This window comes from Gorilla gorilla, chromosome 21 (genome assembly GCF_029281585.2).
Source record: "Gorilla gorilla gorilla isolate KB3781 chromosome 21, NHGRI_mGorGor1-v2.1_pri, whole genome shotgun sequence".
NCBI classification, from domain to species: Eukaryota; Metazoa; Chordata; class Mammalia; order Primates; family Hominidae; genus Gorilla; species Gorilla gorilla.
The window spans coordinates 10,797,753-10,868,991 of record NC_073245.2 but is presented as its reverse complement, the minus strand read 5'-3'; the positions used below and the strand labels follow the sequence as shown (position 1 = coordinate 10,868,991).

Below are 71,239 nucleotides of genomic sequence, written 5' to 3'. Positions count from 1 at the left end.
GACCTGCTGTCTTCATGTCACTCATCCTTCACCAAACTCCTTCTGTATATTTACGTGTTTGTGTGTTTATTGCCCATTTTCTCCCACTAGAGTCACAGCCCCTCAAGGTCCAGATTTCTATCTACTTTGTTCACTTCTGTGTCCTCAGCCTATGAATAATGCTGAACATATAATGGGGTGAAGGTCCAAGCCCCGATGAAAGGCTGTGCTGGAAGGAAGCTGAGCTCAAGAACATGCCCTTTGGAGAATGTCCTCTGACGCCTCATGGGCCTCTGTATTCTTGTCTGTAAAATGGGACTGACATCAGTAGGGCCTTCATTGCTGGGCCATGGTGAGGATTAAATGAGATCAGGCCTAGGAAGAAACCAGCCCGCAACTGGTGAGTGGTAAGTTCTCTTGAATATTGGCGGAGCCTCCTATTATTACTGTTGTTATTATTGTTATTAATCTCTTACCCTGCCTCCAGGCTTGATGTGATGGTGATCATGGGCTGCTCTCTGGCAGTCAAGGCGGGAGGACTGAAGGACAATCTGGTTCCAACACCACAGTGTGGCTGCCGTTGGCTCTTCAGGCCTCCTCACCTCCCACCCTCTGCCTTTGCTGGTGCCCACATGGAATGTCCTCCCGGGCTGACCGTCCTGCAGACTTTTACAGGTGCCCCACAAGCGGTGCATGTGCGTAACGTTAGTAAGCCCAAGAGGCACCATGCACCAAATACCAAAGGGGTTTTTTCCTTACTCACCAAAAGCCCAACATGGGTGCCCCTGGTAAGTGAGCAGCTCTAGTGCACAAAGATTTCAGGACCCAAGCTCCTGGTGTCCTGCAGCGCTGCCATCTTCCACTGTGGCTGCTGAGGTCTTCAGACCTGTGTGCATCAAGCCCACCAAAGGGGAGGGAGTGCAGTGGATAGGAACCAGGACACGTGGCCACTCCTGACTGCAAGGGAGGCTGTGGAGTATGGCCTAGCCACATGGCAGGAGGAAATGGCAGTGGGTTCACTCACTGCTGGATGGTTCCTGCTTCAGATGGGAGCAGATTTTCTCCCTGGGACTCTGGGATTATCGGGGAAGGGTTCACAGAGAAAGCACTCTGGGTGTTGCTGCTGGCCAAAGGGCCACCATGGGGGAGGCACTTGGTCCACTCTCTCTTGAAGACTGGGTCCTTGAAGTGGGTCCTTCCATCCCCGGTTCTAGAGACGCAGGTGCAGAGAGGTGAGGTGACATGGCGAGGCTGCCCACGCACTTGCATGATGGAGACGGGTTTGAACTCAGGTCTGTCTGGCTCAAGAACTCATGCAGGGAAACTGTCTTGGGGCACAGAAAGCACATTGTGCACACTGGCATTCAATGCAGTTTTTATGACTTGTCCTCTTTTCCCAGGAAGATCCCCTATTTGGACTGTTCACCGAATTATCCTCCCCTCGCATTCCAAATAAAAATCCTGGAGGATAAATAAGTCAATGTCTTCATGTTCCTGGAAACGATGGAAGAAACTTTAAGCCAAGAACAGGGAATTTATTGCCTCCACTGATTCAGAGGTATAGGGAGTGTAGCCACCACTTCCCTACTCTACTAACTTTTGTGCTGGAGAACAACCCTACCCACTCGAAGCCTACATGGTAAGGGTGGCCACTGGAGTGGTCAATTGGCACATCCCATCTCTGCTGGCCACCACAGTCCATTGCAGAATGACAGCATGACCCCATTAGAACCAACGTGATGCCTTCCCAGGGATTTTATAGGGACCTGAGACAGAGAGTTGTATTAGTCAGGAATGCTTTCAGCTACAAGTAACAAGGAATTTAATGCAGTGGCTTAAACATTGGAAGTTTATTTTTCTCTTAGGAAGAAGTCTGAAGTTAGGAGTCCAGCAACTTAACAATGTCATGGCTGAAAAATAGTGATGACTTTTTTTTTCTCAGCCTTTCCACCTGGTTGCAAGATGGTCTGTGCTTCAAATACCATGTCTGTGATCAAGGCAACATGGGAAGGGGCAGCTCTGGCCACAACTGCTCCTGTTATCAGAGGAGCAAAAGCTTTCCCTCACCACAAACTTCAGCTTATGTCTCATTGACCAGAACTGTGTCCTGTGGCCACCCAGCTGCAGGAGGGTCAGAAAGGTGGACATTTTGCTGCACACCCTTTGTAGCAGGAAGAGGCTGATGGGAATGGGTGCCAGATTAGCCAACCTCAGAGGCCTGCTATGAGGCATTCTTTTTCCCTCTGGACTTGCTCTTTTGGGGGTAGGGGAGGGGAGGCTGGCATGGCAGGCAGCCATCTTGTCACTTTGACTTGAGAGCCTCTCTAAGAATGGAGCAGTTCTAGTGATAGTGTTTGAGACCCTAGATCCAGCCATGCCTGAAGGCTTCTACTTTTTGATGTATGTTACATGAGAAAAAAAATAGTAATAACAATGATAATAATTACATATCTATATCTTCTTTGCTTGAGCTCACTTTAGCTGGACTTTATTCTTTCTCTTGGGCAAGAGAGGCCTTGTGGTAGAGGAGGTAACACACAATGTTTGGAATTAGGCCTCCCTGGTCCCAGTCTTCATTCTGCCATGAGTTTGCTTTTGGTCAAGTCACTTCACCTCTCTGAGTTCCTGATGCTTAATCTGTAAAATGGGCTAGTGTGTGGATCAAGCCAGAGGTGGCAGGTGCACCATCCTGTCATAGAGCAAACCCTCAACACAGCAGCCACCTCTCTCCTTCCTTTCACTCATCCCCATGAATGCTTGCAGTAGCTGGAGGTGAATGTGTTAGGCTGTTCTTGCATTGCCAGAAAGAAATACCTGAGACTGGGTCATTTATAAAGAAAAGAGGTTTAATTGGCTCACGGTTCTGTAGGCTGCACAGCAAACATGGTGGCATCACCTTGTGGGGAGGTCTCAGGAAGTTTCCAATCTTGGTGGAAGGCAGAGGGGGAACAGGCACATCACCTGGTGAAGCAGGAGCAAGAGAAAGAGGCGGTGGGGGCCTCACACTTTTAAATGACTAGCTTTTACAAGAACTCCCTCCCTATCATGGGGACAGTACCAAGGAGATGGTGCGAAACCATTCATTAGAAATCCTCCTCCATGAGAAATAGGAACGCTTTTACACTGTTGGTGGGAGTGTAAATTAGTTCAACCATTGTGGAAGACACCGTGGCAATTCCTCAAGGATCTAGAACTAGAAATACCATTTGACCCAGCAATCCCATTACTGAGTATATACCCAAAGGATTATAAATCATGCTACTATAAAGACACATGCACACATATGCTTAGTGTGGCACTATTCACAATAGCAAAGACTTGGAACCAACCAAAATGTCCGTCAATAATAGACTGGATAAAGAAAATGTGGCACATATACACCATGGAATACTATGCAGCCATAAAAAGGGATGAGTTCAAGTCCTTTGCAGGGACATGGATGAAGCTGGAAACCACCATTCTCAGCAAACTATCACAAGGACAGAAAACCAAATACCACATGTTCTCACTCATAAGTGGGAGTTCTCACTCATAAGTGGGAGTTGAACAGTGAGAACACATGGACACAGGGAGGGAAACATTACACACTGGGGCCTGTCAGGGGGTGGGGGGCTGGGGGAGGGATAGCATTAGGAGAAATACCTAATGTAAATGACAAGTTGATGGGTGCAGCAAACCAACATGGCACATGTATACTTACGTAACAAACCTACACATTCTGCACATGTATCCCAGAATTTAAAGTATAATTTTAAAAAATCATAAAAAGATGTTTAATTCTATCATATGCTTTTTCTGCAACTGGTGAGAGAATCGTATGGCTTTTCTTGTCTTAGTCTGTGAATTATAGTAATTTTCGATTATTAAATTAATTTTGCATTCCTGATATATAAAAAAAAAGAAATCCTCCTCCATTATCCAATCACCTCCCACCAGGCCCTACCTCCAACACTGCAGATTACATTTCAATATATGATTTGAGCAGAGACACACCTCCAAACTACATCAGTGAATTTCCCAGCTGTGTTTGCTATGGCGCTTGTTGCAATTTCTCTTTTTTCTTCAGACCAATGGCCTTGGGGCTGAGGACTCTCACTGATGTATTTCTGTATATACAGCCCATAGCACAGGCCCTGGTGCACAGTAGGTGCTCAGAAAATGCTTGAATTAGAAAGTACAATATTTCATTCACCCATTTTTCAAACATTTATTAAGCACCTACTATATGCTAGGTATATAGTGGGCAACAGGGATATAGAAGTGAATGGCTTAGTGGGCAACAGGGATATAGAAGTGAATGGCTTAGATATAGTCCTTATCCTCACAATCTAGTGGGAAAGTGCTATGTTCTGAATGTTTGCGTCTTCCCAACATTTAAAAGTTGAAACTTAATTCGCATGTCATAGTGTTAGGATGTGGGGACTTTGGGAGGGAACCACGTCATGGGAGTGGAGCCCTCATGAATGGAATTAGTGCCCTTATGAAAGAGGCCCCAGAGCAGCCCCTTACCCATTCCACCATATGCAGACACAGCTAAAAGTCTCCGAGAGCCAGAAAGCAGGCCCTCAGTAGGCATCTAATCTACCCATGCCCTGATTTAGACTTTCCAGCCTCCAGAACTGTGAAAATAAATTTATTTTTTAATTTTTTTTTTTTTGAGATGGAGTCTCGCTCAGTTGCCCAGGCTGGAGTGCAGTGGCTCAATCTTGGCTCACTGCAACCTCCACCTCCTGGGTTCAAGCCATTCAACTGCCTCACCCTCCCAAGTAGCTGGGACCCCAGGTGTGCACCACTACACCTGGCTAATTTTTGTATTCTTGTGGAGATAGAGTTTCACCACGTTGGCCAGGCTGGTCTCAAACTCATGACCTCAAGCCTTGTCCTCTCAAAGTGCTGGGATTACAGGCGTGAGCCACTGTGCCCAGCCCAAATTTCTGTTGTTTATATACTACCCAGTTCATGACAATTTGTTATACCAACCTGAATAGGCTAAGACAAGAAGGCAGTCAACAAACAGATAAACAAATAAATTTAGAATATGAAGCCAGATAGTAAAAGCAGCACGAATAAACAAAGTAGGGAAAAGGAGAAAGAGTTTATGTGAAGGATGCATTTTTATAGGGTGCCCAGGGAAGATCTCTTGAAGGGCAAATATTTAAGCCTAGACTAGAATGTTAGGAAGAGACCCACTGGGGAAACAGTGATCCAGGCAGAGGGAGCAGCAAATACAAAGACCCTGAGGTTGGGCTTAGATGAACCAATGCATAGTAAATGCATGAACCTATATAGAGCAATCCCTGGGCTAAGAACATTCCTCCTGCCCCAATGTGGAATTTTTTAAATGTCCACTTTAAGAAAATAGGCAAATTTGAGAATTTCTGTCATCCATACAACTTCTTCTTGCTGCCAACTCTCAGAAACTGATTCTGCCAAGGTCATGTTTGTGGGGAACCTGTGCCTGCCCTTTAGAATTTCCAGGCCTGGGCTTGCATGATTCTACCTTCCTGAGCAGCCCACTGTGCATAGGCTCTGGGCTCAAGCTTTCCATCCACTTACCCATCTAATCCTCCCCCACTCCCTGCATGGTAGAGACCATTATTTCACCTTCCAAAGGCAAAAACTGAGCTCAAGAAGGTTAAGTGATGTTCCCGGGTTCACTCAGCTAGAAGGTGGAAGGATTAGCCCAGGTTGTCCGAGGCCAGAGCCCCAAGACTGGCTGTCCTCCTGCAGCCAGGGTGTGCAGCAGTGTGAACTAGGCTGGGATCTCCACCCTCAGGGCTCAGAGTCTGCTCTGTTAGGGTCCAAGCCTTGGTGTCACCCACATCTTTAGTGCATTGCTGGCTTTTCAGGTCCCAACTGTGGTACCTTGAACCCATCTCCTCACTTTGATGAAACTCAGTTTTTCTCAACCACAAAATGGGTATCATAGCACCCTGTTCCTTTGGGTGTGAATCTGGAAGAGTGGGGGCACAGTTAGTGGCCCACAGGAAGGCCTTGGCAAGTGTTCCCTGTAGTAGCAGCAACAATAATAATAACCACAGTTGTCCCCAGGGACTGAGCCCTCTGAGTGCTGATGGTGATATATATTGATCTAATTTTATCTGCCAGCAGCTACACAAGGCTGGTAGATGCTACGCTGACCCCATTTCACAGGTGAGAAAACTCAGGCTCAGAGGAGCCAGGTCCAATAACTGCAGAGTCTGTTTTTCTCAACCTCTTGCTCTCCCATAGTTGACCCTGTGATTGTTGTCAGTGCTGTTATTCCTTGTATTACCAACAGTGACAACATCCTCAGTGATTGGGGCAGTATGTGTCAAATGCCAGGTGCAGAACAGGAGGGAGGACGCTGTGAAGTGAGGGGTCAGAGATGGTTTCCTGGAAGGAGGGAACTTGAAGGATGTTGCTGCCACCTTGGGGTTGGGTGGGGGGGCCTCAGCACTGCTGCCCCTGACTCTGATAGCCGGAGTAGCAGCATCACAAGGAAACGTGAATGTGAAAAGCCAACTAAGGACAGGGCAGAATTCACCCTGGCTGGAGGGAGGAAGCGCTTGCATCAGGAAGTCTTTGGCTTGAGGAGGACCTGAAACAAAGGCTGGGCCCAGGACGGGTTTCCAGGGGAAAGTTTCTGATTAGTGTGGGAGCAGGATGGCCACGGTAGGCGAGGCCAGGGTCCAGGGAGAGAAGAGGGTAGGCATGCCCTGTGGCTGGGATGGTCAAATGTTTGCTGCTTCCAATCCAGGCTGGGCTTCCCATGCTGTCTTCCCTACCTCCAGGTCCCGCTGGTTGGGGCTTGGGGTGTGGAGGGAAGGGGCATTCCTTTGTTAGGGAAACAGAAGCATAGGAGAGCCAGGGTGATGCCATTTTAAAATCAACTCTATCTTAAAGTTAGCAAGGCACATTCCTTCCCAATCACAACCCATGATCATAAGATATTCACAGCTAAGGAAGCCACTTAATAATACCTGCAAGGACAAACTCCTATGACAGCAAAATGTCCAGATGTTTCCATGTCACATAACAATGTGTGCTTTTAAAATAATTATAGTCATGCTTTGGTGTACTTACACATTAAAATGCCAAGGATAACTTTCTTTAAATCAACAGAGTCATGGATTTTGTCACACTGTCAGTCCACTCACATAGAAATAGCTTAGCTTGTACATAAATAAGACTCATATATAAGAAGAGTTTAAAACAGAGACAATGTGTTCCTCCTCTTGCTTTCTGAGAACACCCTTCTCTGTAACTGAGTAGCTTTCAATAAACTATCTGTTCTCAATGCACTTTGCGACTCGCCTTGAATTCCATCTTGTGTGAGGCCTAAGAACCCTTTTTTGAGGTTTGAATCATGACCCCTTTTCTGGTAACATCTTCCTAGCGACCATGAAGGAAGCATAAGACGAGACCCTATGCAAAAGAAATTCAGTCTGCAGCACCAATTGGCTGCTTCTGGTAAGTGAGGTCCGTCTTGGTGTACTATGTTAGGCTTAGGCAAGGACACTTGCCTAGAAACTCAGGCTAGAGGCCTGGCCCATGGAGTCAGAGGCCCAACTCACAGGGTTGGAGGCCCTGGGGAATAATACTCAGATTAGAGGCCCAAAGACCCATGGGGTTAGAGCCCCTGGGGTATATTTGGAAAAATGGAAGTAGCTTTGCAAGATGTTTGCTATGAACTAATCCATATTGTCCCCTTTGCCAGGTATGGGAATGCTGTAATTCTCATCGTTTCCCAGCTTGTTACCTTTGCTTTACTGCAGGCTTATGACAGCTCTGTATGGCCAGCCCAGAAGTTTGCTACTTTCACTTTCCATGCTTGCCTCTGATTATTGCTTCTAAAGCTCTCTTATCTATTTCTCCCTTTTCTTTTCTGCCTGCTTTAAATCTGCTGTTATTAAGCTGCTGGTGTTGAGATAAGACTCACTGTTTATGTATTACTAATTCAAGTCTACTTGGAGATTTTATTTTTCTTACGCAGTTCAGTCAGTTCTAGATGAAATGGAAACATTCGAAGCTCATTTGACACTAAAGGAAAAAAAGTGGAAAAGGCTTTTTTAAAATTTAATTTCATGTATTCTTTTATTTATTCTTTATTTCTCTTTTTTTTTAGACAGGGTTTTGCTTTGTCACCCAAGCTGGAATGCAGTGGCACAATCACAGCTCACTGCAGCCTCAACCTCCTGGGCTCAAGTGATCCTCCTACCTCAGCCTCCCAAGTATTCGGGACCACAGGTGCACACCACCACACCCAGCTAATTTTTTTAATTTTTTATAGAGACAGAGTCTCACTATGTTCCCCATACTGCTCTCAAATTCCTGGTCTCAAGAGATCCACCTGCCTCAGCCTCCCAAAGTGCTGGGATTACAGGCAGGAGCCATCATGCCCAGCCAGGCTTTAAAAAAAAAAAAAATCTTTAAATCTTTTCTTAAATTTTTTATTTTTATTTTTTAACTTCCATAAAGACCACTTTACCCAAAATTTTGGTCCACAGCTTTCCTTAGATTACTCATCAGATGTCTGGGTTATTTCCAATTAAGAAAAGTTTATGATATGGGAAAACATGTTTCTAAAATTATAGAATGGGTTTATCTATAAAATGCAAACATCTGACAAACAGCTCAGGATTTCTTGCTTTTTCCAGTTTTGGATTCACAGGCAGGTGAGTGCCCTTCCCTTTGTTGTCACTTTTCAGCCTAGCCTTCTGAGCCCCAGGAGACACAGGGACACTCATGTTCCTTTATATTCTCAGGGCCCAGGGGTTGGAGCCCCCCACTCAGAGTTGTTGGATCCTTTGGGCTGTGTCTGCTAGGGAGCCTGGAGTTGTGGGATCCTTCTGGTCAGCTGCCACCCTGTTGTGCGGCGTTTTTCTGCCATTAGGGGCCCAGGGTTGCAGTGTCACCCTGATGCATAAACTGTTTGAGGCTCAGAGGGATATTTTCCAGCACCTACTGCTTCTTGATCCCCTTGTCCCTTTTGTTGACTGCATATTTGCTGTCTGTGCCTCAGTAGTGACACATGTCGCCCTACGCTCACATGCTTTGAAGTTTACACTTAGCATTTTCCTTCTGGTCTTGATGATTTTTGCTTCTTAGGTTGTTTAATTTGGCTTCTCTCTGGGTGATGTTAGAGGCCAAAAGCCTGCCAAGATCTAGTATTACTGAGAAAAAAATAATTTTGTCTAATTCAGAAGTTATCTATATTGAAGGTCAATTCAAACTACGAACTTGAAAATGTTTACTTATGAAACAAGGTAGAAAGGGACCAGTAGGTAGGGGAGAGAGAGAGATGTAAAGAAAGTTATAAATATGAAGATGTATTTATGATAAGAAAGGTTATAAAGAAAAGAGAATAATTTTATATGAAAAAGAGTCTTATATGGTAAATTTTTGTCCTAAAGTAAAATGACTGATTATTTAGCAAAGAGGGAAGTTCAGGACAAGTCAGAGAGTCCAAGCATGTTGTAGATGGTCTATGTAAGTCATAAAGGGGAATTTGTAAAAGGGATTTTGCATATCATTAGTTATAAAAAAATTATTTATAATAATTTGTCTAAAAATTGGTCCCTTACATCAAAACAAGGTTTTCTTAAGATATTGATATGCTCTTTAAATAAATTATAGGAAATCTTACCTTTAATTTTATAACCTGTTTCTTTTTAAAACTTTTCAGAATCATATCTCAACAGTTCAACTGTTGCTATGCTGTTGAAAAAAACAGCTTTCAGCTGTTTCTCCCTTTGAGAATGCTTGAGATAACAACTCTCTCCTTTAATTTTTCTGTCAGCTTCTATAACTTTCTCCCCGCTCTGGTTCTAACTGTTATTATGGCCAAATGCTAACATATTGCATCTTGGAGGTCTAGAAAAGCAATGTTTTCCTCTAGTATAACTGCATTCTGTACACTGGCTTTTCTTGATATGTCTAAATTTTTGATGCAATCAGAAAACTTCTCATGCTGTTCCTAGGAGTCGGGTATTCCCCTGCTATATTCATAACCTTGAAAACAGTCTTCCTGTGTCTGATTAAATTCAAGCACTTTTTTCATCAAGTTTGACTTCCTGGTTATCTAAATGAGCTTCCAATAAGTAAAAGTAGTCACAATGCAGTAGGGCTTTTTTGCTTTTTTAGTAGATGGCTTAAAAAACTGAGATTTTATGTATTATCAAGATAATTTCTATGCTGTCTTTATTAGGTTTTTCATTGCTAAAAAAACTGAGATTTTAAAAGGGTTAAGGTTTTTACATCCATGTAACTTTCTGTATTGCCTTTAAAGTATTTCGAAGATCACTTTGGGTACATGAGTAAATGCTATTTTACCATGATCTGTGCTTCTGTTTCGATCAAATGTTTTGAGCCTTTTAACATCTTTAACAAACATCTTCAAAATCAAAATCCTAAATTAAGTCTCTGACTTAGTCATATTGCTGGGGCTTATTAAAGCCATAAAAATTAAGCACTGAAGATTGTAAGTCTTCACAGCTTCCAGTCAGACCATGAACTCCAGGATCACCACCTCCAGCCTGATAATTACATATATTGGAAGAACATCAATTAAAGGGCTCACTCTATCCCCCTCAAAAGTATCCTTATCCGGTGCTATTAACTAATCCTTGTGCTGTTAAGTTACAGGGCTTTGACTTCTGGGTCCAATATCTCATCTAAGGAAGGCACTGACTGCCAGGCACAGTGTCTCATGCCTATAATCCTATCACTTTGGGAGGCTGAGGCAGACAGATCACTTGAAGCCAGGAGTTTGAGACCAGCCTGGCCAACGTGGTGAAACCCTATTTCTACTAAAAATACAAAAATCAGCCAGGTGTGGTGGTACGTGCACATCTGTAATCCCAGCTGCTTGCATGGCTGAGACATGAGAATTGCTTAAAGCTGGTAGGTGGAGGTTGCAGTGAGCCAGGATCATGCCGCTGCACTCCAGCCTGGGTGACAGAGTGAGACTCTGTCCCAAAAAAGAAGAAGGCACTGACTCCTGCCAGTATCTGACACCAAACTCAAGTTGACCAAAGTCTCATCTTTAGACCTAGACAAAAGTGACAATCAAAATAACTGCTTCCATAAGACACAGAGGCAGTCCTGTATTCAAAAACATTAAGACTCATTTAATAATTTTGCCTTTATCTGAAATAATATAATTTATTCTATGTCTTGATACTAAATAATTTAAATGCTTAGCTACCTGTGAACTTCCTTTCCTGTCACTCTCAAAACTAGGCAGGGCTTATGACCTTTTGTTTAAAATGTTGTTAATGCCTTATGTTTTGCTTTACCTCCAAAATTTGAAACTATTCAATTCCTCCATGCCCAGGGACTATCACATGAGATTGTAAGGGCCAGTTTTGAGGAATAAAATTAATTCTGACCCTCCAAATCAAGGACAGGCACACAGATCCCTAAATAGCTAAACATAATTCTTGAGTTTGTATAGCTAATTGCCACAAGCCAAGATTATAGTAGCTCTTGCATAGAATTTATAAATAAGCCAATTTTATACCTTGCCTTCTGGCTTTTGATTTTTGGCTCTTATGTTGCTTAAAGAGGCTTTAAGGTTAATGAGTGCCTGCTCACCTCCATTCCCATCTGGCCTAGAACATTTGATTGGCTATAAGTCTTTTGACTCTAAGTTCCTTGACCATAAGTGTTACACCAAGGGAGGTAACGGACCAGGGCAAGTAGGACACCACCCCAGCGTTGATATGGGACACAATAAAAGCTTAGCCTTCAATACTGCCTCTGGCACCTCGACAAAATGGGATACCATAAACTAAACTAATAAATAAACAAATATCCTAAGCCACCCAACAGAATGGACCTCTCTCTTGGCAAAAGGAAATAATAATTTTTTTAAAATCCTGAACAACTGGTTCTGGCCATGATGGGAAGAGGGGCTGGGGGGTCAAACACACCTTGCTGTACAATTCTCCCTCTTGGAATTCAGGCACAACCGACCAGCATTAACATTGAAACAGAGATCATAAGACTGATAGAATAGAAACTTTATAGCAAGAAGATTTCAAATTATAAACAGGATCTAAGACCATGCCTGGCAAAGGTTAAGTCTCCACCTTAAGGTGAACAGTCATATGTTACATGCATGTTTGTTCAGTATACATGTGTCAGGACCATCTTCATAAATATTCTCTCCTGTTCGACTAGGAGATTTCATGCTATTGAAACCTTGGAAGGAGGGATCCCCTGCAGATCAGCTTTCCGCAAAATAGAAAGAACCCTACCATGCACTTCCAGGCACTCCTGCTACAGTTAAACTTAAGGGATTACATAGTTGGGTACATTTATCCCAAGTTAAACCTGTCTCTCATGAAGTCCCACAGGCATCTGGTGCAGGGATCACCATTCCAGAATACTCCTGTGAGCCAATAGTGGATCTACAGCTTCTCTTCCAGAAAAAGCTATCCAGTGGATAAGTGATGCTCTGAAAATAAGACCACTGGTTTTAATGTTGAGCTTGCTCTATTATAGAGTTGGAGCATATCTGTTTGCAGAATGGGTACAAACTTTGTCAACCTTGGGCTTACCTTGGCATATCCAATCAGCTAATTTGAGTACAGAAAATAAGTACCCTCCTTTTTCCAAAAGGACACACGCCACTCTTTCTTCCCTTCCTCCACTGAAACCAAGAAATTCCTTCTTCATTTAATCCCAAATAACTTAATGGCATCCCTACCTTAGGCTATACCATACATGATGGACTCAGTTGGTTGACAGGTATCCAAATTCAGTTATCAGGCAAAGTACCCTTATGCCTTGGAAGGCATAATGGTTATGAGGACTAGGCTCTGATTTTTTTTTTCTTGTCCAAATTCCTATCTAAGGGGTCTGGGAGTCATGCCCTACAAACCATAAATTCTCCTCAGATGGGTTTTATTTAACCCTACATATTGTGACTTACTTTCCGACCTGACTCTGGCATAATGTTATGAGACAAGGAAGAAAATTAAAATATTTTACCCAAAAACATGTTTCTTTGCTATATTTTGAAATGGTCTTGCAAAGCTGTCCTTTGTGGGGACAAATGTGCATCTGTAAAGAATCTCTACTAACATAGCTACATCTTTTTCTTCCAGGCCCTCCCAATCCTGAAGAGGTTAAGTAAGAGTCTAGCACATTTTTAAAGGTCTAAATAGGAAATATTTGTCATCTGTTGTCTCTGAGGGCAGCTACTATAAGACTTCAAAAGAACCTTGGTCTCCACAATCTTTTATCTTAACCTAAACATTTCCTTTCTATTGATCATAGGTCTTTAGCCAAACTCAACCAATTGTCAACCAGAAAATGTTTAAGTTCACCTATAGCCTGGAAGCCTTTCCTGCCCCCCACCGCTTTGAGTTGTCCCGCCTTTCTGAACTAAATCAATGTACTTCTTAAATGTATTTGATTGATGTCTCATGCCTCCCTAAAATGTATAAAATCAAGCTGCGCCCCGACCACCTTGGGCACATGTTCTCAGGACCTCCTGACGGCTGTGTCACAGGCCATGGTCACTCATATTTGGCTCAGAATAAGTCTCTTCAAATATTTTACAGAGTTCGACTCTTTTCATCAACAGTAACCACCCCCAAACCAACATCTATAATATCGGATGGCTGCCACCCCAACAATGCAATCAGACTCTCCTTTCAATTGACCAAATGTGGATGGGATGGCAAAATGAATCTCTATGGTTAGGTGACTATCCTTCCCCTTGGGAATGGTTATGGGCATGTGGGTCTCATAGTTGGCCATACTCACCTTACAATTTGACTGGATGATGCACTTGGGGTCATCCCTACCTTCTAGGATGTATCCTTACACATCTAGATTCCCTCTCCACCAGCTGGGAAGTAGTCAAGGTCTGTGACAGGCAACAGAAACAAACTTTTTGGTGGTTATATCCTGTGCCCATATTCTGTCTTTAAGCAACATCTATAGACGTTGAATCGCAGGTGGGAGCCCTAGCAAAACATACTGCTGTGGCTTTCAACAACACTCATCTGGTGATCACCCGTCTGACAGAAGAAACGTCTCGAATAAGACAAATGTCCTTACAAAACCATACGGCTTTAAACATTTTAACAGCAGCCCTGGGGAGATCTGTGCGTTGATCAGGACTGAACACTGTGTCTATATTCCTGGTCACTCTCATAATATATCTCAGGCCATGAACTCCCTAGAGACTCATACCTCAGCAATTGACTCCCTGTCATAACAGCACAGTTTGGCCAGCTCCCCAGCACTTGGAAGGCATTCCTTTTTAGCATGCTTCGTGTTGTCACACTTATTGCTATTGGTTATTGTGCTTTTTACTTCTGTTGCACTTATTGCATGGGATTACGGAGATAAAATAGTCTGGCAGCTTATCTGCCCCTACACTTACTAAACCAAATCATAGGGATGTCATTCAAGTGAAGAGTTTCCCCGGCTCCCTACAAGGCTCTCTGCAAACTCTTATGAGAGAACTCTCTCCCAAGGGTCAACAACGTCCACTGTCAGCAGGAATAAGTTACAGAAAAATGACCTTCACCTTTCATCTCCCCTTAAGATTTAGGGTTCTCTCTTAAGTAGAGGGGGGATTATGTTTGGGAAACAGGAGCATAGGAGAGCTAGGGTGACACCATTTTAAAATCAACTCTATCTTAAAACTAGCAAGACACATTCCTTGCTAATCACAGCCCACAGTCATAAGATGTTTATGGCTAAGGAAGCTGCTCAATAATGCCTGCAACAGTAAACTCTTACGACAGCAAAATGCCCAGATGTTCCAATATCACATAACAATTTATGCTTTCAAAACAATTACTGTCGTGATCTGATGTACTTACTAAAATGCCAAGGATAACTTTCTTTAAGTCAACGGTGATGGACTTTGCCACACTGTCGGTCTGTCTGCACATAGACATAACTTAGCTTTTACATAGATAAGACTCCTACATTAGAAGAGTTTAAAACAAAGACAGTGCGTTCTTCCTCTTGCTTTCTGAGGACATCCTTCTCTGTAACTGAGTAGCTTTCAATAAACTATCTCTTCTCAGTGCACTCTGCAACTCACCTTGAATTCTTTCCTGTGCAAGATCCACGAAACCCTCTCTTGGGGTCTGGATGGAGACTCCTTTTCTTTTCTTTCCTTTTTTTTTTTTTTTTTTTTTTTTTGAGACCGGGTCTTGCTGGAGTGTGGAGTGCAGTGGTGCCATCTCGGCTCACTGAAACCTCCGCCTCCCAGACTCAAGCGATTCTCATGCCTCCGCCTCTTGAGTAGCTGGGATTACAGGCATGCACCACCACGCTCGGTGAATTTTTGTATTTTTAGTAGAGACAAAGTTTCGCCCTGTTGGCCAGGCTGGTCTCCAACTCCTGGCCTCATGGGATCGGCTTGCTTCAGCCTCCCAAAGTGCTTGTATTACAGGCATGAGCCACTGCACACAGCCACTATGCCTAATTTCAAGAGGGAAGGCCCTGGAAGGAGGAGATACCTGGAAGTCTTGGAGAGCACTAGGGATTTGGGTTTACACTTACATGTTGATACTCTCCAGAAAACTTGGAAGGATGAGTACATTTTTGAGAAAGAGGCAGCAGGGAGAACCAAGAAGCAATAAGAAAGGTCACAGGTCACATCTAAGACCACCGTGATGTGAAAGAGGAACCCCTGGTTATGGGGTCCCCGCCATGTGATACTGACAGGTGTCATCTCATTCAGTCTTCACAACGACTTTGAGGGGTGCATATTTAACCCCCCATTGTACTGAGGAGAAAACTAAGGCTCAGCAACTTGCCCAAGGTTCCCAGCCAGTAACTGGTTGAGCAAAGAAAACGCTGGCTGGAACTGTATCAGTCTTGCTGTCTAACAGAACACCTCTAAAATTTAGTGGCTTAAAACATTTATTTTTCACATCTCTGCAGGCCAACTGGACTTTGCTTCTGGTCTGCACCAGTTTGGCTGGGCTAGATGGTCTAGGATGGCCTCACTCACAAATCTGGTGGATGGTTTAGTATCAGCTGGGATGACAGGATGACTTGGCCAAGTGTGTCTCATCATCCCTCAGGCTAGCCAGGACTCATGCACATGGTGGTCTCAGGGTCCCAGGTACAGCAAGAGAGCAAGCCCCAGAGCACAAGCCCTTTTCAAGCCTCTGCTTGAAAATGTCCCATTGGCCAAAGCAAGTCACATGGCCCAAGTCAGCATTAAGGGAGTGGAGAAGTGAACTTTGCCTCTTAATAGGGAGAACTGCAGAGTCACACTGCAAAGGAGCATGCTTACAGGGGTGGGTAGCATCTGTGGTCAGTTTTGCAATCCTACCACAAAAACAAACCCTGTTGTCCAACAATAGGGAATTGGTTAAGAAAATCCCAGCAACACCCCAGTGGAGGCTTTCAGCTTATGCCACCTTGAAACATCCACATATAGAACAATATTCTGCACAGGAAAATAGTTCCGTAATATGCTATTAAGTAGGGAAAGCAGGCTATGTAATTACATGTACGATTTCACAGCCATCAGATTGGAACAAAGGTAAAGCATGACCATCTCAAGGGATGGCAGGGGTGCAGAGCAATGGAGACCCCCGCACCCTACTGGAATTAACTCGACAGAGAGACCTGGAGCACAATTTGGCAACTGCCTCAGGCTGGCAGCACGTATATTCCATGACCCAGGAGGAGCATGCCTGGATTAGTTCCCCAGAGGAGCCCTTGCTTGTAAGCACAAGTATTCCCATATAAGATGGTAATAGCAGTATTGTCAGGAATAACAAGATAACTGAATTAATTTAAATATCCATCTGCCAAAAACTGGATAAATAAAGAGTAAAAAATTATATAATGCAATGCTGCACAGCAGTGAAAAGAAAATGTCCTTGGTCACAAGATCTATATGTGTCATTTATATCAATCTGGAAAATATAATATAAGCAGGACATCGCATTCAGTATAACAGCGTATACTTAAGTTTTGAGAACACAAAAATATTATACATTATTTATATACCTAGATATGAACCTATGGGCAGGGTGGGAGAGAAAATGAGACCAAGAAGGAGTTATAAGGAATACTGACATTTCCTGTAATATTTCATTGTTTTAACAATCGAAGACAAATATGCAAAATGTTAACATGTGCCCACTTGGAGTGATGACTATATGGGGGTGTATTTTGTTATCCTGTGCACTTGTCTGATTTTTTTTTTTTTTTTTTTGAGACATAGTTTCCCTCTGTCTCCCAGGCTGGAGTGCAATGGCATGATCTCGGCTCACTGCAACCTCCGCCTCCTGGGCTCAAGCATTTCTCGTGTCTCAGTCTTCTGAGTCACTGGGATTATAGGCGTGTACCACCAAGCCTGGCTAATTTTGTATTTTTAGTAGAGATAGGGTTGCACCACGTTGGCCAGGCTGGTCTTGAACTCCCGGCTTCAATAGATCCACCTGCCTTGGCCTCCCAAAGTGCTGGGATTACAGGCATGAGCCACCACACCCGGCCAACATAAATTCCAATTGGAAGTCAGGAGATTTCAGTATTTTTTTTTTTTTTAAGAGACAGGGTTTTGCCATGTTGGCCAGAATGGTCTCGAACTCCTGAGCTCAAGCGATCCTCCCACCTCAGCCTCCCAAAGTGCTGAGATTCCAAGCATGAGCCACCGTGCCTGGCTCTAAATTTTTTTCCAGAAGAAAAATCCAAAGTAAGTAAAAGAAAATTAAAAAATTGTTGAGACAATATTCTTTTGTTTGTTGATTTTTTTTTTTGCTAGAAAATCTACCAAAAAAATATGCGTCTATATGCAGAGGAAAATTATCTGGGGGGAAAAAACTCCAAAATGTTAGCTATGGTTTTTGCCTCTGGCTGGTGAGAGTACAGGCAACATTCATTTTCGCTTTCTTGCCAATATGTATTTTCTGGCTTTTCTATGAGGGACATGTTGTGCTTGTTTAATGAAAACAAAACACAGAGGGGCCTGTTGGTTTTCTGGGTCTTTATGGGGTCCCAGGTTCCAAAATAGATCTGCCCTCTGACCTGGCAGACTTATTCTTCATATCCTGGAGGGAGTGCCAGATGTGGGTTCAGAGGCAACCGAGCTCCCCAGGCCTGAGAAAGAACAGGCATGGCTGGTGGCCCAGACTGGGCACAGCCAAGAGAATGCATGTCCTCCGCCCTTATCCCCTCAGCCTCTGAGGAGGCAGAGCCAGGATGCTCCCATGGTTCAGAGAGGAAACTGAGGCCAAGGAAGATACCCCAGGAAGTAGTAACAGCGTTACCAACAGAAGAAGCAGCTATGTCCCAGGCCAGTCTTGCTCAGACTGGGTGCTGCTGATACACTGGGTGACTTGGTACAAATCCAGTGGGTTTATGGGCCAATTTCTCCAGCAGCCCTGATGGAAATTATCCTGCTTCCTCCTGCACCTTTAGCTCTCACAGGTTCTGAAGGACATTTTTATGCAAAGAGATGCTGGCTCTTTCCAATAATCGCAAAGATAATAATAACAGCTACCAACTATCAAGCACTTACATGCTAAACACTTAAATGGCATTTTCTGATCCGACCCTCCCATGGCCAATTGTATTTTCTAAAAATGGCCATAACAGGCCAGTCACGATGGCTCATACCTGTAACCCCAGCACTTTGGGAGGCCGAGGCAGGTGGATCACTTGAGGTCAGGAGTTCGAGACCAGCCTGGCCAATGTGGTGAAACCCTGTCTCTACTAAAAATACAAAAATTAGCCAGACTTGGTGGCATGTGCCTGTAATCCCAACTACTTGGGAGGCTGAGGCAGGGGGATTGCTTGAACCCGGAAGGCAGAGGTTACAGTGAGCTGAGATCACACCACTGCCCTCCAGCCTGGGCAACAGAGGGAGACTCTTTCTCAAAAATAAATAAATAAATAAAAATTTAAAAATAAACAAAATAAATAAATAAAAATGGCCACAACACTATCCCCCATCCTACACCTTCTTCTGAAACCTTGATCCTCCTCATCAAGAGGTACAGTCTGTTCTTCCTTCCCTGGAACTTGAGTGGGACTTTGTGGTTGCTTCTTTGACTAGATACAGAGGACTTGGCCCTGCATGATCCGTGAGGCTAGGTCATAAAGATCACCTACGTTCTGCCCAAATCTCTCTCCTGAGATGCTTGCTCTGGGAAGCAGCCACCATGCCATGAGGAAGCCCTAGCCACATGAAGAGGCCATATGCAGTTGTCCTTGCTGAGTGCCCCAACTGAGGTTTCAGATACGTGAGTGGATGAGTTTCGGATGCAAACCCCAGCCTGCAAGTTGCTCCAGCTGACACGGAATGGAGCACAGTTGAGCTTTTCCCACGGAACCTGGCCACAATTGCAGATTTGTGAGTAAAGTAGACGTTGCCACTTGTTTAAACCACTAGATGTGGGGATACTTTGTTACACAGTATCAGTAACTGGAGGACCCCACCACCACCACCTTCCCAGTGAGGGATTATTTTCTCCATGTTATAGATGAGGAAACTGAGTCTCATCTACTGAAGGGAAGTCAAGATTGAGCACCAGGAATGTGGGGCTCTTAACAGCTGGGCCTGGGTCACAGGGTGACCTCAAAACCCACCCTAGGCCCCTTGTGATCCAGCAATTCTCTTGCGGCTCTAGGTCTGGGTTGGTAGAAAGTGGAGGCAGGGCAGTCAACAGACTTCTGTCTTGGGTGGAAAGGCTCACGGGGACACCATGATGTTTGCGGCACAAGATTCACCACCAGACCTTCTGAGGACACACAGACCATCCCCCGGGGTTGTCGATGGCCCCAGAGCTTCCCACCAGGCTCTTGCCATGTTGCCATCAGTAGCTCTGGGAGATGCCCAGACAGTGTCCTCAGGTGCATGAGCAGCACAGGACCAGAGGCCTGGGGTTTGTTTCAGCTGCCCCACGTGCAACCCTCAGTGATCACCCAGGGTGTTGAAATGCAAGGAGTTGCCAAGGGAGGGGCTGGCAGAAGGGCTGGATTGTGGGAACAACCCAGGAGTGACCCTCTCCCCAGAGTGGGAGATTCAGACTGGGGACAATCTTCTTCTTTTGGATCCAGGTACTTCAGGACCCCAAATTGGCAAGTGGTCCTCCCGGAATGACCCTGTTTTCCCACCCTTCACTCCTAGGAGCAGGAAGTTCAGTTCTTCCAGGAAAATAGATTCCAGCATGTAACACTGGGCAAGTGGCCTCCCTCTCTGAGTAGCAGTTTCCTCATGAGTGAAATGCAAGGTAAGGGTCCATGGCATCTCTAGTTACTCCAAGGGTCCATCAGCTCTGAGCGGGAGGTGGGTTCACTTGGTGGGTGGCGGGGATGGAGAGTCAGGGTGCAGGCAGGCAGGTGCTTTATGCCCATCAACTCCTCCCGCCTCCTGATCATTCTACTCCAGGTTTCCTTGAGAGTCACTGTACCCCACCCTTAGCCCCTTCAGATCCTGTGAGGTTGACCTGCTCCAAGGCTCCAGGCCTGGACACAGGACTCAGCCTGACCATCCACAGTAGCTCATTCCTCTGGCTGTAATAGTTGGTTCAGGAATGACTGTACGGCTCAAGCTGGAACTTTTCCAAGAACTATTAGGAAAGAGGCACCCTTAAAAGAGGTTACTGAGTTGATAGATTGGAGCTGCTGTTGCCAGTAGTGGTGGTGATTATGGTGGGAACTCTTACAGAATGAACCCAAAGGAAAATAAGGAAATGAAGGAAAATAAGAGCCTGGAGCTGGAGGAAAAAAAAAAAAATCTAATATCATTTGAGCACCTGGATCCAGCCATGCCTGAAGCTAGATACCCCTAAAATTTTCAGTTAAATTGGCCAATAAATTCCCTTTTTACCCAAGCTATTTGAACAAACGCCAAAGTATCCAGGTGGATATAAGTTTATTCTCCATTCTCTACCTCCATGGTAGCAGCAGACAATGGGAAAATCAACATGGGTTGGTTTGTTTTTAGGATTTGGAGGCCAGACACTCAGAACAACTCACACAGAACTTCCTGCTGCCCCTGCTGGAGAGGAAAGGGGGACTGCCTTTCTCTCTGCTTTGGGACTGCAGCTCCTATTCATTCAACATAACACTCATGAGGACCACTGTGAGCCTAACCTTAGGACAGGCAACAAACACAGAAATGGAAAGTGTGACAGCAGCCCTGGAAGAGTGTTCAGTCTAGACGGTGACCAAGGCCTACAAACAAGCCTTTCTAATGCAGGATGAGTGCTTTGGTGAGGGACAGGCAGGCAGGGGCCTTTGGGCTCCCAGAGGCAGAAGGCCTACTCCCATTGAAGTGGGAGGGACAGATGCAGAAAGCCTTCCCAGAGGAGGTGATCCCTGAGATAAGATCAAAAGACAGGCAGAACGAAGCTGGGAGAATACAGGTGGGGGGAAGTTTTTAAGCAGAAGTTTCCTGCCAGGAGCGTAGACACTGAGGCCTCAGAAGGCGGAAAGCATGCGGGGGAGTAAAACCAATTCCAAATGATAAGGTATAAAGTGCCAGGGAAACAGTGATGAGAATGGAGGCCACATCCGGCAGGGGCTTGTAAACCACAGAAAGAGCTGGAGTTCAAAACTGAAGAATTTTAAACAAAGAAGTCAGGGCTGGATTGTGTCTTAGAAAAATCACTCTGGGCTGGGCATGGTGACTCACACCTGCAATCCTAGAACTTTGGGAGGCCGAGGGGGGTGGATCACCTGAGGTCAGGAGTTTGAGACCAGCCTGGGCAACATAGTGAAACACCGTCTCTGCTAAAAATACAAAAATTAGTTGGGCGTGGTGGCGTATGCCTGTAATCCCAGCTACTGGGGAAGCTGAGGCAGGAGAATCACTCGAACCAGGGAGATGGAGGTTGCAGTGAGCCAAGATCATGCCATTGCACTATAGCCTGGACAACAGAGCAAGACTCTGTCAAAAAAAAGGAGAAAGAACGAAAGAAAGAGAAGAAGGAAAGAAAGAAAGAAAAAAGAAAGGAAGGAAGGAAGGAAGGTCACTCTGGTTGCAATAGCAAAGGTCAATTAACCAGAGTTCACTTCTGAGGCTGTTGTTCTCCCTACAAGAGAGGAAGCACCCTGCTCTAAGAGAGTGATGGTGGGGTGTCTTAGCCCATTCAGGTTGCTATAACAAAATGCACTAAGCTGGGGGGCTTATAAACAACAGAAACTTATTTCTCACAGTTCTGGAGGCTGGGAATTCCAAGATCAAGGCACCAGCCGATCTGGTGTCTGGTGAGAGCTCCCTGCTTCATAGACGGTGCTTTCTTACTGCAACGTCACCTAGCAAAATGGAAGGCCAGCTGTCTAGGACCTGTTTGATAGGAGCGTTAATCTCATTCCCAAGGCAGAGTCCTCATGAGCTATTCACTCCCAAAGGCCCCACCTTCTAATACCATCACCTTGTTGACTAAGTTTCAATAGATCAATTTGGGGGCACACAAACATTCATATCATAGCAGGGAGTAATGATGATAGCTGTCATTGGTTGAGCATGTATTATGTGAAAGGCTCTGTGTTAACCTCACTGCAGGAATCGGTCTTTTAGCCATTGTAACATCACTATTTTGACAGAAGAGGAAACTGAGAGACAGGTTAGGCAACTTGGCAAAAGGCACACAAATAGGGGGTCAGGAAAGCCAAGATTCCGATCCAGATGTGCTGGCTCCAGCATTCTGAGTAGTGAAGAGGTGACAGAGGGGGAAATATCTAAAGGATCATGTTGGAAGAACAGGTCTGATTGGATGGTAAGGTCAGGAGCGGAGTGAGGGATGAGGGAAGCCTCATGTTTCCCAGGCAGGGCCTGCTACCTAATTTGTGGAACTCAATGAAGAATGCAAGTGCTGAGTACTTTGTTCCAAAAGTATTAAGAATTTCAAGACAGTGCTGGCAGAGTGTAAACCAAGCATGGGGCCCATCTAAGCTTGGGGCCTGGGGTAACTGCCTCGTTGGGATTATCAAGCAGCTCAGTCAAGACAATCATAATGACGACCACCATTCACACTGGCCTTCTCTGCACCCAGAGCTGTGATAAGCTATCAGTCCGCATTACTCTCACATGGTCAGGGTGCTATGACCCCATTTACAGCTGAGGCAACTGGGGCCAAGCGGGGCATGCAGAGCTCAGAGCATGTGGGAAGGCTCAGGGGAGGCTGGAGACTGATAACCAGCTGCTTTTCCTTTGCCTGCCAAAGCCCCACACCTGGTATAATGTTCTCAGTCCCCAGATGAGACCGCAGTTCACAGCTGCCCAGAAGCAGCCTGCCCCAATTCAAAACTCTATCGGGATTTGGGAGAACAAAAAGGAAAATACTAAACAGCCAGACTGGCCCCTACTCTGAGGAAACAAGCAGGGAGAGAGGAAAAGCCCAAACAGCTGGCAGAACACAAAGGCAGCCCATGCAGGAGAGGCCCCACCAACTCCTGGGCACCTTCTGCCTGGAGACCATGTCCCCCAGGGACAAATCCCTGCCCTAGAGGAGTTTATGCTCCAGTGGGTTGTGGGAGGGGAGGTGCAGTGGGAGCTATAACATTGACAACGGAAAATGTGTATTTAGTGCTCGCTCTGTGCCAACCTTGCTCTAACTCACCTAATTTTCATGCCATGTGAAGTAGGTGGTATTATTTTCCTCATTCAGGAGGAAATGAAGGCACAGAGAGGTTAAGTGACTTACTCAAAGTCATACAGCTGGTAGATGGTAGAGCCAGGATTTGAACCCAGAAGCTGAAAACTTCTCCATCCCCATGCTGAGGACTCACACGCATTCCTCCTGCAAGAGATAAGGTTTACCCAGTTTACAGATCAGGGTGTGGAGGCCCAGAGAGGCACAGCTGCCCACCCTAGGTCTCGTGGCCAGCTGTCGGGGAGCGAGATCCAGGGTTAGCCTCCTAGCACTCCAACCTCCTCTCCCCACTGCCTCCTCTCCACATCCCCACTCCAGCAGCCCCAGGACAATCTGCCCCAGGACATGACAACTTCTCATTACTGTTACAAGCAACCAAGCCAGGGCCATCCTGGGGCATACCACTTTCCCCTGGCCCTGAGGGAGAAGAGAGGACAGGAAGCAACTCCCAGCTGGGTTGCTCACTTGCCCCACCTTGGAAGGATTTTCTGTGTCTCCAGAAGCAAAGTGGATTCACTGGGCCCTCCCCAGCCTCACCCCTCTGCCTCCTCCCCTCCCTCTGCTCTCTCTGGGGGTCACTTGTACTCCAAGCGCTAACATGGAACCAGAGGGAGGAAGGTGCAGCGGGGAGAGAAGGGGATGGCAGCGGGGCTGAAACTTGAGATCTTAGACTTGGGGGGCAGGGGATGGGGGTGGAGGGAAAGAGGGAGACCAAGACAGAGACAGGAAGGGAGAGTTAAGTTGCATTTGGTTTTCCAAAGCGGGCAGCATTGGAGCTTGGCGTTTGTGTGTACATGAATGTGTGTGCGTGTCAGCGTGCGTGTGAGTGTGTGCTCGTGAGTGTGTGCATGAGTGTGTGCGCGTGTCTGTGTGCTGTTTTCTTCCCTCCCCTCCAGCAGGGAAGCCAGGCCTCACTGGATAATCAGAGGGCTCAGAGGTGAGGCAGGCAGAGCAAGGTTGGTGCACGCTTAGGGTAAGGGCAACGTGCCACCAAGACTGAGGAAGGAGGAAGGGAAGGAGTGAAGAATAGAGGTGAGAGGGTGTCGGGTGGGGGCGGAGGGAGGCGGTGAGAGGAAGCAAGCAGAGCAGCCGTGGTATTCAGAGCAAGTATAAATAGCTGCCTGGACAGAGCTCGGCCAGACAGAGGTTTGTAGCTGCAGCTGCAGGCAAGCCTGGCCACTGTTGGCTGCAGCAGGACATCCCAGGCACAGCCCCTGGGGCTCTGAGCAGACATCCCTCACCATTGACACATCTTCAGATGCTCTCCCAGCTAGCCATGCTGCAGGGCAGCCTCCTCCTTGTGGTTGCCACCATGTCTGTGGCTCAACAGACAAGGCAGGAGGCGGATAGGGGCTGTGAGACACTTGTAGTCCAGCACGGCCACTGTAGCTACACCTTCTTGCTGCCCAAGTCTGAGCCCTGCCCTCCAGGGCCTGAGGTCTCCAGGGACTCCAACACCCTCCAGAGAGAATCACTGGCCAACCCACTGCACCTGGGGAAGTTGCCCACCCAGCAGGTGAAACAGCTGGAGCAGGCACTGCAGAACAACACGCAGTGGCTGAAGAAGGTACGGGGCATGGGAGGTTTGCAGGGGGCAGAGGGCGGCTTTGGGGTCTGTCACAATCAGCAGGTGGAGTGTCCATCCAAGAGGCCTTCCCTGAGCACAGAGGGCTGTCTCTGAGCTGCACAAAGAGGGGCAGGGGTGGGTCTGAGGCCACACAGCAAGATTGGGCAATGTCAGCTGGCAACCCGGCTCTTTAACTGCCGTCCCTTCATTCATCCAACAGAAATCCATTCAGCCCTGACCAAGGGCTGAACGGACCAAGCCTTCCTGGGTGCTGGGGATACAACAGTATAGTATGTCTCCCTGTGGACTAGTGGGGGAAAGAGGCAGTAAGAGATAATCTACTATGTCAGATGGTGAAGCAAAATGAAGAAGAAAGAGGGCAAGTGGTGGCCCTGGGTGGCTGCTTGAGGTCAGATCATTAGAGAGTACGTCTCAGAGGAGGTGACATTTGAACCCAGAGAACAAGGGAAATGATAGAGTGGGCCAGGCAGGTATTTGAGGGAATGTTCTGCAAAGGGAGCTGCATGTATTTTGACCGTGAGGAGGGAATGCATCCGCAGCGGTGTGTGCCTGGAGAACCATGGGGCGAAGGCCTGTGTAGCTGGAGCAGAGGAGACGGAGCAAGGGTGTGGGGAGGTCTGAGAGGTGACAGCAGGGCAGGCCATGCAGCTGGGGGGGCCACTGGAAGGACTTCAGCTTTTGTTCTGAGTGTCATGGGAGCCACTGCAAGGTTGTGAGCAGAGACAGACACCCGTGATTTGATTTCAACAGCATAGACTGTAGGAGGCAGGGTGGAAGGAAGAAGCCCAAAGAGGTGGCCGCTGCAGCAATCAGGTGCAAGGTACCGGAGGCCTGGAGCAGAACGGGGCTAGGAGGGGGTGTGGCCAGTAAGACTCCGGTAGGTTCTGGAGGTAGAGCCCATCAGCTCTGCTGGTGAATTGGATGCGGAGTGGGAGGAAGCAAGGAGCTGAGGACGCCACTGTGGTTTTGGCCCAAGACCAGGGCTGCTGTAGAATGCCCTGTCATGCTTTCGTCTTTCAGCAATGTGAGCACCTATTGTGTACCCTCGGAGAAGCACTGACTACAGAGGTGTGCAAAGCAGGCTTGGCCCTGGCGGGGCATGAGGGTACAGGAGACATCCTGGGGGGGTCTGAGATGGGACTCTTCAGAGTCCCTAAGTGAGAGCTACCAAGGAAAGCGAGAGGGACCCAGGAGACAGTCTGGGCAATGACTGGGGAATGAAGGATGCAAACTAATTCCTGGCGTTTTAGAAGGTATTCAACAGCAGACAAGCTTGACAGCCACCCCTGGCTCCAGGCAGGATAGCTGTCCTGGCTGCCTCCCTGGCTCCCTGCTAACACTCGGCCCCCACCTCCTATTCTCCATGCAGCAGACCAAAGAATCCCCATCAAAACCTAAGTTACATCCTCTCCCTCCTCTCAGGGCTACCATGCATCGGAATAAAAGCAAGAACCCTTACTCCCTGGAGTTCCCTCTCCCAGACTCCCACTTTGCTTACCCCAGACTCCTATCCTCTCCAGTGTCATCTCCTCAGAGGCCCTCCCCGCCCTCCCCGTATAAAATAACCACCCTTCTTCTTCCACCCTTTATCCCTTCTGCTGGCTTTGTTGTGTTTTTTTTTTTCTTAGCACTTATCCCTACCTAATGTTCTTAAAAACATTTCTTTTGGTGTGTGAGCTCCCAGAGGGCAGGCGCCATGTCTCTTTTGCTCACTTCTGTGTTCCCAGGGCCTAGAATAGTGCCTAACACACAGTAGGTACTCAATAAATGTCTGCAGCATGAGTGAATGCATGAATGCATAAATGTTATTCCAATCTCTCAGGTCCCAGGTCTCCATCCTGCTCCAAGATGACACAAAATTGGCATTGATGGGATCCTGAGCCCAAAACCCGTGACCTGGATCTCCCCCAACACCTCCCTGAGGGTCCATGGGTGTCTCAACTCCAAAGCTGCCTGAGACGACTCCCTGCTCTTCTCCAAACACCCTCCTCCTGCCTGTCTCTCTCTGTTTAGGGTGACACCACCACCCAGCCACAGGCTGTGCCCTGGGGGCTTCCTGTGGCTCCCACCTATCCCCCAGGCAGCTGGCCCAGCCCATCCTGTGGCCTAGGCTTCTCTCATGGTCCATCTTTCTGGCTTAGGTCTCGTCATCTTTCCCAGGATGCTGTCATCACCTCCCACTGGGCCTCCTACCCCAAGTCTCACCTCTCAGTCTCATCCATCTTTGAATCCCCTGGGTGTCGGATGCTTGGGAAACATTGGCTGAGAGCTGATGGCTTGAATTGATGGCTTGCAGGATCAGAAGGTCACCTGGTCCAATGCCTCAGCCTGGGGTGGAATGTCCTCTCCAGGCATCCATTCACCTAGCCTGAAAATTCTGAGCTAGGGTCAGTCAGGTCACCGTAGAGTGCCGTAGGGCCTAAGATCACTGATATGGGAGTTCAGCTGACCTGGCTGCAGGTACTTCCTTACCAAATGGCTACAGATGAGCAGGTTTCAGTCTCCCTTGGTTCATGTAAACAATAATTTCTCTCTGCCCCCTCTGACACTCCTGGTCCCCAGTGGGGAGTGCTTGCTACCTTCTGTGGCTGTGGCTGTGACCTTCCTCTGGTTCTTCTCTTGGTCCAGGCATATCTCAGATCTTCTGAAACTCAAAGCCTTTTTTTGGCTTTTTCTCTAACATCTCAGAAAAGTTAAAAAAAGAGTTTTAAAATACTCATCTAATGGCACCATCAGCATCATCATCACCATCATCACCATTGCCATTAAGGATGAACAAGCTCTCAGCAAGATTCTGTTCATCTAGACAGACACAGGGGAGATCCTTCCTGTCGCGAATCCCAGAAGCCATCATCTGCTCAGCCTGTGCCCCCAACTCCCCTCCTGTTCCCCCAGTGTACAGGTGAGGAAACAGGCCAGAGAGGGAAAGTGACTTGCCAGAGCCATGTAGCAGTGAAAGCCAACCTGGATTCTCACTCCAAACTGCAGGTTCTTTTTCCTGACTCTGGAAGGTGTCAAGGAGGCAAGGGAAGCAAGATCTAGAGAGGATGGGGTGCACTTGGTGCTCCCTTCTACTGCAGAGTTTCCAAGTCCCCAGATACCCACTCTCTTTTCCTAGCATACAGCTTGCTGTGTCCTACTGCCAGTGCTCATCAGGCATGGGGAGAGCCCCGGCCTCACCTCTTCTCTCTCTCTCCTCTTTCATACTCTCCTCCTCCCCTGCACTCCCCTTCCGTTTCTTCTCTCTGCTCTCCCCCCTCCTTCTGCCTCCCTCTCTCTCCTCCTCCTCGCTCCTGGAAAGCCCCTGCCCCAGTAACTGCCATCTGGAGCCAGCTCCTGGGGCTGCACATCAGCTCTGGGCTCTGCTCCACCCCGCTCATATGGATGAGAAGCTGCAGGCAGGAATATTGAGGAGGTTGGGGGACAGAGCCGGCTGCAGTGCAGGCATCTCTAGCTGGGCTGGGCGGCTCAGTGGCTAGTCACATGACCTCCTCTGTCCACCATGCCCTCCCTCTAGGACCCAGTGCTGGCCCTTCCCTCTCAGTGCCTCATCCGGAGGCTGGGAGGAGAATGACAGCACCTACTCCTGACCTTTGATGTGGGGTCAAGAGAAGCAGAGTAGAGAAAGCCTCTGCACACAGCAGGTGCTCAATAAGGGCTCCCGTGTGTGACTGCCATTCCCCCAGTTGCCCCAGGTGTCCCATCCAAGAAGTGCCATCCTCTGCCTTCTCTTCATGTCCCCACAGAATGATCCATTATACAGATGAGGAGAATGAGGAAAACCAGGGCCAGACACAAGCTCCAGCCTCCCTGGCCCACCCCCACCACCTGAGGGCAGCACATCTTCCCCAGTCTCTGAGCTCCCAGAGGCAGGGCTGACCCCACCTGCAAACTGCGGGTGAGAACTACTTTCTCACCTTTAGGGAGCAGCCAGCAGCTGCTGGCCTGGGGTCCATGGCAGCCCTCTCTCTGCTTATCCCCCTGTCTATCTCTGTCTGTCTCTGTCTCTTTCTGCCTCTCTCTCTCTCTCCCTCTCTCTGTCCCTCTCTCCCTCTCTCTGTCCCTCTCTCCCTCTCTCTGTCTCTCTCTTAAAGACAAGGTCTGGCTCTCTCAACCACACTGGGGTGCAATGGTGTAATCATAGCTCACTGCAGCCTTGAACTCCTGAGCTCAAGCGATCCTCCCGCCTCAGTCTTCCAAGTAGCTGGGACAGCAGACACGAGCCACTGTGGTCAGCCTGTCTCTCTATTTCTGAGTCTCTCTGCCTCTGTGGATCTCTCCTGGGGCACTCGCGGTGGCCCTGACTCACTGTTGCTAACTCTGTGGGTGTTTCTGTCTCTGATTCTCTCTCCTGGTTGGCTATCAAAGTGACTCCCTGCATCTTTTCCTGTCTCTTTCTCAGCTCCTCCTTTTCTCACCCCAAGGCCGTCCCTCCCACCTCTACCTCCCCGGGTGTCCACACTGAAGACCCAGGGCACATCTGCCAAATGACCAGTGCCCACCCTGCAGCTGGCTGCTCAGCCGATGCCTCTTTCTCTTCCTCCTCTGCACCCAAAGCCAAGCAGAGAGGGGTCAGGGGCTGGGCAGGGGCCTCCCAACCTGGCACTGCCCCAGCCTCTGCTGTTTGCTCCAGGTCTCTGACATCAAACCTCAGAATAACTGGGCCCCTCGGCCTGGCAGTTGTGATGCCCTGCCTAACTGGGTGTGGGTCAAGAGTGCACCAAGGAGGAACCCAGGGTGGGGTCCTTGCCCAGCCTGAGACCCTCCCAAACTGACCTGGTTTGGGAGTCAGGGTTCCAGTTGCCCCAGCCTTCCCAGGCTGCCCACAAATTCTTGGCATTTTCAGCCTTCAGTTATCCAAACAAGAAATGAGTCTCGGTGCCGAACAAAATATCTTGGGGTTTGATTTCCTAACCTCACTGCTGGCTCCTTTCTAAGCAGTTTGGGACTGGGGGATGGGGTGGGGGAAACAGCATCTGCTTCCTGGAGGAATGGGATTATTTTTCCAAGAAGGGGGCCTAGAAACAGCTGGCACAGATACCCTCGGCCTGGGGATGACCAGCTGGCTCATGCCTGGGATGAGGTGGGGGTGCAGGGCAGGCACCAGCAGCAGCAGCCCCCCTGACGACTTCCCCCAAAAGGACGGGTTTATTTGTTCAACTGGCTTGGCCAGCCATCCCACAGAGGACAGGGCCACAGAGGGCAGGGCCACATGTTTCTAGTTCTCTCCTCCCTGGCCTTAGAGCTCAGCCAGGCTGGGATGTACACAGACCTTCTTCCCCTTCTCCTTGGGCAGTAAATGTTAGAAAACGGGCCCCAGGTCTGCCCCCTAAGCCTGCACCTCCAGTCAGACTCTGGCCGCAGTTTGTTTGCATAACCTCAGAGCCAGCTCTGAAATGTCAGGAATGAACCCTGAGAGTTGGCTGTGGGGTCTGGGGAGGACCAAGTTGGGGTCAGGAGGTCAAGTCCCAGGGGTACCACTCAAAGCTATGGGAACCCGGGGAAGCCACATATATCATTTGGCTCCTCTCTAAAGTGGAACTCAAAATACTCGTGCCTCCCAGAATGAGTGGAGGATGAAAAAGCAGTTATGACGTAATGAGTAAGTACTCATTTAGTGAGCATTTACTGTATGCCACACACTGTCCTAGGTGCTTTATGTTACTGCATTTAATTCTCACCATGACCCAGTGAAGTAAGATTGCTTGTCCACTAACAGATGAGGAAACTGAGGCACCGAGAGATTAGGTGACTTGCCCAAGATCTTACAGCCAAGAAGGACAAAGTCAGATTCAGCCATCTGATGCCAGAACCTATTATCTCAGAACTTAAGCCAGTTTCCTGTCCAATAAATAAGCCATGTCCATGGCGGATGGGTCCCTGGGCATTAGTTGGGACCTGGAAAATATAGAGGACCCTGGTCCCCAAAGGGGAGACCCATAGCTACTAGATTTTTCTTCCCCCAGGAGCCCTTTGCCCAAGGCTCCCTAGGGCTTTTCTGCCAGGGATGACTCAGGTAGGGCCTCAGGCAGCTGTGGCCGTTCTGAAAAGCTAAGGGGCTCCAGAAGCTCAGTCTGGGTGTCCCCACAATTACACACCCCATTCTTGGCCCAGGGCCTGGGGGCAAATCCCACAGAAGCCGAGTGTAGGCCCTGAGTCCCAGTTGACTCAGTCTGAATCCCAGCTCCACTGCTTACTGGCTGTGCCTTCTCAGACCATTGCTTTTCCACTCTGTGCCTTGGTTTCCTTATCTGTGAAGTGAGGACACTAACAGAAGCTACTTTGTAGGTTATTGAGGAGATTAAATGAGGCAATGCACATGTGGGGCTAGTACAGGGCCTGGCAGAGAGTAAGTGCTCAGTAAACGTCAAGACTCCAGGATTCACGGTGCAAGGAAGGAATCCTGTCGTACCATCCATATCTTACTATAGTTTCCTTTTGTTCCCTCAACTTTACATCTGTGAGATTATTAGCTGTGTAACTATGAGAAAGACCTGAGCTTCAGTTTTTCAATCTATAAAATTGAGGTGATGATACACACATCGCCTGGGTTTGCTGTGAGGCTCAAATGGCTGGTCAGGGGATGTGCCTGGCACTGCTCCAGCACAGAGAACCAGGAGATGCTACTATTGTTTCCTCTGTCTTCTGGGATAAGTGCTTTGTTGTGGTGAATTAACATATGGGACTTTCTCTGGGCCAGGCACTTTATATGTGTCTTATAAACATTGACTCACAAACTCGTGGCATCCTAAAGGGTGGGGACTGTTATGATCCCCATTTATTGCGGGTAAACAGAGGCCCAGGGAGTTTACACAGCTAAGAAGTGAGGGAGGTGAGTTCGTACCCAGGCAGAGTGGCTCCAGACCCTACAGTCTTAACCACTACACAGACCACCTCTCTGTGCCCACCATTTACAGATGGGAACACTAAGCCTGGGCGAGGGAGTGACTCAATCACATTCACCCAAGGGTCAGTGGCAGGAGTTGGCCCAGAACCCAGGGTTCCTGACACCCAGCTGAGACCCCTGTTTCTCCTCTCCAGAGGCAACAAGATACATAGCATGCCATAAATGTCATGAAAAAATCACGCATCCTTTCAATTCTGGGACTATGTGTAGATGTGCAACCCCCGACTCCTGCCCCCCACCACATGCAAACACAAATGTGTATACACAGCTCTGAACTTAGTTTGTCAGGTAAGAGTATTCATTCCTGCATTCATTTAATTGTCCCTTCCACCACTGTTTATTGAGGGCTTACAATGCGCCAGGCTCCATGCAAGTGACAAGGATTTAGTAGTGAGCAAGGAAGACCATCCTTCCCCCTTGCCCCTGGAGCAGTGGGTGTAACTAACCTAGTGATTTCCCATGTGCAACGATCAATCATGATATGTGCCATGAAGGAGGGACCGAGAGATGCTAGGGGTGGATAGTGGGTGCCTGACCTTGAGGGAGGGAGGCACTAGGAAGAAGGACAGAGCTGAGATCTAAAGGCTGAGTTGGCAGTGGCGAGACAGGGAAAGGAAGCAAAAGCATTCCAGGCACAGGGGACAGCAAGTGCAAAGGCCCTGGGGGTAGAATAGGCCAAAAGCAAAAGGCTTTCAGTGTGTCTACAGTGCAGAGAGCGAGGAGAGCATGGCCAAGATGAGACTGGAGTGCTCACCAGGAGCCAGACAGATGTCCCTGGTCCTGACCCTGTTCTCCGTGGAGGACCATGGAGACTGGGAACCGATGTGGCCACTTTTCTGTCGTGTCCTCACAGAGGATCACTCTGTGATAGACTGTGGACCTCTGGGCCAGCTTCTACCATCTTTGTCTGACCCTAATCTTATCCCTGTCACCCCATCTGCAGGATCAGCCTCAGCCACCAAGAAGGCAAGATAGGCACATAGAAAGAGCTCAGCCATTAAGTTAAAAATCTTCCTTTACCAGCTGTGAGTAACGCTCGGCCTTTGTGGGCCTTAGTTTACTCATTTGTGTGGGGAACAATCACCCTTTTCCTCCAGGCTGCTGGGGATCCAATAAGAGAAGAGGTACACACTGGAGTTGTACAGGCAGAAAGGCCTGGTGCCACGTGGGGAGATACCCCAGCAAAGCCTCCCTGTGTCTAGAACATACTTTGCCCTGTTTTCCCAAAGTTGAGCTGAGGTTGGGGGGTGGGCAGGGGCACTGTCACATGATCACTCTAGCCAAGTGGCCTTGCAGAAGCACCGCCTGGTTACACCTGTGAAGAGCTACCTGTCCTTGGACAAGTTGTTTAACCTCTCTGTGCCTCGTCTGTAAAATAGGTCGATAACAGGTCCTACCTTGGAGGGTGGCTACAAGGACTTCATATACCTAGTGGTTAGAACAGTGCTGACCACATAATAACTGTTCAATAAGCATGTTGCCAAGCAAAATGGACACACCACCCCATTCTGTGACATTCAAGTGTCAGGGAGGTGAGCGATCGCAAACACCTCCCAAGATCAAGGTTGAAATATAGACGACCACCAAAGGCATACCTGAGCCTGAGGAGGCAGGGACCCTGGCAGCCCCTCCCAAGTCCAGATGGCAGAGGCAGGCCCTGCTCCCCTCCCTCTGCAGCCCTTTCCCCCACACTCCTCATCTTCTCCTTGTGGCCTTTCACCTGGGATGAACACTGGACCTGCCACCCCATGAGAGGTGAGGCTCAGGAGCCAGGGAAGTCCCAAATATTCCACAAATACGGGAAGCACTACTGTGTGCCAGGCACTGTGCTAGGCCTCATGAACAAGACAGACAAGAATCCTAGCCCAGATCCACAGAACACAGGTCCCAGTGGCCATTTCCCTTTTCCTTCCAGGCCCTCTGCAAGGAGGAAACAATGAGGCCACTGAGGTTCAGAGAAACTCATCACTGGCAGAGAAAGGAAATGGCAAAGCTATTGAGCAAGCTTGCTGACTCTCAGTGCAGTGCTCCAGGCCCAGACCACACTGGATGTTTGGAGACGCTGGGCCTGTGTCAAAGAGTTGAGGGTTGAGCTAGGGTTGAGAAGCTCATCCCTCCGTGAGAGCCCGTTGGTCCCCAACTCTCTCTACCCCTGGCTCTCAGCCCACTGGCTGTGCTTGCCCAGAGCCTGACCCAGAAGAAAAGCAATAGTATGTCTTGCAGAGAGGAAAACAATGAGGAAGGCTTGGGCCCAGCTGCTCAGACAGGACAAGACAAACCATCTCAGTCTGCACTGAGCCACAGGGTGAGGGCCTGGTGCAGGCCCGGGGGACAGAAGCAAGGCAGAGGAGGAAGGGCCAACCCTCATAAATCACAAGTCAGCCCATTGTCAAAATGAGGAAACTGAGGCCTGGGGATGGCAGAGAAGAGAAGCAAGAGGGTTAAACCTCTATAAGCTCTGGAAAAGCAGTATATTAGTTATCTATTGTGGCATAACAAATTACCCTAAAACATTTAGCAGCTTAAAATAACAACAAATATTTATTATCTTTCATAGTTTCTGAGGGTCAGGAATTCTGAAGCAACTTAACAAGGTAGTTCCGACTTGGGGTTTTTTTCATGTGGTTGCACTCAGGTATCAGCTAGGGCTGCACTCATCTGAAGGCTTGACCTGGGCTGGGGCTCGGCCTCCTGTGGCTGGTGAGCTGGCGCTGGCTGTGAGTAGAAGGCCTCAGGTACCCTCCAGATGGGTTCCTCCCAAGGGCTGCTTAAGGGTCCTCAGGCCGTAGTGGCCTACTTCCTCTAGAGCACGTGGCCCAAGAGAGGGCAAGACAGAAGACACAATGCGATGGTTTAGCCGAGGAAGTCACACTAACGTTTCTGCAATAGCTAATTAGTCATGCCAGCCAGTCCTGACTTGTTGAGAGAGGGGGCTACACACGGGCATGAGCACCAGGATCCCTTTTGCTTAACATTATTCATAGCATGTTCCACATTCATCCAGGTAGACTTGCCTCAGCATTGTAAGCTGCTTGAAATTCCATCTATGGGCCTCCATTGTTTGCTCATCTAGTCCCCTCTAGCTGGGCCTGTAGGATGTTTCCAGGCTTTAACCATCAAAAACAGGGCTGCTACAAATATCCTTGTACACCTGTCACTTAACATTCCCACAAGTCTATGTGGGGAATAAATCCTCTGAAGTAGAATTGCTTCAAAGTAGAGTGAAATCACACGTTTTTTTGGTCCTTTGTTTTTTGAGGCAGAGTCTTGCTTTATCACCCAGGCTGGAGTGCAATGGTGTGATCATGGCTCACTGCAGCCTTGAATTCCCAGGCTCAAGCGATCTTCCCACCTCAGCCTCCCAAGTATCTGGGACTATAGGCATGTGCCACCAGGCCCAGCTAATTTTTCAGTATTTTTTTGTAGAGACCAGGGTCTTGCTTTGTTGCCTCAGGCTGGTCTCAGGAGTTTCCTGAGCTCGAGTGATCCTCCCACCTCACCTCAGCCTCCCAAGTATCCCAGGATCCCTGGGGTCGTCCTGAAGGCTAGCTGCCACACGCAGCCCACCGAGTGGCTAAGGGTGTGGTCTTTGGAGACCAAAGGCCTATATTTAAATCCAGTCTTTGCCACTTAGGCAAGATGCTCATCTTCTCAATGCCTTCCTTTCCTCATCTGTAAAATGGTGACAATGGGAGAACCAAGGACTAAATGAGCTGTATTTTTAGGGCCTTGGGATCATGCCTGGGACAGAGTAGCCCTTTAGATATCTTCCTTGGGAGACCCCAGCAGCAGTGCAGAGCCTGGCCTGTTCTGGTAGCTGCTCTATCCCCAGCACCATGCCCAGGTCTCAGCACATCTGAATGAGTTGGTTGGAGGAAGTAAATGAGCACCAAGACTATGTCTTGTTCATTTCTAGAACATTCCTCCCGCAGATACCCCAAGCTGACTCCCTCCCTTGCCATGGGCCTCCCTCCTGGGAACCCTCCTTCCTGCCCCTCCCATCTCTGTGCTGGTGTTTCTTCCCCTTTCTTTCTGCCCTGGCACCAGTTAGCTCTCTGTTCTCTGGTCTCTGTGGTCTCCGCTGCCTTTGCCTCTCACAGGCTCCAGCAGTGGCTGGGCCTGGGCTCGAGGCTCCTAACTTGCTTCTAGCTGCCAAACAACTATTCAGTGGAAATCTGGTGCCCCTTACACAAAACTGACCCATCTGCTCTTTCCACAAATATTTATCGAGGACCTCTCATATGCCTAGCCCTATTCTAGGCATAGAGGATGTGCTCATGAACAGGGCAGACAAACCTCTGCACTCCTGAGGCTCTTCTCGTGGGGGAATTGGACAAATGACAAATGACTAAAGTGATTTCAGATGGCATGAAGTACTGTGTAGAAGCCAGAGTGCACACCGTGATAAACAGGTGGAGGGGTGGTCAGGGAATGCTTCTCAGAGGAGGTGACATTTTCAGGGAGACCTAGAAGTCAGAAGGAAGCTGGTGGGAGCTGCTTTGGTGCTACTGAGATTGGGGGGTGTGGATGCGTATTGGGAGGGGGTGCAATAAGCAACTCTGTGGCTCCTGTGGCCACCTCTGCAGACCCTAGGGCCTCTCCTCCAAAGGGGCAGCAACCACTAGGCATAACCTCTGCCAAGGGCAGTTTGTTAACGATAGTCAAAATCACAAATGCTTTGGGAGGCCGAGGTGAGGTGGGAGGATCACTCGAGCTCAGGAAACTCCTGAGACCAGCCTGAGGCAACAAAGCAAGACCCTGGTCTCTACAAAAAAATACTGAAAAATTAGCTGGGCCTGGTGGCACATGCCTATAGTCCCAGATACTTGGGAGGCTGAGGTGGGAAGATCGCTTGAGCCTGGGAATTCAAGGCTGCAGTGAGCCATGATCACACCATTGCACTCCAGCCTGGGTGATAAAGCAAGACTCTGCCTCAAAAAACAAAGGACCAAAAAAACGTGTGATTTCACTCTACTTTGAAGCAATTCTACTTCAGAGGATTTATTCCCCACATAGACTTGTGGGAATGTTAAGTGACAGGTGTACAAGGATATTTGTAGCAGCCCTGTTTTTGATGGTTAAAGCCTGGAAACATCCTACAGGCCCAGCTAGAGGGGACTAGATGAGCAAACAATGGAGGCCCATAGATGGAATTTCAAGCAGCTTACAATGCTGAGGCAAGTCTACCTGGATGAATGTGGAACATGCTATGAATAATGTTAAGCAAAAGGAAGCCAGGTGTGGAATGGCAAGCTGAGGTTTTTGTAGCCTGAAGGGCAGGTGGTGGGATGGAAACACAGTTACTGCAGATGTAGATGTATGCATAGCGTTTCTCTGGAAGGAAACCCAGGAACCTCCCTCAGTGGCCTGTAGGGAGGGAACTGTGGGTTGAGGCAGGGACAGAAAAATTTGTTTTTCACTTCACTCCTTTTTGTTCCTTGGAATTTTGAACAATGTGTTTATATCACCCATTCGAAAAATAAAATTACAAAGATTTACATTTAAGTTGAAACACACACACACACACAGCTATGTAAGATCTGACCCTCCAGATTTTCATACGTCTGCACCAGATCTGGCCATTAGCTCCTGTGTACAGCCTCAGGCACTTTATTTTCCTGATTGGGGCCTCAGTTTCCCCATCTGTGAAATGGAGGGGATGGGAGCTGAGAGGTCCCTGAGAGCATCATTTAGGTCTCCCCCTCACTAAGTCTTTGCTCCCCAGATGTCTCCCTGCCTGGGCTCCTACCCCTGGGGCATCCCTGCTAAAGCCCTTTTCCTTTTACCGTCAGGCCAGGCTCAAATCTCCACACCCTGCACCACCCCAGCCATGGGGCTTTGGTTCAGCCTAGGACCTAGAACAGGCTTCATCCCAATTCCCACACCATCCCAGTACAGCCTGGTTTGGACTCTGTTCACTGAGGACTGTTTTACCTGTTTCCAAAACAAAGAATTTTGTTCTCCACTAAAGGAGTCTGCAAGGAGTCCTGGTCCTCTCTAAGCCACATGGGACCCAAGGCAGGGTTTAGAGCAGAGGGGGTCATAATCTGACAGGTTGACCAGGACGTCACTGGCTATGTGTGGAGCATAGCCTGGGGGCCCAGGGAGCAATGACAGATGCCGACAGTATCAAGGAAGCTTTGATCCCCGCTAGAGATAATGGGGGCTGGGACTGGGGTGGAAGTGGCAAGGTTGGGCAGAAGTGGTCAGATTCTGCATGCGCCCGAGGGTAGAGACAACAGATTGGATGCAGGATGTGAGAGAGACAAAGGAAAGCAGGGCAGCTCTGAGAGGCTGGGTCTGAACAACTAGAAGGGTATCGTTTCCTTAATGCACACCCCCATTCACAGAAACCCTGGTGCTTTGGGTCTGGTTCTGGATCAAGTCTGGGCAGAGACCCAAGAACTGGGTCAACAGGCAGAAGCCAGCAGCAGGGTTCACCCCATCCTCTGGGCTCACTGGCTGCAAGGCTAAAGCCTGGGTCGTACCCTGGGTGAGGGAAGCACCACTTTCACCCGCCCAGCCCCCGCCCTGACCCTCTTACAGCCACCAGACCTGACCTCCCAGCCTTCCAAATCAGTAGACCTGAGGATGAATCTAGTATCTGCAACTTGATGGGTGACCTCAGGGAAGTGACTCTGAGCCTGAACCTCCATTTGCCCATCTATAATTGGGGTCAACAGCAGAGCCTACAAATATCCAGACAGTCTTCCAGGCCCCAGAAGGCAGGCAAAGTCCTTGCACTCTCAGAGTTGGTAGCCTACTGGGGACACCAGTGAGGAACCTTGTGTGGGACGGGCCTTCAGGGGTCTTAACCTTTCCTGTACCTTGGGGTCCTTTGGCATCCGGTGACCCTCTCTCAGAAAAAAAAATTTTTTTGAAATGTAAAATTAAATGCATAGATTTATAAAGGAAACAAATTGCCTTGAGATGCAAATGTCAACATAACAGAAAACAGGTTTCTGATATAGTCCTATATTCTTTCTGTATTAATGCACAAAATAGCAAGACTGAGTGATGGGTCAAGTACCTTCCATCATTTTGAGGCTGAGGTGAGTATACACAATGTGTCGTAGATATCCACAATCACTGCAATGAGATAGTAGAGTATCTGCGGTTTCTACTGGTGACAAAGCCGCAGGCCCTGCTATCACCACTGTAATAGCCTGTGGCATATACTCACTACCACAGGAAAAGTTAATTTCAGTTAGAGACTAGTGGGAAAAGAATGTCCTTTTTTTCTAATGCAAGTTTACAGGTTCCTTGAATTCTATTCACAGATCCCTGGGGGTCCAGGACATCAGTTAGGGACTCCTAGTGTTTATATACTAGTTGTTAAATATTCTATTAATTATACCTGTATACACTCTCATTCTACTTTTAAAATCCAAACAATTTCAATATAGGTAATGTAAAAAGAAAATGCCATCACCATCACCCTATTGAAACCCCCTCCCCTGAAGCAAATCGCTGCAGTTAATAGTTTGGTCTTCTCGGTTTTTGTATAAAAATACATCATTTGGATCATTCTTACACACAAATTGATCCCCATTGTATATAGTGTTCTGCCTCTTGGTTTCTTTTTTTACTCACAAGCATGACAGGGACATCTTTTCAGATCAGCATCTGATGTAGCTCAACCTCATTCTTGCTTGTTTGTTTGTTTTGTTTTAAGATAGGGTTTTGTTCTGTCACCCAGGCTGGAGAGCAGTGGCATGATCAGAGCTCACTGCAACCACCTCCTAGGCTAAAGCCATCCTCCTGCCTCAGCCCCCCAAGTAGCTGAGACTAGAGGCATGCACCACCACCTTCAGCTAATTTTGTTCTGTTTTTAGTAGACACAAAGTTTCACCATGTTACCCAGGCTGGTCTCCAAATCCTGAGCTTAAGCGATCCACCCACCTTGGCCTCCCAAAGTCATGGGATTACAGGTGTGAGCCACCGTGCCCAGCCATCAACCTCATTGTTTTTAACAGCTACATAGTGTCACGTGCGTCCGTGTGAAGAGACCACCAAACAGGCTTTGTGTGAGCAATAAAGCTTTTTAATCACCTGAGTGCAGGTGGACTGAGTCCGAAAAGGGAGTCAGCAAAGGGAGATGGGGTGGGGCAGTTTTATAGGATTTGGGTAGGTAATGGAAAATTACGTTAAAGGGGGTTGTTCTCTTGTGGGCAGGGGCAGGGGTCACAAGGTGCTCAGTGGGGGAGCTTCTGAGACTCATTGTCCAGGAGAAGGAATGTCACAAGGTAATGTCATCAGTTAAGGCAGGAACCAGCCATTTTCACTTCCTTTGTGATTCTTCAGTTGCATCAGGCCATCTGGATGTATACGTGCAGGCTTGGGCTCAGAGGACTGACATTCCTGTCTTCTTATATTAATAAGAAAAACAAAACAAAATAGAGGTGAAGTGTTGGGGTGGCGAAAATTTTTGGAGGTGTTATGGAGAGATAATGGGTGATGTTTCTCAGGGCTGCTTCGAGCAGGATTAGGAGCCGTGTCGGAACCTAGAGTGGGAGAGAGTAAACTGAAGAAAGATTTTGGGGTAAAGGGTGATATTGTGGGGTGGTTAGAAGGAGCATTTGTCGTATAGAATGATTGGTGATGGCCTGGATGCAGTTTTGTATGAATTGAGAAACTAAATGGAAGTCACAAGGTCCGAATAAGAGAAGGAGAAAAACAGGTATTAAAGGACCAAGAATTGAGAGGACCTAGGACATCCAATTAGAGAGTGTCCAAGGGGGTTCAGTGTAATTATTTGCTTGACTGGCAAGTTTTTGGGCTCTGTCCTTGAGTCTTTTTATGTTGTCATATACCAGGCCAGATTGATTTAGGTAAAAACAACCTTCTTCATTTGGAAATATTCAGAGTCCTCCTTTTTCAGCAGTGAGTAAGTCAAGGCCTATTCCTGTCTTTTTATATTAATAATAAGAAAAACAAAACAAAATAGTAGTGAACTGTTGGTGTCATGAGGGGAACAGGGAGCTCTTCGGTCCCACTTGCAAATTGAATTTTGGGAGTAAGGAAAACTAGTGTGCATGTGCCCGTCCAATTAGCAGGTAGACACATGTAGGTAGAGGATCCACAGAGGAAGAAGAGACCTTGTGCGAGGCAAAACTGGAGATGCAAAGTAAAAAGGTGACAAGGAGTGCTGAAAGGGGTGTCTTGTACCCAGACTCCTAGGGATCCAGCTAGGGTGGCAGCTGTCAGAGGTTGTAATGGAGACTGATGGGGTAACTGCCTAGAGGAGGAGGTTCAGTTTTCATGGTGTATGAAAAAACGTCGAGTATCTATGAGCAACCATTCACTGTTATTTACAGGGCTGGGTATAAGCAAACAAGAAGAGGGCCTGGGAGGAGAGTCTGAAGAGCAAGGGGAAGGTAGCCAAGGATGGAGTGAAATACAAGGTAAATGTCTTAAAGGAAATGAGAGGTTTTAAGAGGTGGGCTGGTGGCTTGTAACCCACATAGAAGAGGTTACGAAAGGACGATAGAATGGAATGGGCCTGTGAGGCTGGAAGGAGGAATTTTCCTTGGTCCAAGAACCATTTGCCTTGTGTGGGAAGAGATTGACAGGTGGAAGTTTCAGTGGGAGAGTAGGTGGGACTGATGGAAGGAAAGTAAATCATGAGAAAGGGCTTGACTGAAGTAATAGGGGCTGTCCCTGAGGCCTTGCGGCAGTACAGCCCAGGTAAGTTGCTGAGGCTGGTGGGTGTCAGGGTCAGTCCAAGTGAGAAAGAAGAGAGGCTGGGATGAAGGATGCAAAGGAATAGTAAAGAAAGCATCTTTGAGATCCAGAACAGAATAATGGGTTGTGGAGGGGCGTATTGAGGATAGGAGAGTATATGGGTTTGGCACCACAGGGTGGATAGGCAAGACAATTTGGTTGATAAGGAGAAGATCTTGGACCAGCCTGTAAGACTTGTCCGGGTTAAAATGTCTTGGCCTTATAAGGGAACTGGGCAGGTGGGGATAATTAAAAAAGAGTGCATAAAAGAATGTTGTCCCAGGCCAGGGGAGGTGGTTCATGCCTGTAATCTCAGCACTTTGGGAGGCCGAGGCGGGCAAATCACGAGGTCAGGAAATCGAGAATATCCTGGCTAACATGGTGAAATCCCGTCTCTGCTAAAAAAAAAAACAAAAAAATTAGCTAGGCGTGGTGGCAGGCACCTGTAGTCCCAGCTACTCGGGAGGCTGAGGCAGGAGAATGGCATGAACCTCGGAGGTGGAGCTTGCAGTGAGCCAAGATCGCGCCACTGCACTCCAGCCTGGGCAACAGAGAGAGACTCCATCTCAAAAAAAAAAAAAAAAAAAAAAAATGTCCCAGTTGGCACCAAAGCTGGGGAGTTTTAAGGAGTCTAGCAGCCTGGCCATCAATACCCGCAACAGTTATGGAGGCAAGGGAAACAGGCCCTTGAAAAGTAGGTAATGTGGAGTGGGTAGCCTCTGTATTGATTAAAAAGGGGACAGACTTACCCTCCACTGTAAGAGTTACCTAAAGCATCTGTGATGGTCCAGGAGGCTTCTGAGGCAATCAGGCAGTGTCAGTCTTCAGCCGCTAAGACAAGAAGATCCGGGAAGGAGTCAGTCAGAGAGCCTTGGGCCAGATTTCCAGGGGCTCTGGGTGTGGTTGTTGGGCGAGTGGGACAGTTGGATTTCCAGTGGGGTCCCGCACAGATGGGACACGGCTTAGGAGGAATCCCAGGCTGTGGACATTCCTTGGCCCAGTGGCCAGATTTCCAGCACTTGAAGCAAGATCCTGGGGGAGGAGGTCCTGGAGGAACAACTGGCCGCTGCGGCTTAGGTGTTTTGAAGTTCTTGTGTGCTGGATGTGGCTGGGCTTTCTCTTACAGCAGAGGCGAGTAATTGCAACTCAGAAATACGTTGCCACTTGGCTGCCTCTTCTCTATTATTGTACACCTTGAAGGCAAGGTTCATTAAGTCCTGTTGTGGGGTTTGAGGGCCGGAATCTCATTTTTGGAGCTTTTTCTAATGTTGGGAGCAGATTGGGTAATAAAATACGTATTAAGGATAAGGTGGCCTTCTGGCCCCTCTGGGTCTAGGGCTGTGACGCATCTGACGGTAGCTGCTAAGTGGGCCATGAACGGGGCTGGGTTTTATACTTGATGAAAAAGAGCCTAAATGCTCACTGATCTGGGAGAGGTCGGATACAGAAAAAGGAGCATTAACCTTGACTGTGCCTTCAGCTCAAGCCACCTTTTTAAGAGGAAATTTTTGGGCAGGTGAGGAGGGCTAGTTGCAGAACGAAACTGTAAGCCAGACTGGGTGTGAGCAGGGGAGGTGATAGGAGGATTATAGGGTGGGGGAGCGGATGCTGAGGAAGAATTGGGACCTGGCTCAGCCTGGCGAGGAGCAGCGTCAGGGAGGAGGGGAGAGGTCAGATGAGTCCGTAGAAAAGAAGCATTCAAAGGACTCAGAGCTTGGGGTGGAGATGGAAGGAACAGACAGGAGAGAAAAAAAAAGATTTGGGATGAGTCGCTTTGGGAGCAGAGACTAGGGAGGGACCAATGTGTGAAAGAATGCCTGGACATCAGGCACCTCAGACCATTTGCCCATTTTTTGACAAAAATCATCCAGGTCTTGTAAGATGGAGAAATCAAAAGTGCTGTTTTCTGGCCATTTGGAACCATTGTCGAGTTTGTACTGGGGCCTAGCAGTATTGCAGAAGAAAATAAGGCATTTAGGTTTTAGTTCAGGTGTGAGTTGAAGAGGTTTTAAGTTCTTGAGAACACGGGCTAAGGGAGAAGAAGGGGGAATGCAGGGTGGAAGGTTGACCACGGTGAAGAGGTAAGTTTAAAGAGAAAGCTAGAGACATGGAGAAGCAGGTGGTGAGCAGCCCTGGGCTGTAATATGGGTGAGCAGCCAAAGCAGGTGTCCCTGCAATTGACTTGCCAGCAAGGGAATGTGGGTGAATGACCAAGGCAGGTGTCCCCCCGGTGATCAGACACCAATGGAATGTGGGTGAATGATCAGGGCAGGCATCCCTGCAGTGATTAAACACCAAGGGAAGACTGTCTTCCTGAGTCCATGACCGGTGCTGCAGTTTTGGGTCCATGGATAAAATGTGTCTCCTTTGTCTCTACTAGAGAGAAAAAGGAACCGGAATTGGAAGGACAGGGAGATTGAAGGGTAGTGAGAGAGGCTGAAGAAGAGAGTGAAAAGACTGTTTACTCGATTTGAAATTGGTGAGATGTTCCTTGGGCTGTTTGATCTGAGGATCGGAGGTCATAGGTGGATCTCCTCATGGAATGAGGGCAAGGACAGGGGACCAGTCTCCTGAAGGAGTCCTCCTGTCCCGGGTCTTCAGCACCAAATATCATGCACGTCCATGTGAACTAAACAGGCTTTGTGTGAGCAATAAAGCTTTTTAATCACCTGGGTGCAGGTGGACTGAGTCCGAAAAAGGAGATGGGGTGGGCAGTTTTATAGGATTTGGGTAGGTAGTGGAAAATTACAGTTAAAGGGGGTTGTTCTCTGGCGGGCAGGGGCAGGGGTCACAAGGTGCTTGGTGGGGAGCTACGGAGACTTATTGTCCAGGAGAAGGAATGTCACAAGGTAATGTCATCAGTTAAGGCAGGAACCAGCCATTTTCACTTCTTTTGTGGTTCTTCAGTTGCATCAGGCCATCTAGATGTATATGTGCAGGCTTGGGCTCAGAGTCCTGACACATAGTAAGCTATGGCCCAGACATACCAGAATTTATCATGTGTTCATTATGTAACTACAACCAGAGTTATCTCAGGAATGCTCCCTACAACCCAGGGGAAGGAGCTATGATTATCTTCATTTTAGAGAAAAGGCTCAGACACCAGTAGAGGCCCCAGCCTATGGTCACACAGCCAGTAAGCTAAGAGCTGTGATTCACACACAGGTCCATCCATACAAAGCACTACTCTCTCTGCATTGATTTTTATCTGCAGTTGACAAGATGCATTTCCCAAACAGGAACCTCATGCACCATTTTCCGTGGAAGAGAGATAGATGCAGGGCATATCATTGTTACTATCTTCATTTTGATCCTCAAATACCAGACACGCTCCCACTTCAAGGCCTCTGCACTTGCCTTTTCCTCTGCCTGGAATTCCCTCCCTCCTGACTCTCCCAGACCTTGCTTCTTCTCAGCCTCTCAGCCCAGATGGCCCTCTCTGGTGGGGCTTTCTCCATCATACTGGCTAAACTTGCCTCCAACCCCACATATTACCCTGTCTTATTTTCTTCATAGCATTCATCAAGATTTCAATGCAACTGATATATTTAGTAGAAGTGCCCTGGAATCAGAAACTTTACCAATTTTGCTCATTTCTGATTATCTAATACCTAATACAGGATGAGCACATAGTAGGTGCTCAAGAAATAATTCCTGAATGAACACCTGAATGAAACTCAGAGAGGGTGAGGGGGTTCACTGGAGGAAATCTATTTAATGTTACATATGTATATCTGCGGCATTTTATAGAACCTTGTGTTGGGGGCGTTGTTTTTTATTGAGGTATGACCCACTTACAGCAAAATCTACCCTTTTCACATATAGTTCCATGAGTTTTGACAGACATACAGTTATGTAACCACCAGCAAAATCATGACATAGAACATTGCCAATATCCCAAAAAGCTCCCCCGTGTCCTTTAACAATCAATCCCCACCTCCTCCCCGGACCCAGGCCCTGGCAATCACAGATTCTGACATTTTTAGAGAGTCATACAAATAGACTCCTACAGTATGGAACCATTGGAGTTGCATATTTTTCACTCATGATCCATCTGAGGTTCATCTGTGTGTTTGCACACATCAATGGTTCTTTCCTTTTTATTGCTCAATGGAGTCCACTGCATGGATGGACTGCAGTTTCTCCATTCGCCAATTGATGTCCATTTTATATAAATAATGCAGGAGAGAAGCAGGCTTGAGCAGATCTCCTCGGCCACGGAGGCTGCTCATCCATGGATCCGCACCTGTTATTTGTCTGAATCACCCCTCCTTCCCCAGCCCCTGCCTGTGAAAATTTCTTTCTTTTCCTTCAAGACCCTTTGCAAATGCCCTCTCCCCAGCAAGGAGCAGGGTGTGCTGACCCATGACCCAGATCTGTAAATTGGGGCTCAGAGAAACACAGTAGTCTCCAAGGGCCCACAATGAAAGTGTGGCAGAGCCAGAACTCAAACCCAGGGCCAAGGGGATGGGGCAGTAGACCAGGGACCAAAACTCAGTCTCTTTGCCAGCTGGAAGGGTGACAAAAGGTCAGGCCTTTGTACCCCATCATAGGCCTGAGAATTCGGCAGCCTGAGAGTGATGGAGAAGGGGCAGGCCTAATCCTGGAGTCGGTGCACGGCATAGAGAGAAGTAGATCCAAAAAAACAAGAGAAGTAGATCCCACGGTGGGTGAGTTCTTCCACTGGGATCCATCCCCTGCCCTTCCAGCTGGTGCCTCAGCCATGGGCCAGACCTAGCTCCCACCACCCAGGCCAATGTTAGTCTCCAGAGCCCAGCCCAGCCTAACTGAGCCCATCTGGCCCAGATTATCCATCCCAGGGCCTGTGCTGGTGGGCGGGTGTGGCAAATTGGGTGATGGGCTCCAGCTGTGGGTAACCTTTGCCCTGCCCAGCCACTTGCAACCACAGGACAAGTGGGGGACCAGTGAGGTGCTTGGGGAGCTCCAGTCACTTGAGAGGACCCTGAGCTGCCCTGAATCACCAGCTCAGCTCTGCAGCCCTCAGGCAAGGAGTCTTAGAGCCTAGCCTGCCAGATGGTGACCTTGGGCAAGACTTCTGGGCCTCAGTTTGTCCATGTTCAGGCAAATGAGAAGCTTGGGGAAGATGCCTGGGAAAGTCTCACCTCAGGCATGAATATGCTGTTTGACTACTTGGAGCAGGTGCTCAGTACCTGGATGTCTGCTTTTTAATTTAGGTTCTAGGAGGTCAATGATGCATGAAAAAGTCTGAGACCAAACTCGATATAGCTATATTTGTCCTCATCCATGCTGGTGGGCCCAGCCAGCCACACATTAGAATCTCCTGGGAGCTCACATGCAGTCCATGACTAAGATTTACCACGGACCCCTGGACCAGCCTGCTAGCCCATGCTCTGACGTTAATGACATCAAAGCCACCCCTCCCGAGGAAATCTCAACTGCACCACCCCTACTACGCCCTAATTCAGCAGGAAGCAGTTAGTGCGGTCATCAGCTGACCTCCCCAACAGCACTTGGGTTTTCCTGTTGAGGGGGGTACTGAGAGACAGGACTAGCTGGATTTCCTAGGCCAACTTAGAATCCCTAAGCCTAGCTGGGAAGGTGACCGCATCCACCTTTAAACACGGGGCTTGCAACTTAGCTCACACCCAACCAATCAGAGAGCTCACTAAAATGCTAATCAGGCAAAAATGGGAGGTAAAGAAATAGCCAATCATCTATTGCCTGAGAGCACAGTGGGAGAGACAAGGATTGGCATATAAACCCAGGCATTCGAGCCAGCAGCAGCAACCCCCTTTGGGTCCCCTCCCTTTGTATGGGAGCTCTGTTTTCACTCTATTTCATGCTATTAAATCTTGCAACTGCAAAAAAAAAAAAAAAGAATCTCCTGCGAGCTGACAGAGGGGTTAAAGACAGGAAGGCACAAAAGGCAGACCCATGGAGAGGAGGGCAGCCTGGCCCAGAATAAGGCGAGTAAACAGGTTTGAAATCCAAATTGGGATCACAGTGGGCAGTACTTACTAGTGGGTTGAGTGTGGCCGCTAAGAAAAAGAGAAGTTAAGATTGAGGACTGGGTTTGGGGCTTCAGAACTGGGTGGAGCCATTTCCTGAGATGGGAAAGATTTCGAAGCATGGGGTGGGAGTTACAGGGACAGGGGCGACGGGAGCTGAGGAATGAAGAGTTTCACACTGGGCTTGAGATGCTCATTGGAAACCATGCAGAGATGGCGAGTTGGGGACATGCAGGGGAGAAGTCTGGGTGGGCGATGGTGATGGCTCCATCAGCACAGGGGTATGTGGAAGTCCAAAGACCGATCTCAGCACCTGGGGCAGGGCCCCGATGCATTTGGATCCTCAGACCTCTTGGCATCTGGTCCTGGTGAAGCTTAATAAACCTTTCTCAGAAATGCATAAAATCAAAGCATAGGAACACTCAGTAATATGGAAATCATAAGCAAAATATGAAAAATAAAATCTGTGATCAGGCATAGCATTATCCAGTGGTGGGTGTGATGTCTATAATTCCAAAGTCCCGGTGAGTAAAAACAATGTTTTAAGATACCGTAAGAGTGTGTTGTGATATGAAAATAGTTGGGATTTCTATTGGTAATGACTCTCAGGACCTGCTAGTATGGCTGTGGTTTGTGACCTAGGCTCGTAATTGAAGGAAATGCCAAATTTTAATTACAGATTAGTGGACAAAAAATGTGATTTTTTTTTCTCACTCAAGTTCATGGAGCCTGTGGGTTCTTCATTAAGGACCCCTGACCTAGAGAGAGAATGTACATAGAGACAAGGACCCAGGACTAGGCCATGGGGGCCCTGCCGTGTAGGAGTCTGTAAAGGAGGAGTCAGAGAGTGGGCAGTTAGGGGCTAGGAGGAAACCAGGATTGGGGGGAAGTCGTCCAGCAACAGGGAGTGGCCATCCAGGTGATTGCTCCTGAGATGTCAAGCAAGATGGAGTGCCCCTTGAGTGCAGTGTCAAGGAGGGCTATCTACGACAAGGTGAATTAAAGAGCGAAGGGGGGAACTGCGCATGGTGGTGCTCGCCTGTAGTCCCAGCTATCTGGGAGGTGGGAGGATTGTTTGAAGCCAGTAGTTTCAGGCTGCAGTGAGCCGTGATCACATCACTGCACTCCAGCCTGGGCAACAGTGAGACGCCGAAAGGCAAAGGGACCTCCCAGGATGGAGAGACATGGCTGGAGGTATACAGGAGGATGAACACTATGGGCTATATTTATTCTCTATACTTTTTTTTTTTTTTTTTTGAGACACGGTCTCACTCTGTTACCCCGGCTGGAGTGCAGTGGTGCGTCTCAGCTCACCGTAACCTCCACCTCCCAGGCTCCAGCGATCCTCCTGCCCCAGTCTCCTGCGTAGCTAAGACCACAGGCTTATGCCACCATGGCTGGCTAATTTTTGTATTTTTAGTAGAGATGGAGTTTCACCATGTTGCCCAGGCTGGTCTCAAACTCCTGGGCTCAAATGATCCACTCTCCTTAGCGTTCCAAAGTACTGGGATTACAGGTGTGAGCCACCGCACCTGGCCTCTATGCTTTTTTGTATGTGTGAAATGTCACATCATTTTATTATTAACGTTATGTTGTTGTTGTTTTTTTTAAGTGAGGGTGGGTATGAAGGTGAGAAAATGGAGACAACTTGTAGAAGTTTTGTGTTGATGAGATCAGAGAAATTGGAGAAGCAGCCAGAGAGGCTGTGGAGTTAGTTTTTAGATGGAAGCTGTTAGTGCATGCTTGTGTGCTGCAGGGAGGGAGTGGGCTGATGATGCAGAGAAAGAAGGAGGGGGGTCTCTCTGGTCTTCAGTCCCTGCTGCTACTCTGCATCAAGGGCTCTCACACTTGAGCAGGCATCTGACTCAGCCAGGGGTGTTGTTAACCACAGATGGCTGGGCACCATTAAGAGTTTCTGGTTCAGGAGGTCTGGGGTGGGACCTGGAAATTCACAGTTTTAATGAGCTCTCAGCTGATGCTGACGGAAGAACCACACTTGGAGAAACACAGCTCTAACCGGTACTACTACCGCCCACAAGCACCCGCTCCAGGATTTGATAATGGAACTTGCTCCCTTTGAAACACTCCAGGGTGAGGAAGGGATGGGAGCGAACAGTCAAGATGGAAGAAGGGAGAAGAGATGAAGCAGGAAGTGGCTGAAGCCTGGCCCGAGCCAAGGTCACCACCTCTCCCGGGGAGCACCCATCTTCCCAAGGACCCTGAGAGCTGTCCAGTTGGCTTCTGAAAGACTGAGTGAGAGGGCAAGGGAAGGAGCCAGGGACCGGGGTGGGGGGCGTGGTGAGAGGCCAGCATGTGTGCCGAATGGAGAGGCAATGGTGGAGGGGAGCTGGCTGTCTGCCTGCAGGCACTGAGCCCTGAGAACACACTGTTCACCTTTACAACAGCATACTGGTGTCATGCCAGACCAGCTCTCCTGCCCTTGGGAAAGAGAGCAGCCCTGTCAAAGAAATGAACATTTGCATGTGGGATCCCAGAACATCAGAGCTGGGAGAACCCTTGGAGACTGGCCAGTCCAGCCCCATTTGGCAGATGGAGGGGATCTGAAGATAGAAAACACAGCTTGGCCAATGGACCTGCAAACTCTTTGTACAAGGGAGAGATGCATTCCCACTCCCGGCTGGCTGGCTCACCCTGAGGAAGCTGGGGAAGGAGCATGTGGTTGGGCGCTGTGCTCTGACCCTTGCTGTTTCCCCTTTTTCATCAATTCATTGAACGCACATTTATGAGCACTCACTGTGCACCACGCATTGTGCTAAACATAGAAACAAGGCAGTGAGCAAAACCAAGTCCCTGGCTTCACGGAATTGACATTCTAGAGAGAGAAACAGACAACAGACAGATAAAAAGAGAGATAGTGAGTTTAAAAAGTCAGGTGGTGATAAGTGGTATGAAGAAAGCTGAAACAGCATGAGGATGTGTGCCACGCAGATGCGGATCAGGGTTGGGGGAGGATTCCAGAGGGAACAGTGAGGGAACAGCTTGTGGGCACATGCTTGCTTCGTTAGAGGGATGTCATGGAGCCATTGCTTTGGGATTGACGTAAGTGAGGGAGAGGGGAACAGGAGAGGAATGAGAGTGTGGTGGCAGGCCTAGTCACGGAGGAACCTGCAGTCATGGCTTTTCCTCTGCGTGAGATAGGAACCCTGGAAAGATTCTGAGCAAAGGAGGAGTGTGACTTGACTTAGGTTTAGCAGGATCCCTCTGGCTGCCTAGTGGGGGATGGACTGTGAAGGGGACAAGGATGGAAGCAGAGAGGCAGACAAAACAGGCATATAAATCCCTCCCAGGGAAAAATCCACTGGGATAGTCCAGGCAAGAGGTAATGGTGGCCTGACCTGGCCCGGCATGTTCTGAGCCAGGGAGGCCTCAAGTGGCTGCTCAGTGCCCTCCCATGGTGACACGTGGGAGGGACAGGGGGCTTCCCCCAGCCCCTCCCCCGTGACCCCAGCCCATGGTCTCCCACAGCTAGAGACGGCCATCAAGACGATCTTGAGGTCGAAGCTGGAGCAGGTCCAGCAGCAAATGGCCCGGAATCAGACGGCCCCCATGCTAGAGCTGGGCACCAGCCTCCTGAACCAGACCACTGCCCAGACCCGCAAGCTGACCGACATGGAGGCTCAGGTAACAGAGGGTGACTGAGTGGGCACTGAGGGCCTGTGGCTGGCCAGGCTGGTTCGTAGCCCCAGTCATCTTACCTTGATCTCTGACCCTGAGTAGGGTCAAGGCCTCCTCTGGGCCTGTAGCCCCCGGGGTCCCTCCTCCCTGTTGAACTTGTCTTAAAACTATCTCTCTCCAAGCTGTGAGCCCTGGGGGGTGGATGCTGGGCTTGGCTTTTCTGCCTCTGTAACTTCAGTGCCTGGGTCTGTGCTGGGCACTGGAATGAGGGGTATAGTAGCACAGCTCCCTTGCCCTCAGAGGACTTACAATGTGCCAGGGGAAGATGGATAAGAAACAATTCATTGGGCCTCTGGGGCCAAGGACTTGGAGAGAAGAGGTATCTGAGCAGCAAAGAGCAGGGAAGGAACTAGTGAATAAATGAAGGGTAGGGAAGTCAGTGGATGAAAAAGTGAGTAACCAATAGACACAAGTTTGTGCCCATTTGTTTGATCCCCCGTGTGCCAGGCACTGCTTAAGAAGACTGGTGTCTAGTATATAAGCAGGAAACAAAGCAGGCATACATTCCTACTCCTGTGAAGCTTCCCCTGGAAATGGAAAGATAAGTGACATATATGGTCATGCACTGCTTAATGTTCCAGTCAACAGCTTGCCACATAGACAACAGCAGTCCCATAAGAGTATCGTATGCTGTTTTTATTGCACCTTTTCTACGTTTAGATATGCATACACAAATACTTCCTACTGTGTTATAACTGCCTACAGTATTGGGTGCAGTCACATGCTGTATGGATTTGTAGCTTAGGAGCAATAGGCTGTCTCATATAGCCTAGGTATGCAGGCAGCTATACCATCTAGATTTGTGTAAGTACACACTATGATGTTTGCACAATGATGAAATTGCATGATGACGACTTTCTTACAACATCTTTCCGTCATTAAGCAACACATGTCTGCATATGTTAGCCAGTGACAGCGCTAAGGAGAAAATAGCATGGAAGAGAGAGCAAGAGAGGGGGTGCATTGGGAGTGGTGGGGGGGATGAGAGCTGCAAGCTCATACAGCAAGGCCAGGAAGGGCCATGGAGAAGGTAGGGCTGCAGCCAGGCTTACAGCAGAGAGTGCTCCAGACAAGGGATGCAGCATGTGCAAAGGCCCGGAGGGAGGATGGACGTGCTGGCAGGTTCAAGAACATCAGGAGACCACTATGCTGGAGTGACCAGGAGGAGAGTGGCAGGCAAGGAGCTGGAGAAGTGATAGGGACAGATCACACCATAGGGCCTTGCAGGCCACAGTGAGGACTGGGGCATTTCCGCTGCATGAGATGGGAGCCACAGGAAGCTTTTGAACAGAGCAAACATGTTTTAAGAGGCAGCCCCAGGCTACTGAGTAGAGAATAGGCTGCAGGCAATGAGGGAGCAGTCCAGGGCCAGAGTGAGGGCCACAGAGCAGGAGAGAGGTGGTCAGGGGCCACCTGGAAGGCAAGGCTGACAGGACCTGCAGAGGAGTTGGATGTGGGGGACAGGGATGACAGCTCCTGGGGCCTAAGCAGCAGGGAGAATGGAGCTGCCATTGCAGTGATGGAGAAAGGCAAATTTGGGAAGCAGGCAATAAGCTTAAGTCAGGGCCTGTGAGTGAGTAACCACAGGAACTACGACTGGGAGAGTGGAAATGGGTAAGTTTCTGGAGTGGCAGGGTCTGTGGGCAGGTGGGTGGTTGGGCAGGGCTCCTGTAGCGCTTACGCAGCCCCCTACCTGCTTCTGCTTGCTGGGGCAGCTCCTGAACCAGACATCAAGAATGGATGCCCAGATGCCAGAGACCTTTCTGTCGACCAACAAGCTGGAGAACCAGCTGCTGCTACAGAGGCAGAAGCTCCAGCAGCTTCAGGGCCAAAACAGGTGGGTGTGGCACCTGGCACCAGACTAGGACAGGGGCTGGGGCTGGAGTCAAGTTTAGGACCTAGCGCAGACACCAGAGCCAGGGCTAGGACTGGGGCTGGAGCCAGGACCGGAAGCTGGACGTGGGCTGGTGTCTGGGATAGGGCCTGCGGCCAGACCTAGGAGCTTGGATTAGGACTGGGGCAAGGAGGTATCCTGGGAGTTAGGGCTGAAACTAGAGCTGGGAATAGCCCCTGCTGGGGAAGGACTGAAACCAGGGTCAGAGTCTAGACTGAGGCTGGAAATGAGAGTGGATACGGGGCTGGGCTAGGGGCCAGGCAAGCACATTGCCTGGCCCCTGCACTGGGTGGGACAGGGGATAGGCATCTTCCTGGGGCCCAGGACACCCTGATTCTTTCTTTCCCTTTCCTTCCTTCCTTCCTTCCTCCTTCTTTTATTTATCTCGTTAATTTTAACAGCTTTATTGAGATCTAATTTACGCACCATACTATTCATCCAGTAAATTTTATTGGCTTTACTTCTTTGCAAATAAATAAATCTGGTGCTATCTACGATTCCTTTCCCAGAAACAACCACAGTTACCAGGTTCTTGTCTACACTATCACAGAGTCTTTGCATTTATAAGCAAATGGGCATCAGGGGAACACCCTTTAAATTACAAAAAAAAAAAAAAAAGCGGTCATGAGGTTTAGATAAAGCAGAAAAATCTGGCAGCTAAGGCTGATTTCACCTCAGTTTCAAGCTGAGTGAAGAAAAAAGCTGCCAAAGTCAGGGCTCTGGAGAAGGCAAAATCTACCCACTGAACAAGCCACAGGCCTGTGAATCAGGCAAGATGTTATTGTTCACATGCTGGTTCAGGACAAGGCCATAAGATCCCCCAGCTCTCTCTAATCTGGGTGCAATTAAGGAGAATCTGCCCATCTTCTTATTCTCCCAACCCAAGGTCTCAGTGGCAAGGACTGGGACACTTTCAATGACTCTAAATTAACACTAGGTGTCTAGAAATCAGTGAGGATGGAGGATGTCATCAGTTAACTCTTGGCCCGTGAAGACAGGGCAGGAATTCTAGAATTTCAGTGTGCCCCAATTCTCTCTTTTCCTGCAGCATAATTGGGAGTCCAGAGGAAATTTCTTCTGCCCTAGCTGGACTCAATTTCTTAGTCTGCAGAATGAGTTGGCACAAGTGGATATACAGTAAAATGTCTCCCTCCCAGCCCTGTCTCTCAGCCACCCACCCAAGCCAGAGGTAGCCACTGTTCCTAGTTTCTTGTGTATCCTTCCATTCATTCAACCAACAATTATTTTTCGAACTCTTTTCACGTGTCAGGCACTATTGTAGACACTGTGGATACAGAAGTGAACAAAGAGACAAAAGCCCCTGTCCTCGTGAAGCTGACATCCTATAAGCTGACATTCCAGGGTTTCTTATGAATATGCAAACACATACATACAGAAGATTGCTAACTTACAATGGTTGGGCTTACAATTTTGTGACTTAACAGTGGTATGAAAGTGATACACATGCAGTAGAAACCGTACTTTGAGTACCCATACAACCATTCTGTTTTTCAGTACAATATCAATACCTTACATAAGCTACTCAACATTTTATTATAAAATAGGCTTTGTGCTAGATGATCGTGCCCAATCACAGGCTAATGTAAGTGTTCTAAGCATGTTTAAGGTGGCCTAGGCTAAGCTAGGATGTTCAGCAGGTTAGGTGTATTAAATGAGTCTTTGACTTAGGACATTTTCAGCTTAGGATGGCTTTATTAGGACATAGCCCCATCATACATTTTGGAGCATCTGTACATTCCCATTTTTATCCTTTTTAAGCCCAAATGTAGCCTACTACTTGTTTATACCTTGTTTCTACAAATTATTATTCAGTTACCTTGGAAAGATTCTATAACTGCATGACATACTTGCTCATTCTTTTCTCCACCTTTATAATGCTCCACCATATGTGGTCCCTGCTTTTATTCCTCCAGTCCCCAGTTAATGGATATTGAGGTTGCTTCCAGCCTTTTACTAATCCAACCAGTGATACGATGAGTAACATTTCCATATCTCATTTCACACACATGTGAGTAAATCTGGAGGATAAAATGTCCAAAAAGAAAGAGCTGAGTCTAAGGCTTTCTTTTGAAAAACTCCTCTTTGCTTCTAAACCCATTACAAAAAATGTCTCTTGATTATTATAATATCATCGGACAACAGGAACCTGTACAAAATAAAAGTGAAAGTTGGGCCCTCCATCCTGCCCCATCTTCCTCCTCTCCATCTTCATCCACTCAAACCTGCTCTGCAGAAGTCACAGCACTTGAGGGAATTTCTTTCATATTCTTCCCAAACACAGGCACCACTGCGGTCTTTCCAGCCTTCTCCTATACGTTCACCCCATTTCTCTTTATTTACATTAATACTTTCTTTCTTTCTTCTCTTGCCACACATGGGGTTAGACTTGATGTGCCCCAAGTCCTGGGCATCTTTCCAATTCTGTGCAAATGCCTCCTCCTTCATGACTGCGGAACATTTCCAGGGACGCCAAAACGCAACGGATTCAGCCAGTCCTGGCTTTTGGGCATCTAGGCTACATCGTTTTTGGTTGGTTGGTTGGTTTGTTTTTCTATTACAAGCAAGTCCCCAGGGCCATTCTTGACCATGCTCCCTAGAGGATATCTCCTGAGAGTAGACTGTTGGGTCAAAAAGCAAGCACATTTGGGATTTGATAATAGCTACCCAGTTGCTGGTGTCCCTCCCACACCACCTCTTTCTTCCACTAAACCTCAATCTATATTACTCCAGGGCCGGGTATCTCTTTTCTCCCCTCCTCAATCTGTGCCTACAGTGGGCACAGGACGTTCCACCACACTTGAGTCTCATCGTCGGGCTGCAGGGGCTCCAGGGCCCGGGGAGGCGCGCGGGGGTGCGTGCTTCGCCAGGATGCCAGGCTCACCTCTGTGCGCCCCCTACCCCGCAGCGCGCTCGAGAAGCGGTTGCAGGCCCTGGAGACCAAGCAGCAGGAGGAGCTGGCCAGCATCCTCAGCAAGAAGGCGAAGCTGCTGAACACGCTGAGCCGCCAGAGCGCCGCCCTCACCAACATCGAGCGCGGCCTGCGCGGTGTCAGGCACAACTCCAGCCTCCTGCAGGACCAGCAGCACAGCCTGCGCCAGCTGCTGGTGTTGTTGCGGGACCTGGTGCAAGAAAGGGCTAACGCCTCGGCCCCGGGTGAGTGAGCGGTGTGCGCCCCAGTGTGGCTAAAGACGGGCAGGAGAGGGGAGGGAGACCCTGCTCACCCTCCAGGGTCTCTGGGCGCCTGGGAGCCATTGCGGGCCCCACCCTCCCCGACCATCTGTGAAAGAGAAACAACAATAAACAGTAATAATGGCGTCAACAACAATCCCAATCCAGGCCCTGTCCCCTGATTCCATGGGTGACCTTGGGCATGCCCCTGCCCCTCTCTTGGCCTCAGTTTACCCATGGGTTTTGGAGGCGAGGATGAGGGCAACAGCAATCCAGGCTGACAAGTTTGGTCTCCAGGATTCATTCTCCAGCCCCACTTTCTTGGGCTTGTCCTACCCCTCTCCGGGCCTCAGTTTTCCTAGCTGTAGAATGGGAGGAACTGGGAGGTTGGACTCAATGCACCCCAAGGACCTCTCTCATCTTAATGCCCCTGCCCCTAAGCCCAAGAGGGCCAAACAGAAGTGAAGAGGCATCCCTGGCCCTGGCTTCTGGGTCAAGAAAACAATGCTGGGCTGGGCTCCCAGGCTCACTGACTCCTTCTAACACGGCCTACTTGGGGTGTCCAAGGCATTCTTGGCCCCAGCTGCAATCACTCAGTCAACAAACATTTACTAAGCACTTACTGTGTGGCAGGCCCAGTGCTGGGTGCTGGGGATACAGCAGTGAATGCACAGTCACAGCCCCTGTCTCTTGCAAAAATGTCCAATCCCTGGTTTACGGGTCCCAAAGGGAAGGAGAAAGAAATACATGGTTTTTGAGTGCATAATATGTGCCAGATGCTCAGCTATCAGTGTTCCTGAAGTTTCCAGACCATAAAAATAGACAGGTCCAAAGGCTGTGCGAAGGAGAAGGGCTCTTAGCCTGAGGCTAGCAGGGGGCATGGGAGGCTTTTGAACAGAGTGGGACTACTTTCAAGAAGCTCTGACTGGAACCATTAGTGGAGATGTCCTGATGAGAGAGAAAGACCAAAGGGGCTACTGCTGCTCCTGGATCCATAGTGGAAGGCTGGAAAGCCTTTAAGACCCAATAGTGATGGCGCTCCAGGCACCACCAGGGCTGACAAGGATTTGAGGGCAGAAGATTCCACCCTGGCTCCATCTCAGTCTGGCAGACCCAGCTGAGTAGGGGTTTGAGGCCTAAGGAAGCTACAGGTAGGAAAAGTAGACACCTTCCAACTCGCGACATGTGGATTAACCTGAACCCATTACTGGCGTATGCACAGACCTGGCCTTGAGCTGCCTGAATTCGTCCCATGTGTGGGTTTCTTGTAGCTCAGCCCAAGGCACAGGGCCTGGGCCCAATGCCTCCCACTAACCCACTGGTAACCCAGTGCCCAGCTGAGGCTGAATGTCTGCTCAATCGTCTGAGTAGGAGGTTGTGTTGGGCACCTCATCTTGGGCACCTTTTGCCCAAACACCCTGTCCCCCGTGCTCCACTATCACCAGGGAAGGACACTAAGCAGTTGCTTTCACCCCCTTCTGGATGGAGAAACTGAAGGAGAGACTCAGTCACCAGGTGTAGAAGAGAGGGCTGGATGGAGATGGGGCACAGGAACCAGGCATCCTTGAAGTCTAGCAGGAAGGGAGCACTAGCTCTCTGCATGGCTTTGTCCCAGTCAGGTGGAGGCTGGTGAAAGGAGAAGAGAGTCAAGTCTTCTGATGTTCCCAGGCACTGGGGAGTTTGGTTCAGAAGGTTACAAGGACACGGGCACAGGCAGAAAAGACCAAACTTGTGCATGATATAAAAGCAGCAATTGTTCATGCAGGCTGTTTGCCCAACCTTACGTATGCTCAGTGGTGGAAATCCAAAGGAAGATGTGTAGGAGGAAGGGCACTGGCTTTGCAGTCAGATGGGCCGGAGTTCAAGCCCTGGGTCCTTCACTTATTAATTAGCACTGGAACTTCATACATGTCACTTATTTAACTTCTCAGAGCCTCAATTTTTCTTACTTGTAAAATGGGAATAATAATCTCATAGAGTTCTTGCCCAGAGAATCAGATGAGTTCATGCATACAAAAGGGTTCAGCACAGTGCCTATGCACAAAAGCGAGGGAAACTGGTACAAATTACCAGCCCAGATATTCAGAGGAGGACCAGATCAAACTGTTGCATATCAATATCAGTCCATCCTATTCTTATGCCTCCCAAAAATATTTTTCCTGGCCCCAAACTACCCCTGGCATTACATGACACCTTGGAAACACTACAATACATGGTGAGTATTTCACTTTTTGTGTTGATATTATTGTTGTTATTGTTATTGATATTGTTGTAGACTAAGGAAAATAACAGTGAGCAGAGCCTTGGAAAGGGTGGCTGGAAATCTCAGGCCAACCCTGGCTCTGTCCTTGACTTACTGGGTGAGGTTCAGCCCATCCCTGCTCACCTTGAGGCCAACAGCCTCCTCATGCTTGGCTGGACTCCAATTCCCCATGGGGAGCTAAGGGGGTGCCAACAGGTGGGGCAGGGGTCTCCACTGCCCAGGAAACGCTTGTGAGTGAACTGGGATTGATTTGGGGGTCTTAGTCATCTCATTTGTGACATGAGAGCAAAAGCCTTCTCTGGACTAGTGCCCCAGATCCAGGATCTGGGATCCCTGAAGTTCAGATGTAAAGCCAAACCAGGAAGTCCCACCCTGTGGTAGCCTCCTGGTTCCTCACTGGTGTTGACAACCTATCCATCTGGAATTTTAGCCCCATCCTGGGTACCTGCCTACCCAGAGAGATTGGATTCTGGTAGAATCATAGTTCAAACCTCTAACTGGATTCCACTAATTGAGACAGAGGAGATTTTAAATCTCTGCACTTTATTTGTCAACAGTCACTTTTTCCAGGCCAGGCCTAGAAACCCCTGGTAGGTTTTAGTCATTAATACTATCCTGATCTCATGTAGTCCAGAGGGAAGAAACAGGGGCCCTTTAAGGCCAGCAGTCAGCTTCAAGGGAGGACAGAATAAGGGAGCATATGCCCAGGGCAGCAGGGAGATCCAGCCAAAAGGGTGGGCTACGAAGGGGAGCCCACAGCTTCCCACCCAAGGGAGCTCCAAAGAAGGAAGGTTCTGCCTTACCTGGCTGTGTGTCCTTGGGCCAGTTGCCTCACTCTTGGGCCTCAGTTTCCTGGTCTGTGAAATGGGAAGTGCCTCACTGGAGTTCAGGCCCCAGTAACTCTCTCCCAGAAAACTCTAGCAGCCTCCTCTCTGGCCCCCCAGCTTTGAGTCTCATCCCCTCCAGGCCCGCCTCCACACTCTGGACAGAGTGCTCTTTCTCAGCCCAGAGAATCTGGGCTCCGCAGCCTGGCATTCAAGGCTGACTTGGCCCTGCTGAAATCTCAGCTTCCCCTCTCCTTTTCCTTCCCCACCTTCTCTGTGCCAGCCTTGTTCTACCCTCTCAGTTGCACCATATAGCAAGCAGCCTCCCTGGTCTCAACTCCTCTCTCATGGTGTGAGTCATTTCCTCTCCTTGGCCTCAGCCTTAGTTCCCCTCCCCATGCCCTGTCCTCTGCACACACTAGGGCCCTTCCTACCTTGGGGCCTTTGCATATGCTGTTTCTTCTGCCTGGAACACCTTCCCCTTCTCCACTGGGCAACTCCTGCTCATTACACAGGTTCCAGCTTACTGTCACCTCCTCTACGAAATCTTCCCAGGTCTGACTCATCTCCCTGTCCCCAGCACCTCCCAACCCAGAACCTGGCACAAAGCAGGCAGGCTTGCCCACGTGGCCTCTTCTCTCTTTCCTTGCTCACCTCCAACTGACTTTTGTGTTGTCCCTTTGCAGCCTTCACAATGGCAGGTGAGCAGGTGTTCCAGGACTGTGCAGAGATCCAGCGCTCTGGGGCCAGCGCCAGTGGTGTCTACACCATCCAGGTGTCCAATGCAACGAAGCCCAGGAAGGTTAGGGGGCTCCCTGGGAACTGTGGCTGTTAGAGGGTGCTGAGCCAAAGGCTTCCCAAACAGACACCCCCCACCCCATCGGGATCAGGCTTTGTCCAGTATCTGAAATACCAGAGGTGTAGGGGTGGCTTTGACTTCCCAGCAGTCAGGGATCAGATTGTGGGGATAAGCAGAAGTTCCCAAAGTTGGAAGTGCATCCCTAACCAGCATCACTTCAGAGGTGCTTTCACTGGAACAGCACAAAATAGTTCAGTGTTGGTTAAGATGATGATAGCTGATATTACAAACAACCCCCAAAATTCCAGGGCCTTAGCCCAAAGACGTTTCTCTCTAGTTTACATATAGTCCAGTTGAAGGCAGGACTTGGGGTTCTGCTCCATGTGGGAAATTAGAAACCAGGGCTAATAGAGGTGCCACCATTTTCAATGAGTGGCTCCCAAGTTTGTCCTAAAATTTAAGGTCAAGTCATCCGATGAGAAGGGTGACAGAGAAGAGCACGGATGTCAGGAGGGAGTGTCTGAGAGCCAGGCCTAGAAGGGAAACAACTAGCAAATTCCCACTTCATAATTCCCTTTTTTTTTTTTTTGAGACAGGGTCTTGCTCTGGTGCCCAGGCTGGAGTGCAATGGCATGATCACAGCTCACTGCAGCCTTGACCTCCTGGGCTCGAGTGATCCTCCTGCCTCAGCCTCCCAAGTGCTGGGACCACAGACACATGCCACCATGCCCTGGCTAATATTTTTAAACATTTTGTAGGGACAAAGTCTCTCTGTGTTTCCTAGGCTGATCTGAAACTCCTGAGCTCAAGCGATCCTCCCTCCTCGGCCCTCAAATTGCTAGTATTACAGGTGTGAGCCACCATTGCTCTATTTCCTTTCACCCCCTCTTAATATACCAAGGAGAATGCCTCTGTTTGTCTCCAGGTTGTCTTTTACACTTCTCACACACCTGCTACACTCTCCTTTCAACAAAAAGAGGTCAAGCTTCCGTTTACCTAATACTGCCAGGCACTGTTCTAAACACTTTACGTGACTCATCTCATTTAATTTTCACAACCCCAGTTGGCAGATGAGAGACTGAGGCACAAAGAGGTTAAGGTATGAATCTCCATTTTACAAATGACAGGAAGGCTCTGAGAGGTCATTACTTACCCACCACTTTAGAAAAATGATGACAATGGATGGGGAATTTAAGCCTGGATCTTTCTGATGCCCAGGACCCCCAGGCTCACCTGTTGCTCTGTGGGGGTCTGTCTGCTTAGCCACATTTGGGCTAGCACGGGCCTGGCCTCTGGCTACCTCCAAGGGCTCCCAGCTGTGCCTTGCCCACCCCCTCCAGGTGTTCTGTGACCTGCAGAGCAGTGGAGGCAGGTGGACCCTCATCCAGCGCCGTGAGAATGGCACCGTGAATTTCCAGCGGAACTGGAAGGATTACAAACAGGTAACCCTGCTGCCTTGAGGAGGGGCCATTCTGCTCTGAAACCTGGGGCAGGGGCTGGGCTGTTGGAAGGGGACTGCTTTGCCCTCATTCCTCCCCCAGAAAAAATCAACTCATCTAAAGCTGACAGTGCACATCTGCTTTATGGGACCCCATCACCTGAATTTGAATGTTCTTTCTGAAAGTTCTGACATATGTTCTAAGAAAAAAAGTTTAGCTTTATTTTTGTTTTAATTTTTTTTTAAAAAATACATATACATTTCTAATTTTTTAAAGAATACAAAGGAGGAGACAGAATAAAAATCCCCCCAGTCAACCCTGACTGCGTTGCTTTAATGAAGTTTCTTGTCTTTTCATACATCTATGATCATATCTGCAGGAGAGATTCATTAACGAGGAATTGCAGGCCCAAAGATCACATGTATTTTATCAGATGAGAAGCCCGATTGTTTTCCAATTTTTAAATTAGGTTTTGAATAAAGGATTTTTTGCCAAGCTGACTTAAAATACTTAAAAGCTCTTAAAGTTTTCAAAGCCAAAGAAATAGAAAAAGATACCCACAAAGTGATACAGCAGTTCTATTATTTGCGTCTGCTTGCTGTTCATTTAAGGAATACTTAAAAATAAATACCAAATTAAGTTATGAGTGTTTTGAACTAATTGGGTTTTAAACAACCATTAAAATGGCAAGGAGGAATAGGGTGTCCAGGTGCAGAAATACACAAAAGAACACTGAATATTAACCATCAGGCTAACCCGCATTGCATCGTGACTAAATTGGGGAGCGGGCCTTGGGTGTGCCCCTGTCCTTGGTGCTGAATTCTTGTTCTGCCCAAGGGCATCGAGACATGACATTCCCCACACTCTCAGTTTTACATTTCTGTGTTGCTGAAATCTTGCAGTGGCTGCGCTGTCACTGAACAAAGTTTGCTCTGCTATTTATGTAACTGATTGAAATATTTTATTTAATTTTTGTTGAGGTTTAACATACATGTGGCTAAGCGCACAAATAAAGTGTAAGGCTCAGTGAGCCTTTAGATATGTATTTAACCACGTGACCACCATTCAGTGCTAGATGTACAACACTCCCAGCACCCCAGAAGCCCACTTTGTGCCCCCTCCCAGTCAATACTCCACCAAAGGTAGTCACCAAATATTACTTTTTCCTGTTCTTGAACTTCAGAGGAATGTGATTTCAATAACTTTTAACAGGCTTTTACACTTACCAAAGTCTTAGTCTTTTCCCTCTAGCAGATGGAGGGCTCCCACTCCCAGTCCTGCCTACACTGTACTTATGAACTCGATCATTAAGCACAGCGGTTTTGTGTAAGTAGCCCTGGAGCCTGGCCCAGCCCAGCTCCTCAGCCAGGGACATGGCCTCCTCCTCAGCATGAGTCTCACCCCACACTCCCCTCCCTATAGGGCTTCGGAGACCCAGCCGGGGAGCACTGGCTGGGCAATGAAGTGGTGCACCAGCTCACCAGAAGGGCAGCCTACTCTCTGCGTGTGGAGCTGCAAGACTGGGAAGGCCACGAGGCCTATGCCCAGTACGAACATTTCCACCTGGGCAGTGAGAACCAGCTATACAGGTGGGTTCGGGGCCCAGGCCATTGTGGGGGCTGGGGTCTTCAGCTAGTGGGCGGGCTGGGGTCTCCAGGCTAGTGTCTACAGAGTCTGCTCCAACGGTCAGTCTCTGGGTGTCTCCTGTTCCTACCATCTGTCCCCCATTTGGGTGCACGTCATGGGATCTGGAGGCGGCTGGTTAGCACTCAGCATGTCTTAGCCACTGGGTGGAGTGGAAAGAATGTCATTGGTGCTGCCATCCGAGGAGCAAGAAGGGGTCTTCCAAGGTCAGTCATCCCAAGTCAGCCTTTTTACAGAGACCCAGAAGCAAAAGGAGGTGACTTGCCCAGCCTGTCCTATGCCCTGGGGCTGGGTGGAAGGGTCCCTGGGCCAGGAGTTGAAATTCCTGCGCTCATTGTGGCCTTGCTCCAGCTTGCTCTGGGAACTTGGACAAGTCAGTCTGGCTTCTCTGAGCTTCTGCTTCTTCAATAGCAGGATGAGCTTAAACGTGACGATCTTGTAAGATCATCAAGGTTTCTCACCCCTTCCTCAGCCTGGTTCTTGGCATATTTGGGAAAAGGAACTAGCATTTATTGAGCACCTACTATGTTCCAGGCACCATTATTCCATTTAATCTTCCCCACAACACTTTGAAGTAGGCATTACTGTACCTACTTTAGTAATATGGAAACTGAGATGCCAAGTTTAAGTATCCTGCCCAAAGTTACAAGTTAAATGAGCTGGAATTTGAACCCAGGTCTCCCTGCTGCCAAAACTCATGATGTCTCCACAACATGATATTGCCTCTCAGAGAAATTTAAGGATCTTTTAGATAAGTCTGGGTCCTGGCTATCTCTGAACCAGGGTTCACACTCACAGGGCTGCAAAAATCTCACATGTCGTCTGGTTCTTCATAGATTCCCTCCATAGTTGCAATCATCATCCAGCCGTGCTGGAATACCTCCACTGATGGGAAGGTCGCTTCGCCCCAAGGAATCTCTGAATGACTCTCTGTCCTCCTGAACTTTATGCCTGATTCCACTTCTGGGAACTTCTCAGTGATATGCCCCCACTGTTTCCTCCAGCTGAGTCCCATTTAAGCCACTGGCCACCAAAGCAAAGGCTTTTTTGAGGCAGGGTCTCACTCTGTTGCCCAGGCTGGAGTGCAGTGGCATGATCACAGCTCACTGTAGCCTTGACCTCCCAGACCTCCCAGGCTCCAGTGACCTTCCCACCTCAGCCTCCCAAGTAGCTGGGATTACAGGCATGCACTACCATGCCCAGCTGATTTTTGTATTTTTTATAGAAACAGGGTTTCCCTATGTTGTCCAGGCTGATCTCGAACTCCTGGGCTCAAGCAATCAGCCTGCCTCAGCCTCCCAAAGTGCGGGTATTACAGGCGTGAGCCACCCTAGCCAGCCTCAGCAGGACCTTCTTAATTGCTCCCAAATTGGCTCCCTACTTCAGCTGCCAGTGCAGCCTCCCCCAACCCTGCCGTACAAACACCCCGCATTCTCTCCAACCAGGCCCAGCCGTCTGCCAAGGGCCAAATAATAACAAGCACCGAATGTTGAGCACTCACCCCGTGACACTGCTCCGCACACTTCACACACTGACATCACCAAATCAATAATAAACGAGGGCAGCACTGCTAATTTCACTATCATTACCACTGGAACAGATGAAGAAACTGAGGCTCAGTGGGGTGAGCCAATCCTCCAAGGCCGTGCAGCTCTAAGTGGTAGAGCTGGAATTTGAATCCAGGCTTTCTGGCCCCAGATCTCATGGTCTTCATCACCAGGCAGGCTTGGACATGCCCACCAAGGCCACAGAGCCTGGCAAAGAAATAGAAACCCTCACCTGGCTGGCAGCAGATGTCGAAGCTGCAGAGCTGGGGTGCCCTGGAGCCCAGATCCATGGGGGCTGGTGTAGTCAGGGAAGGCTTCTTGGAAGAGGTGGGTGAATGTGAGGAGGTGCGATGGGGCTGGGGTTGCCAGATCATCATCAGCTGGGGAACAAAATGCACGTAGACTCCCAAGTCAGGCCACACTAGGCTGGCATGTGGCTCCGACCCTCATTCATTCTGAGACTTGAGCAGGTTTCTTTGGCTCTTGGGATTTCTGTTTTCGCATGTGTAAAATGGGAATAGGGTGTTGTGAGGATTAAAGGAGAATGAGTTAACCTATGCAAAGCACTTTGAACACATAGTAGATGCAAAGAATAGAAAAAAAAAAAAAAGAAAAAGAAATGTTGCCGGGCACGGTGGCTCACATCTGTAATCCCAGTGCTTTGGGAGGCCAAGGCAGGCAGATTGCTTGAGCTCAGGCGTTCAAGACCAGCCTGGGCAACATAGTGAGACCCTGTGTTTGTATTTTACAAAAAATACAAACATTAGCTGGGCATGGTGGCCCGTGCCTATTGTCCCATTTACTCAGGAGGCTGAGGTGGGAGGATTGCTTGAGCCCAAGAGGTCAAGGTTGTAATGAGCCGTGATTGTGCCACTGTACTCCAGCCTGGCAACAGAGCAAGATGCTGTCTCTAAAGAAAAGAATGTGTATGTATTAGCCATTATTACCATTATTGTGACCATTATCACTTCTCTGCAAGACTCAGGTTCAGTGAGATAGGGGAGGCCTGGCATACAGTAAGTGCTTTGTCCCTGGGAGGCAGCAGGCAGGGAAGGCAATCCAGGAAGGGAAACAGCCCAAGCACTCCACCCAGGCTGGGGCTGTCCCTCCAAGAACACCTGGAGGGGAAGCCCAGCCTGGGACAAAGCCACTGGGGAAGTTCTTGCTCGACACAGCCCCAACCTGACTCTGGGCCCTTCTGCCACCACCACCTCTGGGTGGCCTCCAGGCTTTCTGTGGTCGGGTACAGCGGCTCAGCAGGGCGCCAGAGCAGCCTGGTCCTGCAGAACACCAGCTTTAGCACCCTTGACTCAGACAACGACCACTGTCTCTGCAAGTGTGCCCAGGTGATGTCTGGAGGTAGGTGCAGGGTGGGGTGAAGCTCTGCCCACCCACGGGCTCACCCAGATTGACACTCCCATTCCCTCCCCAGGTTCTTGTGCACCCAGGGCTGTCAGGAGGATGGGTGCAGGTCTGGGCCTTGCCCACCCATAAGCTCACCTGGCTGTGCCCCTTCGGTGCCTTCCCCCACTGAGTCCTTGAAGTCCCCTCCAGGTCTCACCTCCTCCTAAAGCTGGCACCACCAGTTTTCCTCAGAGACAAGGCTAAAGGAACTCTGAGTGCAGGGCCCCGGAGGGGAGGCACCCTATACCCTATCAGTCCCAACCCCAGGCAAGCCGAACCAGGATCAGGAGACCAGAGGGAGGCAGAGGGGCAGCTCCCCACCAGCTGTGGCTCAGGCAGTGTTCCTTGGTAGGCACAGAGGTCAGAGAACAGGAAGTGGGGTGAATGGGAGACAGAGACAAAGTAGGAAGAACAGAGACGGGGGAGAGACCTTCTGAGACACAGAGGACAGACGGAGAAAGAGAGAGACACCAAGGCTGTCAGAGTCATTGAGCAGCAGATGGAGAGTGGTACTGAGGCCGAGCAGTACAGAGGGAGATGGGGGAGAAAGACTTAGGCCAAGGAGAGGCCGGGAGACAAACACAGCATGTGAAAGATGGGGACCCAGAGGAAGGGAGGGCCAGAGACACGGAAGGCAGAGAGGGACAAAGACCATCAGAGAAAGATGAACACAATGGACACACAGAGACAGACCCAAGCACAGAGACCATAAGAGAGAAAGAGATGAACCCAGAGAGTGAGAGACTCAGAGAGAGTGACAGAGACCACTAGAAAGCAGTGAGGAGAGCGATGAGGGGAGGTTGGGGAGCTGGAAAGACAGGTTCAGTGAGGGAGGAAGACAGGGACACCAAGGGAGAAGGTCGGGAGGAGCAAAGGGGCTCCAGGAGTGGCCAGAGCCCCTTGCTGCCCTCTAGAGGCCCCGGCTGAGCAGAGGGTCTGTTGTCCACCCCACCCCCACTCCCACCCAGCCCCATCCCCAGCCAGCTGGCTTCCCAGAGGAGGCAACAGCCCCGATTAGTCTTTGTTCTCTTTGGGACACAGGGGCTGCCCTCTTGCCACTGGCTGGGCTCCCACCTCCACCAAGCGCCTTTCCTCCCTCTTCCACCAGGGTGGTGGTTTGACGCCTGTGGCCTGTCAAACCTCAACGGCGTCTACTACCACGCTCCCGACAACAAGTACAAGATGGACGGCATCCGCTGGCACTACTTCAGGGGCCCCAGCTACTCACTGCGTGCCTCTCGCATGATGATACGGCCTTTGGACATCTAACGCGCAGCTGTGCCAGAGGCTGGACCACACAGGAGAAGCTCGGACTTGGCACTCCTGGACAACCTGGACCCAGATGCAAGACACTGTGCCACCGCCTTCCCTGACACCCTGGGCTTCCTGAGCCAGCCCTCCTTGACCCGGAAGTCCAGAAGGGTCATCTGCCCCCCCACTCCCCTCCGTCTGTGACATGGAGGGTGTTCGGGGCCCATCCCTCTGATGTAGTCCTCGCCCCTCTTCTCTCCCTCCCCCTTCAGGGGCTCCCTGCCTGAGGGTCACAGTACCTTGAATGGGCTGAGAACAGACCAGACTTGATTCCCATGACCAATGGTGGGGTTGCAGGCAGGTGGGAAGGTATTTGCACATCGGAAGCTGCCCAGATGGCCCAGGTTCTCTCCCTTGGATTGGCAAGAAGGCCATCTCCCATTCTAAGCTCCTGTTCCAAGATTTTCTAGTCTTGAGATGCCCTTGAACTTTCTTTTCAAGTCTGAAGGGGCTGCATCCACCCCTTAATGGGTGGGTTAATCATTATTTCCCCTTCACACTTCACCACTTCTAGGTTCTAATGACCCTAGATCTCAGGGTTTTTAGACTTCACCACTTCTAGGCTTTACCACTTCACCACTTCTAGGCTCCAATGTTTGGAGCTCAGGGTCTTTAGGAGATCCAAAAGGACATGCTCCTTCACCTCCAGCATGTCCTAGAGGATGTGTCACAGGGAATAACTATGGCTTGTCTCTAAAAGCACCTATGAGCAATGAGAAAAGGAAACAGCAGGTTAAGTCAAAGTGAACAGGCACTCTTCACTGCAGGACTGATCAGAACCTTTAATATGGCCAAGTGCCTTGCGACTACCCATGAAGGGGCTAGAGTGGGCAGCTTTCTCCAAATTTACTTATTTGAAAATGGGCTCGGTTTGTCCCAGAGCATCTCACAGGACTGTAGATGCTCTTGGACAAAGCTAGTGCTCCCCTGGCATAAGGAGGAGCCCTACGGCCCCATCCCAACCCCAGCTATACTCACCCTTTTTGGCTACAAGGGCCACAGTGACAGCCTCAAACAACCTCTAAAAACAACTGGAAATAACCTTTCAGTTAAAACAGATACCATCCCTGAAGAAGGGTCTAGAACTAAGTCCCTGTCTGTGTTATAGGCTCATGTCCTCCAAGGCTCCTTCAAGTCCCAGGAAGCTGATCTCTACCTGGGTGGCTTCCCTCAGGACTCCCTGTAACCTCAACTCCCCCAGGCTCAATTACAGGGACTGTTAGGCAGGACATCTGTCTCCAAGTCCAGATCCTCTCTGCCTCAAAGCCCTAACCCCTAGCCTCCCTCCCTTCCCCATCCAGCAGTGATGCTGCCTCTGTGGTGGTAGGTGGGGAGCTGCAGGGGAGGAGATAAGGCCTCTGCCTGAGTTTGGGAGACCAGGGCCCTCATAGCTTCTTTCAGAGGATGGAGTCAGAAAGGATCCACAGCTACTCTGTCACCTGCCCCCATCACTGTGTCATGCTGTCTGCCCTGTTGTCATCAGCCAACACCGAGGCATAGCCAGGAGCCCACCTGCCCTACTGCCAGGATACACCTCTGTCCTCAGAAGGTTTTCTCCTGGATGAGACTCAGCCAATGGGAATGGGACCCCTTCATCCCCCTGGCTCGCCCCAGCCCTGAGTCCCACTCTCAGCCGATCCCTGAGTAAACCCAGCACAGACTGACTTTGATCTCATTCCTGGGAAATAGCACTCTTCCCCTTCAAGACTCAAAGGACATGGTTGCTAATGGTGGCATTTCAGGCATGATGGGAAATCTTTAGGGGCAGATTGCTGCCCAGAGAGCTCAAATTGCCTTAAGCAGCGTTTGCCCAGCAGACCTTTATTTAGCCTCTCCTGTGTGCAGTGTGGTGTGGTGGGCAGGGCTTTGGAGTCGGACAAACCTGCTCCAGCTCTGACACCTTGGTCCAGTGGCTCAGCCTCTCAAGGCACCAGTTATCTTCTCATCACCAAAGCCTCAGTTTTCCCATCTGTAAAATGGAGATGATAATATTCCTTCCTGCCTGGGCTATGGCAAGGAGGAAATGAGACCATGTATGTCATCTTCTTAATAGAGCCTGGCATGAAGCAGGTGCCTAATAAATGTTTGTCCTCAAAGAGGAGAATGGGGTGAGGAAGGCATTCCCCAGCACATGCCGCCCCTTCTCCTGCACTCAGGTGAGGAAAAGGCATTTTATTTTTGTATCCACATCATTTATTTTTCTATTGTAGTTTCTAGGCTGGCTGCAAGCTAGACAGGAGACAGGGCAAAGCTGTGAGGCCCAGGGACAGAACTCCTCTGGGTGGGTTGAAGGCCCAAGTCCCTCTCTACTCCCATTTTATAAGGGGGCAGGAAGCTGATTTGAGTTATCCTCAGACACCTGTTCTTTATGTAATTTTATTTTATTTTTTTGAGACAGAGTCTCACTCTGTCACCCAGGCTGGAGTGCAGTGGCATGATCTCGGACCACTGCAATCTCTGCCTCCTGGTTCAAGTGATTCTCCTACCTCAGCCTCCTGAGTAACTGGGATTACAGACGCCTACCACCACGCCCGGAAAACTTTTGTATTTTTAGTAGAAACAGGTTTTCACCATGTTGGCCAGGCTGGTCTCAAAACTCCTGGCCTCATGTGATCCACCTGCCTCAGCCTCCCAAAGTGCTGGGATTACAGGCATGAGCCACCATACCAAGCCTCAGACACCTGTTCTTAAATATTCATCCTTCTTTCTTACCTTCCTTCCTCTTCCATGCCAGGACTCAGGTATAAGGGATAGAAATTCTAGCCCTAAAGAATAAATTGACTCACATAACTAGAAAGTCTAAGGGTAAAGGCAAGTGAGGTTAGATCCAGAGGCTCAAATGATGTCAGCTCCACCTCTCAGCCCCTCCATCTGCCCTGTTGACTTCATTCTCAGCCAGGATCTTTCCTCACAAGAAGGCTCTGGCAGCCCCAGGCTCATGTCCTCCCAGCTCAGAATCCCTGACCCGGGGAGCTCCCCTGTCTCTATGATTCCAGTAAAGGAATGATTTTCTGCAGCCAGGATTGGTCTTGTGTCCATCCCTGTGCTTATCACTCTTACTCTGCTTGACCAGACCTCAGTCTCATGATCATGCCTGGCACCAGCAGTGGGGTCAGTGCCACCCAAGTCATGACTTCAGGAAGCAGGGATGCTAGGCAGCCTTCCCTCATTCCCTGTCCCTGGCTCCCATCTCTCTTCTCTCTACCTCTGTGCCCTCTCTCGGTCTCCCTCTCCCCAGGTCCTGACCCCAGGATCCAGTTCATCCCAGATTGCCTCTGACTATCAAGGGCACAGCTGTGTCCTGCCCAGGAATATTAGACCCTGTTATCAGTCTGGCTCTGCCATTGGATCAGAGCCCCTGGCCCTCTCTGAACCTCAGTTTCCCATGGACAGAGCACCTAGCAACCTCTGAAAGCCCTTCTGACAGTGAGGCTGACTCACAATGGCTGCAGACAAGACC

At 48.9% G+C, this 71,239-nt stretch overlaps 1 protein-coding gene across 1 annotated transcript; it reads left to right on the top strand.

Annotated features, from left to right (window-relative positions):
• The first annotated feature begins 24,699 nt into the window (after positions 1–24,699).
• On the top strand, positions 24,700–70,848 carry ANGPT4 (angiopoietin 4). Its single transcript, XM_004061653.5, has 9 exons — positions 24,700–25,128; positions 51,256–51,411; positions 53,181–53,302; positions 56,286–56,533; positions 60,322–60,437; positions 61,775–61,876; positions 63,296–63,462; positions 66,293–66,423; positions 67,577–70,848. The coding sequence occupies exons 1-9, from the start codon at positions 24,820–24,822 to the stop codon at positions 67,735–67,737; spliced, it is 1,512 nt and encodes a 503-aa protein (XP_004061701.1). The 5' UTR covers positions 24,700–24,819; the 3' UTR covers positions 67,738–70,848.
• The last annotated feature ends 391 nt before the right edge of the window (positions 70,849–71,239 follow it).

Coding starts and splice junctions, on each gene's coding strand:
- ANGPT4 (XM_004061653.5), top strand. CDS start 24,820: ATGCTCTCCCAGCTAGCCATGCTGCAGGGCAGCCTCCTCCTTGTGGTT. Junction 53,303..56,285: donor CAGCTTCAGGGCCAAAACAG/GTGGGTGTGGCA, acceptor CCTACCCCGCAG/CGCGCTCGAGAAGCGGTTGC. Junction 56,534..60,321: donor GGCTAACGCCTCGGCCCCGG/GTGAGTGAGCGG, acceptor GTCCCTTTGCAG/CCTTCACAATGGCAGGTGAG.